This window comes from Haliotis rufescens, unplaced genomic scaffold, assembly GCF_023055435.1.
Source record: "Haliotis rufescens isolate VD_foot unplaced genomic scaffold, xgHalRufe1.0.p SCAF_9, whole genome shotgun sequence".
In the NCBI taxonomy this organism is placed as follows: domain Eukaryota; kingdom Metazoa; phylum Mollusca; class Gastropoda; order Lepetellida; family Haliotidae; genus Haliotis; species Haliotis rufescens.
Genome location: NW_025964383.1, coordinates 33,632,996 through 33,705,084, shown reverse-complemented (window position 1 = coordinate 33,705,084; position 72,089 = coordinate 33,632,996). Strand labels below are relative to the sequence as shown.

Sequence of the window (72,089 nt, the reverse complement as noted above, 5' to 3'; positions counted from 1 at the left end):
TTTTTTACTGCTGCGGAAACTGCTCGACAGACAATGGGGACACACCAGCGACACATTAGTGCGGACACCGTGCGTCGACGATTGACGAGCAGACATCTCCACTGTCACAGGCAACACCGAGGACCCATTCTGACATAACGTCATCGCCGGGACCGTCTGCAGTGGACAACACAGCACCATCATTGGCGCAACCAGCAGTGGGGAAGAGTCCTCTTTCCAGACAAGAGCCGTTACTGTATCTCAACAGCAGATAGCAGAGAGAGAGAGTCTGGCGACGCCGTGGGGAACGATATTTGGATTTTTGTGTTGTTGAGAGAGATTCAAAGACGGCTAAATGACGTCCGACCAAGGCCGACAACTGCAGCTTATTGCGTCAGGCGTTCCTCAGAGTGTGGGCTCAAGTGCCTATGGCCTTCATCAATCGCCTCATCCATTCCATGTATCGACGTTGCACGGCAGTCATCAATGCACATGGCGGACACACGAGATACTGACTTGTGATACCATTTTCTCAGATACTAGTGTTGTGTTTCACTATAAGAACATTTGACACTTTAATTTCAACCTTGATAATCAGTTTTGCCAAGTTTCATCCTTTTTATATCTCTCAAAGTATGTTGACAGTGTTTGGACAAATCAGACTTCTCATATATCTATCCACGGTGACGTTTCTTTTGCGGTTCAGTATATTTATAGTAAGTAGTGGTACAGAATTGAAATTGTCATCGTTTGGCAATATTTGGCAATACGTTTGACCTGATTTTGAGCATGCTCTTAGATGTCTCGCAAATTGGGTTACGTTATTTCGTGATGTCATTTGTAGAAGGGGCGGTTGGGTAGCCTAGTGGCTAAAGCGTTCGCTCGTCACGCAAAAGGCACGGGTTCGTTTCCGGACAGGGGTACAATGTGTGAAGCCTATTTCTGGTGTCCCCCGCCGTGATATTGCTGGAATATTGCTAAAAGCTTTGTAAAACCATACTCACTCACTCACTCACTCATTGGTAGAAAGCATAAACTGAAAAAGAGGAAACGGAATTGGAATCAACCCATTCTTTCACAGCCAGCTGCCATACGCCTTTCTCACGCGACCCGCTACAAAAATCAAAACGATGCTCGGTTTACACTTGCAAAAATATGGCGCAACATTGCTGCTGGAATGATGGCCGTAAAGACAAAATGCTGTCCTTCCACAATATTATTATAAGCTCGGTAATATTGGATTGTCAACAGCCGTAGCGATGAGAGACCGTTTTTCAAGGTGTGTTAAACTTTTTCTTAGTCATGAAATCACATGTAAACAGGTGAAAAACGACATCTGTGTTCAACTGACCCATCACCTACTAAAGGCGTCTCTTCGCTGGTCATTGATGACCTGGGCTTAGATACAAAGTCAGGAATTAGAAGTGGTTTCTCTACCTCGTCCCGGTAGTGACGCTTTCTCCGGTTGTCCCATCTCTAACGATGTGGTTTGATCCAGGAAGTCTTTGAGGTGTACATCTGAGAAGCTGTTTAAAAGGTCATTCAACTGTTTTTATTGTGACAGGCGATGGCAGCGACTGTACTGGTTGCGGCGTTTTCAACGGTTTTATTGGGATGTTCTGCTGACCTACGGGCAATCTTAGTTCAGTAATGTAATCTTGTGACATTTTTCACAACGCAACTGGACTATCAATATCTTTGTTATTTAAAATCTGTACGGTCTTACTGTCACTGCACCACTGTCGTAAGTCGAACTGAACCTTTTATCATTTACGGACATTCTTCTTTGAGTGTTTTTAAACAAGTAAATACCCAAATTCTGAATAATGTGTAGTTTGCATGTTACGTTTGTTGCCTGTAATGTGTCTCTTGCAACACTATAAACAAATACCGCTTACAGATTCATCAGCAATTTGACAGTCTGGGCTGTCTCCCTTTGACTGTTAAATATGTCGACACCTAATACAGAATAAATAAATGAAAATAAGCTAGGTTTTATTTCTTAAATCATTTTCTTGATTTTGTATGGAATCAGAACGATGTCAACAGCCAACCACTGGAGCAATGAGGAATAAATGTTAACCATGTATTCCTCATTGCTCAAGTCATTGGCTATGTAGGTTTGCATGACACAAAGAGTACTAGGGCCCAAGTTGTCAACAACATTATTCGGTTCTTATGAACAGCAATGCCACAATAAGTTGCAGTCACACAATTCCTATTTGCTGTTCTATCGGTTGCTATAAATTTTATTTTATTTTATTTCAGAATGTTAAAGAGTCATACCTTCGGCGCTCTTCCCTAGACTTACAATTACTGAAATGTGTCACTTCTTGTGCTGCCATGTTCACTCGCGTACTTGTCTTTCTTTGCTCATGTTGCATTTACCCTTCTGCGACTGGACCGCCTCTGTAGTATTGTGGTAGAGCGTTCGCCTGGGGAGCGGAAGGTCCGGGGTTCGATCCCCGCCCGCGTTACACCAAAATACGTTGAAAGGTGGTACTTGTTGTAACCCTGTCTGGCGCTCGGCATTCACGGGCTAAAGTAAGGACTGGTTGGCTAAGCGTGAGTATACTGTGTGTGAGGGGGTATTCATGTTAAACTGCGGCATGGTATCGCAGTGTTCTAGCACTATAAATCGGTATTAGACCGGTCTAGTAAACGCAGCCACACCCATCCACGTTCATGAACGTCGCTATATAAGTGCAAAAATCTTGGACTCGACATTTAAACCCATTTCACCTCACCTACTGCGTCTGATCACTTGGGCAGATATTTCTGAAGCAGTGTTTGCGCTGTTCACGGCCTTCATTCGACAAGATTTTTCTGGAGTCCGATCGGCAGGATCTTGGGGCAGTGACGTAGTTCCACATGTCTAGGTGTGAAACATTGTCATAATTATATCCCCAAAGTCAATCCCAAACGAGTTAATCTCCTTAAGAAATTACCTTTGAACTGGCGACCTGCTCTACAAGCACGGTAACATTGTTTTGCTTTGGTGAGCATTATAATGGGAGAAGACGACAGCTCTGTTTAACAACAACCAATGTATTTAACATCTTGAATTGATAACAAGGTCGTTTCCCGTAAAATGCAGGGCTACTCGCATTAATTTTATAACACATTTTAGACAAAGTTGTTTGTTGCAGAATGGTGGGGTTTGTACGAGATGGGTTTACTCTTAACATCGTAGGATCGGGTTTTGAAGCCCATTTCTGGAGTTCCCCGCCGTGACATTGAGGGAATATTACTAAACTATGCTCACAAACTCTCTGATATGTTTCAATGCATTCCGTTGAATGAGTCATGGCATACATGTATGTCGTTTTATCTTCTCTTGCGCTGGGTATTTATACGTGTTTGAATCATTCGGTTCAGATATTGCTTTTAACTATTGTCCAAACGCATTTTTATCGTGAACTGTCCTTTGGACATCTGTGCGAGTTTTAACAATGTGTACAGCATTATATTGTCACATCAAATTCTTAATGTTTGTGATTTAATTACAGTCACACAAGCTCAGGATTCCTCTGCAACGTCATATCCAATACACCGTGTTCGTTAACGTGTGTCACCGTACACCTATTACGTAGGTGTACACTGGCGGTCATTCTACCAGCCATACTGTGACAGAAAATATCATGTGAATAAGTTGTGTTTAGAAGTGAAAATATATGTACAGTTATTGTGTTAAATCTATTATCCATTACCCCAATTCATGTATGTAAAATAAAACAAAGACCCTTATGTCAGTCAGGATTTGTTGCTCACTTTTATTTCTACGCATTATAATTACTGGTAATGAGTTTTTGACGGGTGCCACCTGTGGAGTAAAATACACTCACACTTTCGAGAACACCTGGTGTCATCATTATTTGAAGGTGATTCATAAACACATGCTTATGATGTAGTTTGAATCGTATAATGGACTCTCCTGTTAGCAGATGTTTCTTCAATGAGGGAAAGGATTTTGTCGCTCTCGGTTTCAAATGTGTCTCAATTTATTTTACATTCAGAATGACCGCCTCCATGGTCTAGTGCATAGAGTATTAGTTTGGAGAGTGGAAGCTTGGTGGCTCTATCCCTGGCTGCGTCGGACCCGTGAAGATTCCGGGATGGATTAGGGCTTCAGCAACCCATGCTTGCCGTAAAAGGTGACTATGCTTGTCGTGAAAGGCGACTAACGGGATCGGGTGGTCAGGTTCGCTGACTTGGTTGATGCATGTCATCGATCCCAATTGCGTGGATCGATGCTCATGATATTAATCACTGGATTTTCTGGTCCAGACTCGATTATTTACAGACCGTCGTCATATAGCTGTAATATTGCTGAATGCGGCGTTAAACAACAACCAACCAACCAACCTGGCTGCGTCATACCAGAAGAGGTTAAATAATGAACAACAAGCTCAACAAGTACTTGTGTCCTGGCTGGGTATCCATGTTAAACTGCGGCATGGAAACTCAGTGGGCCAGCACTATGAGACTAGCATTTGTCCGGACTGATACAAGCACACACGCACCCACACACACATATACACATGCATGCGTATCGCAGTAGAAGTGCAAACATTATGAACGCTACAGCAAGCCCTATTTCACAACTTCAAATTTCTTTCTAGTTTACACTACAGTATGTGTTTACAACATTCTCTCAATGTCGGCTCTATTAGTAACAAACAGGGACATATATTTATTCTTATAAAGCTTTGAATCAAAATATGTAGACATCAGAACTAGGGTATCAGAAGAGAGATTTTATTGCTCATTTTGTATTGCTGCACATTAGAATGAAGGTTCTGTCATTGAGCGCATTATCATCTCCGCGTCATATCATTGCTTGTAATGGTATTGTACTTCTCGCCTTTTCATCGACAACTCTGGTGGACCCAAGCTCAAACCCGACAGCGGCTGATAATGTAATCCTGACCTTGTCAGCCTTGTCAACTTTTTACTTCTTACTGTGTGTTATGTAAAAATGAAAGCATAGTTATATGTCATGTATCATCGGAAGTATTTACCCAACACAATCATGTTACTTGAAGTACAAAATATGAAAAAATATGCAGAAGGCAGGCTAGTTTGGTGTATGTCAATGACGGGAAATTGTTGCTTTGTATATGTAGGCATAATGGCAAGACAATACATGACATTAACAAAGATAATAAATGGTATATTTAGGGTGAGGCACAATTTCTAACGAGGTGCTTATGACTTAATGGACAGATTAATTAGTTTGTCATCAGGGGTACTGAATTAGCATAACCGATGTGAACACGTTTGGACGGGTCACAGTGTGACACTTACACTATTTTCTTAAATTATTTCCTACTTTTGATTTATTTGCATTGAATGCTATACTATGATTAGGTTTGTGTCAACTTTAATCATTCTGTTATATTATATTGCTGTGAGTTCTTGTCAATCAACGAATTGTTACCTACACCTGACTGTATAATAATGTAAATCAAAAGGAAGGCACTTCAATGTTTTGTGCCCCACCCAACATCATTATTCATGCGTGACCACGTTTTGGTAACTGTATACAAATGTACGTCCTGTAGATATTCAGGTGGCCTGGTGATCCGAAGGGATTTGAGCTGTGCATGTATGTCAGATCATCGTTGTTTTGATGACGAGCAGATATCCTGCTCATTGTGTTAATGTTGCTCTGTTGTTTATATAATGTGTATTTAATGTTCACGGACAGTGATGCCGATGTTGTCCTTCATTTGCGGCTGGAGTTAATTCCCCTGAGACAGCCTAGCGTCAGACGCAAATATCGAGACCATGAGATAGAGTTAAGGGATAAATTAAGATTTACATAAAGCATAAACGTTATTTTTATGGGCAGTTAATTATCGAACTTTGAGACCATCAGATAGCGTCAAGGGATAGATTAAGATTCACGTGAAGCTTTAACGTTAAATTCTTTGGCTTCGACTGGCTTCCAGCAGTAAACTTATCGAACTGTGACCAATAAGTTGAAGGATTAAAAATGTAGTCGGCTAGTGTTTAGAATCAGCATTACTATTGATAAAATAAGCGAAGAATGGAATTGCCGCAGCTAGGAGTAGTACCCTTTGCTGGAATAGAGAAAGTGCGAGTCATATGATTGAGCATACTAGTTAAAGAAGGACTAGATAGATGATTGGGAATACATGTAGAGGAAGAGCTAGACAGTGGATGGGAATACCGGGAGAGAAAGGGGTTGACAGATGATTGGGAATACTTGTTCAGGAAGGGTTAGACAGGTGATTGGTAGGAGTGAACGGTTAATAAGGCAACTTTTTACTTTCGCTTACCTTCACGTATCAACATGGGACTTGACCAAGATTGTGCATCGACACATTCTGCAGTCAACAGAGTGACTGAAATGGAACAGAATCAAGCATAAAAGCAATACTAAATTTGGTGTCTAATGTAAGCGCATGTGTAATAGGCATTACAGTTAGCCACAGCCTATCACATCCCAAACACACATCAGCAAGTGTCCAAGAATTTATCTTTCAACATGAAGTAAACCAGAATTCTAAATGTTGATCATTGATGGAGAGTCTGGTGCTTTTCCACTCAGCTAAGTGAAATTGAATCACATGGAATACATAAAAGTGTAAACTAATGCATTACGATTCTACGAGTTTATATCCAATCTAATTCAGATTAAAGTCGTTAATGTGTTCTGATACGGGTGTTGTTAATTTGAGTTAAATTAAGCAAGAAAATAAGATTTAAGCTCAATTAAAATTCACGTTTCACATCTCTGGCCAAGTTGTACATACCACAAGATATTAACATGTGGTTTTTGCTGTTGGCCTGCCTGGTGCGTGGCATTTAGATGGTATAGCAAAGACTCTATATATTGTATGTGTCTGGGTGGGGTATCAATAACTCAGTAGGCTAGCACTGAAATGGTCCGGACTATTATAAGTAGCCACACGCACGTGTTTGCACGTTGCTATTTAAAGTGAAAAAATCATAAACGCAACGTCAAACCCCAGTTCTTCTCACACCACAAACGATGTGTGACAATGGCCAACATGCATGAAAATACCAACAAGAAGGGCATGCGCAGTATATGTGTTTATTTTCTACAAAAACATGCTGTAGTTTTCGTACTCTCATATAGAGAATACCTATCTGTATCTACCAAAGGTGGTATATATCCTTTTCAGCCTTTGTGGTAATGATCAAAAGTGTGCAAACAGTACCAACGTGGACAATACCGAGCCAATGCTTTACCTAATCCTCTAAACTAACATACTTCAATGCTCTGCAACCTGTAGATTTGAAAATGCGAAATTTAATTGTGTACCGAATGCAAAATTATTGTTACTTCGATTATCACTCGTTTAAGTGTGTTTCAAAACCACACAGACCAAAGCACATGCATGTACATTGTACACTGATACCCATATACTAGGCACTACACTGTGGAGTATAAACTCAAGTATAAGTACTTACCCAGAACCATAATAAGCAGCAGTTTCATGATCGTTAGCGAGATGTCCCAAACCAAATCTACAAGTGATTTTCTTGGTTCTAACCATGCACTTAAATACTTTTTTCACTAACAGAGAACACTTTATTTATTGTTTGCAGCTGGAGTTCAGATAGATTATAATTATTTTCATATAATTAGTATATTGTTTATCATAATCACATACCGATTCAGATTACGTGATAAAAAACAGCCCTATTTCATATTATCATATCGGATGAGAAAGTCATATGATCATGAAGTATGGTGGGGTAGCGGAGTAAAGCCCTGACTTGCCATTGGCCACGTGGGTACAATTGAAGCGCATTTCCAGTTCACCATGAGTCGGAGATATTGCAGAATATGCTACCCATGCACTCAGTAAGGATCATTGCGTATCTCTCCAGCTGTTTTAAAAGCAAATGGGGGCAGTCGGGTAGCCTAGTGGTTAAAGCGTTTGCTCGTCACGCCGAAGACCCGGGTTCGATTCCCGACATGGGTACAATGTGTGAAGCCCATTTCTGGTGTCCCCCGCCGTGATATTGCTGGAATATTCCTAAAAGCGGCGTAAAACCATGCTCAGGCAGTCAGTAAAAGCAAATGTCGGAACCATCTGTCATTGCAAAGTGGACAAAATGATAAATTCGAAATTGAGCAGTTCTACTTAAATACATCCATAATCTGATGTGTAGAAAGAGAGGGCTAATAAAAGACAACAGGGTGCAAAGATGATTGAACGGATGGAATAGCATGTTGGTATGTCAGAAGTGATTCTTCTCACAAGTATAAGTTGGAATGGAACACAATCAGTGAAGTCTCCACACATGTCAAACTGAGACCTTTTTTTTACATTAAACCTACAATATTGTTCTGCTTGAAATTCGTGCATAAAAAGGGTCTTCATTCTTACAGTTTTATACAATGCAAGTGTGAAACACATATGTTGCAAAATGACAGGGAAAATGATAGGTTATTTTAAAAAATCAATAAACCAATGATTGGCCAATTAGTTTGTGCACGGCCTGACAAATAAACTTCATTTGAGATAGTTGGGAGACATAATATGCAATATTAAAATGGAATATAATTAAGCAGATTCTTTTATACTGACATTTGAGAAATACTGATGGGGGAGTTTATTCGTTTGTCCATTATTTCGAAGCTTAGATTACCAACAGGAATTGAAATTCAGTGAAGCCATCCCATAAAATGCGTCAGTTATTGTCTTTAACACCATTACATTTACCATGAAAAACGGCTGTTTGGACAGATTGGGGATGTCGAATAACAGTATATACTTATATTACTCGAACGCATAGAAATAAATTGTCCACATAAAGAATGACTCTCCACATAATACATGTCGAAAATATTGACTAAGGGCTGAATGTTAGCTCATATCATGCGCTCATATCATGAAGATCCTGGCATTAACTCACTCTACTCACCAACCTGCATTATCCTGTAAGATGATGCCACCTGCTACACAATTTGTTCACATAGAATATAAACTGTGAACCCTCACCTGAAATGAATGTACTTGAAAGTGCATGAAAACTAAACTGACTGTACAAACTATCCTTCTAATAAACTGAAGATCGTCTCTCAACCTTTTTTTCACGACTACATTGTATGTTTATAAGTGAACTTCCAAACTATTGTTATTTCACTCTTCCCCCTTCGTACATGTATATGTAATCATCGCACGCGTATACATAAGCTATTACCAAAATTACGTTTTTGTGATCTTTTTGTGATTTTGCGATTTCTTGTGATCTGGAATCAATGCAAATAAAACCGAGGTATTGAAAAATAAACCCAATATTCTCAGTAAATGATATGATGTTAAATAAACTGTTACAGCTTCTGATTTCAAAGATCTTTAATGAGAATTGTTAATAATGGGATGGGTGATGAGAGTCGGAAAGCCCTAATTTACAATAATGCTCTGAGTGAATACATTTTGCCAAATGTATGACATGTACCACCTGCTGGAACTGGAATACATTATGTCCATGTTTTTGATGCACAAACTGGCAGTGGTTGGGCAGTGGTGAGCACAGGCATCACTATATTTGTACGATAATGTTTCCATGGTTGGTTTAGGAGAACGATTGACTTGTCTTTGCACGTGTTTGTGATCGGTGTGGCAGGATACGCCCACTTCTTTGCACCGCTTCGGCTTTCATCCCACATCAATCAGATACTCAGTGACATAACTGAAATACTGTTCAAAGTTATGTTTATTTATTATGTATATTGCGTGTGACTGCAACCCTCAAAATTATGTTGTTGTTGTTTCAAGCCACACTAAGCAATAAATAATTTTCGAGTCTGGACCAGACAACTTCCCAATTTGGAGACGATGACATGCATCAACCAAGTCAGCACGCCTGAGCACCAGAGTCAGTTTCCTAATGGCACGATCAAAGGTTTCCCCAAGAAAAACAGGTGTCTATGGATAATGTGCAGACCTGACTTGTGCACAGTTAGCCGATGTGTTGTGCAAGGAATTAACTTTACCAATCCAGAGAGTGATATTGTGGAGCGACACTACAACTGTACTTGCTTGCCTGGATCCAGAATCGTGTAGATACAGAGTATTCGTTGGAACTCGAGTATCAGAAATCCAGAATCTTACAGACGTACACAACTGGCGATATGTTGACACAGGCATCCTGCCGATGACATTACTTGAGGAAAACTGCTCTGAGAACTCATGAAGGAATCGCAGTGGAGAGATGGGCCATATTCCTAAGATCAGACACATGATCATTGGCCAGTTACCCCAGCGACAATAGACTATGACAATACAGAGATAAAGAAAGCTGTTATGTGTGGCACAGTTGTTGTGAATACACCTCAGCTGCCAGATGCAGAACGGTACAGTACACTTCCTGGGAAGTGAATGTGGCTGATGTTAAATAGTCCCTTGACGAGGCGGCCTTGTCGGAATACGCTCAGCCTTTGACTGCTGAACGGTTTGAACAAATGGAGAACCATCTCTATAAGCTAGTGCAAACACAGTCATTCCCCCAGAAATTCACAGCTTTATATTCGATTGCGTCAAGAAAGACTCCTCGAGCTTGACCCTATTTATGATGCAGAACCAGACCTGATCAGATTAGGAGGACGCTTACAGAGAGCAGAGATCACATTACAGGCACCCCAAATCCAATTCTTCTTGACCCACGACACGTCATAAAGCTGATCATCAAGGATCAAGATGAGAACTCTTTCACTATGGAAAGGAGTGTATGTGTCACATGTCAGAAATGGCGCTCAAGACCTAGGACACAGAAAATGTCTGAATTGCCACCACCACGTCTGCGACTTTTCAAACCACCATTCTTTTCAACAGGAATTGACTGCTTTGGACCAATGTATGTAAAGGTCAGTGGTTGCTCGGTAAAAAACGCTGGGGTTTGATGTATGAGTGTGTCAGTTGGGTTTAACGCCGCTTTTAACAGTATTCCAGTTATAATCACGGCGTGTCAGCTTAATGCGTGAGGAAAGCCTGAAGTGATGCAGGTCTCAGACGTTTACAACGTAGGTAACACCCACGAGCACGGGTATGGTGCTGACAAACATGGAAACATAATCGGAGTGAACCGGGATTCGAACCCACGATGATAGGTTTCTAGCGTACCCAAGGGATTGATGTATGACTACCCGTGGACTGCATTTAGACCTAATTACAGGCATGGACTCGGATACATTCCTCATGGCATTTGCCGCTTTGCTTCACTGAGAGGCATACTTTACGAACTTATCTCAGACCATGGTTCCAATTTCCGAAGTTGCAGGAGGCACTTGCAAGTATGGAACCAGACCTTGGTGGACAACTGGCTGGACATAAGGTCCGATTTGTGTTCAATCCTCCTAATGCACCACACTTTGGAGGTGTTTGGGAAAGAGAGATTAAATATGTGAAATAGGGCTTCCGAGTAGCACTAGGAGAGCAGACAGTGACAGAACCTGTGTTACGGACCATATTAGCAGAGGTGGCAGGGATTCTGAATTCTAAACTGTTAGGCTACGTTTCATCTGATGTCAGAGTTGTAGACCCAGTTGCATCAAGCATCCTGCTGACTGGCAGCCATGATGCTTCTCTTCCACAAGTTGTCTATCCAGCCGATGAACTATTAAGCAGACGCAGATTGCATCATAGTCAAGCTCTTGCCGACCACTCCTGGGTACACTTTATCAAATATTACCTTCCTGATCTGCAGTGGCAGAAAGAAAGACAAAACTAGAAGTTGGATGACGTTGTCATATGTTCGCACTGCCACTGTTAGTGTGAAAGACAAGCAGTACACCAGACCAATCATAAGACTCATCCCACTAACTGAATGTGCTGATGAAGATAATTGACTCCAGTTCCAGTGTGGGAAGACTTTCTTCAGACATTAACAAATTTAGTGCCAAAATTTGGGGGCGACCATGTCAGAAAGCCTTTTTAGCCCAAATGTCTGTTATTTCGTTAAACATTTTTTTTTATACTCAATTGTTTTTCCTTCACCATTCTGAAATTTCCATATGTACCAAAATGGCAGCCTCTAGCCAGGACTGTTGACCATGTGCACGACCAACAGACATGTCTTTTATGTTTAAAACAACCTATTTCCATTACGAACCACCAACCCTTACCCGTGCATCAAAGCACCGTGTTTTCAATTACATTTAATATCAAGGCTAGTGCTCCATTAATAATGGTGCAACATTAGTCAAATTGCACGTACACCATCAGGTGAATGTTGGGATCTAAGGACTACTTTATATGTTAGATAGAACCATCCATTTCCCCATTACTTCCATTTTAATGAAGTACGATTTCCAAATTTCTTATGTTTTGTTTTAAACCTAATAATATAGTTTCAATTTCGATATTGGTGTAGAGATAGTTTGGTTCTTCGTGAACAAAATATCACGAAAATATATTGTCCCTATCCACATCAAATCTAACCACAGTTCGCCCCGATTATGTTTCTAGGTTTGTCAGCACCATATATACCCGTGCTCGTGGTAAACTGAGACCTGCATCACTACATGCTTTCCTCCTACATTAAGCTGACACGCCGTGATATAACTGGAATATTGTTAAAAGCGGCGTTAAACATAACTCACTCACTCACTCAAATCTCACCAAGTTAAAATGAACTAATACTAAGCAAAGCGGGTTCATGCCCCCTATTCTCTGTACTGATGTAACCACTCTGTCGTCTATCTGTCAGATTTTGTCATTTACTGCAGGCTATTTGAATAAGGTTATACATGAGCCCCACAAATCTATTTTATATAAATATACATTTATGTCATTCAGGTATAAGGCAGTTTTTTGGTCTTTCACAGTTTCCGTAAAGCTGCTAAAAAGAACTTTTAGCGGTGTTGGATACAAAGCGGAGAAAGTTTCAACGCAGAACAATATCTTGGACAACACCTAGAGGTGTCTTTTTTCAAAACGGTTTAATATTCGCAGCTAAATTTACACCACTAGATTGGGACTTTAATAAGGTACATCTGAAGCGTAATTTTATAGTCGGAGGTAGATTCAGTGCGCCATTGTCGCACAACGTTCGCTTGTCATATCTTACGAAAACGTAATTCAGAAAACTAACTCAGTTCCACACTGCCTTTCTAAATAGCGTTTGAACAACCTATTTGAGAACATGTCGTTGCCACGTAGAATATCCGGTTATAATTAGATCTTCACGTGCGAAAATCATACTTTTGCTTGCCCAATCCCGATACCACTGGAATACATATTTTGCAGGAATCACCAAAACTGGTTGATGAAAGTGGTGACAGTTGTATGTGTGCAGTTGCAGAAAATACTCATTATTTGTCGTTATCGTTACTCATCTATAACATTACACTACGGGGCCCTACTTTTACATTACATTGTCTTTACGCCTGACGGTTATTCTACAATATTGTTACAAAGAGCACCAGTTGCACAGTCGTCTGCGGAGCCACATTTTGAGTAACCTCCAATAGGCTCAAGAGTAATCAATGATCGTAGTTCGAATCCTAGATTTGTCTTTATTTATTTCTAGATTTATCAACATTACACCAGTGCTCGTGGGTTTCACTAGAGTGGTAATAGTAGTACTTGCGTTATATGCTGACACACCGTGATAGTTGAAATAGTGTTCAAATAGGCCTTAAACCAACGTCACCCACTTTGCTTGAAGTTAGGTTAGTTGTTATTGTTGCTAATGATGTTGTATTGTTGTTGTTGACAACATCATATTGATTTCGTTTGTCTGAGACTTCGTCAACATGTGCAATTTTTATTTTGTTCATGTTCTAAGGTATGAAGCCTGAATGCACAGGTAAGCAAAGTGCTTGTTTTGCAATTTTAATGTCGCTCACAGAAAGGTTCCGCGCCTGTATATTAACAGCAAATGGCCTGAAGAGCCTTGTGAACCCTTTTGTAATACATTAGCTTTACCTTCCACGAACCAAACCACTATAAACTGTGCATGGTTGACAGGTACCGATGTATCCGTATGCCTTATGGATGAGTACCTTAATGACACGGCTAACACACACACACAATGACAGTAAAGTACCTGACATGAGAAACTGAACGTGTTGCAGGATGGTTTCTTCATTTAGCATCTGAAGAACAAAATGGCTGCTCGTGTATCGCAGCAGTATCTAGGAGAATGGGGGATGAATAATATTTAAATCGTTTCTAGCACATACGATCCATAAGTCTGGTTGTGCTCAACATTGTATACAAAGTAAATTACCAAATCGTGTTACATATACACATGGCTTTGTCCCGTTCTGATCTTATGTTGCCTTTCCAAAAGGAACAGGGACAATTGCTTTGGCGGTATTTTGTGTGCCAGGTCGTGACAGGGACAATTCTTTTAGTTTTACAATACATTTTATTCACAACCAGCATGTCCAACGAATAACTGTTTTCTGTAATATATGAGGCAACATTGGGTTTTTTTCCAGTTCGGACCTGAATAACCTGGAAAATGACATTAATCCGTACCCGCAAACAGCTACGTCGGATCTTTGTTAGACTAAAATCTAGTCTCTGAAATGAACATATCGTACATAAAAAAACCAGTTGTTCAGTTATCTTAATAAAAATATAATAAAAAGGAGCCCAGTGACTCTCTTCATTTTCAGATACTGCAGTGATCTAGACTTGCCAAACATTATAGACTTGCATGGGCTGTATTTGATGTATATTTGTATCAGGGTCTGTAAGACAGACTAGATCTTTGTGTCTATGAACGATATCTTTTCGATTACTGATTTCTTTAGCTGTTCAATTCCTATCACCGTTGAATGCACTACAAGCGTCAACTTCTTCGAAGTCATAGGCATATTGAATTTGAATTAACATAAGGACGGAAAACCAATGTGGATAAGAAATCTAAATAATACACTTCAACATAAGTAATTTGAAAAACTTAAAGAAACAATGGAAATTCAAAGAAATCAGTCAACAGATCAACCGGATCTAAGACTTCTACCTACCTGTACCAATACAGTCAACTGTGCTGTATACCATCATCACTATACCTTTTAAACACCTTGATCGTGACATGGCTAAATAGTACCCAACCTTACCACTCTGTTTTCACTATGGCTTAATCAGCTTCTGTCTTGTTAACCCCCACAACCTTACATTACCGTGTTATATGAAAGTTGGCACTTTTCTCTATTCAAATGGGACGTCATGTCTGTTGGGTCACAATCAGCATGGTGACATCATAATCATCATTAAGTAAGCCTGGCATTGGTTTCTTTAAGGATGCAATATTCACGTTGGCTTACGAATTTGGTGTGATGCACCCCTTCATTGACAGTTATATGTACGAAAAAAATTATTTCGAATTAAGCAATATGCTTGGGCTACGTGTTCTACTGATGAATGGACAAGACGTAGATCTGAAACGTCGTTACTGACAATAAAGCAGTTGTTTTCCCTCAACAGCTTCACGTCGACAACTTCTGTGCGAATGTATCCCTCTTTTTGCATTAAATGACTTTCGCCATATACCAAGCTAGATAATGGCATCACTTTACAAGTAGTTGATTGGACTAACTGAAAACGTCAGAATACTTAAGACTGTTGAGTATAAGTGAAATCTCTTAGTAGCAGCTGTCAGTTCTCCGTGTGCATTGTTTGTGCATTCAGTCATGAAGGTTCTCATATGCCTGTCATGTTGTGTGACGTCCGTCTTGACCCAATGTAAGTTTCATTGCTACATATTATTGTTTTCCGTGAGTGAACATGCATATGCTCATAACATGTTCCGTAAATACCGTTGTTATTGATTTATGTACATGCCTATCATAGTCATTTATTCATTGACACCGTATCTTTATAACATATCAATATTGTGTTTCGCCTGAAATGATTAAGTCGGGTAGCTCAGTGAAAAGAGCGTGGGGTCTTAACGCCCAAGATTTGGGTTCGACTCCTGACATTGGTGTAAAGTATGACGCATTTTCTTGGTGCATCACGCCGTGATATGGTTGGAATATTTCCTCACTAATGAGTTTGACAGTGGATACTTTTACATGTACAGTTTGTTAAAGTATTCATGAAAATTGTTTTATTGGTCGATTGATATTAATTAAAGTCAAAAAGAATCCATTATGGACAAGGAAAACGTATGGTTGATAGCATGGGCGACGATCCAGACATTGTAACAACCATCCACATTTTCATACTACCCAATTCCAATTGGAGTCAGCCTCTATGAAACATATATGAAATATTATTTGCAGGATCACGAGGGGTACAGGGGATTTCATGCGTCGTTTCATGCGTCCCACGTTAGGTTTTATACAATGCGCCGGAGGCGTCCCAAGGCAGCTTTAATATCTCGACCCGAAGGCGCCTCACGCCAGGTTTTATACAACGAACCCAACGCGTCCCACGTCAGGTTTTATACCACGAACGGGAGGCGTCGCACGTTAGGTTTTGTACCACGAGCCGGAGGCGTCCCTCGTTAGGTTTTATACCACGAACCGGAGGCGTCCCACGTTAGATTATAGACCACGAACCGGAGGCGTTCCACGTAAGGTTTTGTACAACGAGCAGGAGGCGTCCCACGTTAGGTTTTATGCCACGAACCGGAGGCGTCCAATGTTAGGTTTTGTACCACGAACCGGAGGCGTCCCACGTAAGGTTTTGTACCACGAACCGGAGGCGTCCAACTTAAGGTTTTATACCACGAACCGGAGGCTTCCCTCGTTTGGTTTTGTACCACGAACCGGAGGCGTCCCAGATTTGGTTTTGTATCACGAACCGGAGGCGTCCCGCGTTAGGTTCTGTACCATGGCCAGGAGCCCTTGGCGCCACACGTAAGGTTTTTTTCCACGAACCGGAGGCATCCCGCTTTAGGTTTTGTACCACGAACCGGAGGCGTCCAACGTAAGGTTTTAGACCACGAACCGGAGGCTTCCTTCGTTTGGTTTTGTACCACGAACCGGAGGCGTCCCAGGTTAGGTTTTATATCACGAACCGGAGGCGTCCCGCGTTAGGTTCTGTACCAGGAGCCCTTCGCGCCACACGTAAGGTTTTTTTCCACGAACCGGAGGCATCCCGCTTTAGGTTTTGTACCACGAACCGGAGGCGTCCCACGTTAGGTTTTTGTACCAAAAATCAGAGGCGTCACACGTAAGGTTTTGTACCACGAGCCGGAGACGTCGCACGTTAGGTTTAGTGCTCCGAATATTAGGTTTTATACTACGAGCCGGAGGCGTCCCACGTTAAGTTTTATACCACGAGCCGGAGGCGAGTGGTATCAAACCTAACGAGGAAAGGATAAAACCTCATGTACCCCAAGTGATACTGCTACAACGAGTTAATCTCGCCGGCATTATTTAATTTTTAATTATGAAAGAATTAAATTAATTTCAAACTTCATAAAAAAAACACTTGTCAGTTGATCTTGTGCTTTGTCGCGTAAATTGTATTAACTCTGAAAAAGCTTCGAAAAGCTCTGAAAAGGCTTTTAACTTTGAAGCATGGTTTAATGGATTCATTCTGCTGCTGAGAAATCCACGTGAGCCTGTTGTCTTCGTCGGGGGTATGAGGCATTAATTGTCCTTCTCAGAAATTTATTTCCCTCGCAGGCGGGATGCATAGTATTTCATAAAGATCACGTGGACCAATCAGATCTCATTCCGACATGGAGGTACGATAAATGAATTGATACTGACAGACAATTATCCATTTGTGACGATTAACACTAACGTAAGATTCAAATGTTAAGACAATAAAATGTATCTTAAGCTAAGTCTAACACCAGGCTAAAACATGCGGTCGCAGTGAAATCAAGTTAGCTTAAATTGGTAACAATATGTAAACTTCCTCGTCTGAATATGAACCACGCTTGTTGTAGGGAAAATGTGCTCAGCATAGTTACTTTCCTCCGTACCGGGACTTAGATTGTCAGGCTCCTTGCCTTATTTCTGACAGACGTTTACATGGCACTTTGGGATATAAGTGAAATAATCATAGCTGCGTCAAACTCAAAACAACTAATCTTCAATAGATCCTAAAGTTAAGACAAACGTTTCAAGCACTACATTCATATTACAAACATATAATTAAAAGTACAAAAAGGAATTCAAGTGGAGAAAACCATTTACTAGTAGATAAAAGCGACAAACCTTTTCCTAAGGGAAGGTGAGACAGAACGTAATACAGAAGAAAGATCGTGAAAGGAAATTGAGAAGAAGAACCTGCCGAGGAAGTTGCCGATAAGAGGAGGGAAGAGAACAGTCGAAATGGGGGTGGATTATTATTATCCTGCCTTTTTGTCATGCTCATAACACTGTAACCAGATAGAACACAAAGAGTGTCTGCTGAACAACGAATGTTTAGGACAACCAACGCATACTATATACAGTTATCGATTCAATAAATAAAACATAATCCATCTTATTTGCAGTCGCTTCGTATAAGAGACATGATACGAACCTCTTGACAGAGATTCACATTTCTGTTGGGATTTGTAAATGTCTAATATTTGCAAAGGCTTGTGTAACTGTATAATTAACTGCTCTTAAATTGGTCATTGTTTGCTTGTTTGTTGTTTAACGACGCACTCAGCAACATTCCAGCTATATGACGGTGGTCTGTGAGTAATCGAGTCTGGACCAGATATCCAGTGATTCACATCATGAGCATTGATCCACGCAATTTGAATACGATGACATGCATCCACCAAGCCAGCGAGCCTGACCACCTGATCCGGTTAGTCGCCTCTTACGACAAGCGTGAGTTGCAGAAGGCTGGTTCTAACCTGGATCATCACGATCTCAATTGGTAATTGGGTTGCTATAACTGCCTCAATTTAGTCACACAGCATGATCGGGACGTTTCAACAGGCCTTTCACACTCTCTTTTTTCTGCACTTTAAAACTCATTCATTCACTGTGGGCAGATAATAACCAGAAAGATATAAAGCAATCGTCGAAACTAATATATTGCTAAAGACTAATCATATAAATATATTAAAAGGAACAAAAATAGGTTTACTGGCTCTTCACGTCACAACAAGTGTGTTCTAACCAGGTGGACCATATCAAAAGTAAAACAAAGTCCACAAACACGAACCTGTATGATTTAATCAGATACAAATGCTTGTGAACATGTGTTGAAAACTCAGATAAAGGTAAACAACAAACAAACAAAACATCATCAGCTCAGGGCCCTTGCTCCCTCTACACGCAGCCCAGACAGAGACATGGGACTTCTCTCAGGAAGCGCTGCCAAGTCAAACCAATCCAAAACTTTTCGGAGAATTTGGAGACTTCCCAATACTACAGCCTTCTGCATTATCCAGAGTGTCAGAAGGGCTGTACTCCTGGTAGCAAACCCGGGTACTCTACCAGTGTCAGTCAACAGTTTGGGAGGTACCAAACCTAAGGCACCAAGAACAATGGGGAGATGGACAGTGTAGTACTTTTCGTGACATTTCGTAAGCGAGGACTGCATATTTGCCATGTTTTTCCTCTCAACACACTGTACATAAACTCGATGCAGAGGTCGTTCAGATAGCCTCTCCTTGAAAAACTGAGTCTGGGCCGACTTGATATGGCACTTCGCTTGGTTGACACTCATTTCTGTACCGTCCAGCAGTAAAGAACCATCAACAAAATCAACACCGACATTGGGATTATGTCCCACATCCTTGGCTCGTTTTAGAAAACTGTGGAATGCCTTGTTTTCATCATGAGTCTTGACATGCTTCACAAGAAGATCATCAGATAAATAAATGTGTGCAAAAGTGCACAAAACAATTCTAACATGAAGAGCTCCAAAGTTTTTTTAATTATTATTATTATTATTATAATTATTATTAGTATTAATATTATTTTTTTATTATGTACTCATATTTCTAGCCTCCTTTCACTCGGTGGATACTGAAAGCGCTACTTATAACACTAAATTTATATATCTGGGCTACTGACAACCGTTTACAAGAAAAGCATTTACAGAATCAGGAAAGTGGCCCACAGACGAGCTAGGGACAGTTTTGCTGCAAGATCTGTTTCCATAGGCTTTGATGATCAACTTTAGCATAATTTGTGGTCATAGCAGCAGACACAACAACGTCAATATACTGTGTTTATTTTTAACATGATTAGTTATGCATGTAAATGAAAGAGAAGGAAAAAACAAACAAGTGCAATGCAAGGTCGCGCGGATCCGATAGTCAGAATTTGACGTGATGTGAAACACGATGTGGGTGCACCTTTTATGTTAGCTTGACAGTGTGTCATGTATTCGAGCAACAATAGCTGTAACGTCAGTTCATAGACTAAACTTGGATCTCTGAAATTAAATACGGCAATCGGTTCAGCTGACATTTTGTTAAGAAATATCTTCTTACAATTCAGATGAAGAGCCCAGGGAGTCTCTTTATTTTGAGTACATATTATGATATTATTTACTTATTTTGAAAACAATTTAAATATGCAGTGAAAATATATCTTTGCTGTTGTGTATATACCTATTTGTTGACCTGTTTCCTGTACCCCTTGGTCGCTGTGTATATCTATTTATGTTGCAGTGTTTATGCGTTTACCACATAACTAACGCTCACGTAGCACGAACACATTGTCAATTGCTGTTTGCAAGATATGATAGTGTTTGCGTTTGAAAATGACTGTCAGTTACTGTCAATGCTGTCATTATCAACATTAATTTTAGTATATTACAGTTTTGGAAATGCTCAGCCATCGTTGAGACAAATATATAAACCGAGTTCCATTGAGTTTTCATTGAACACGTCGTTACACTAACGTTTTGAGAAGACCCGACATCGGATGACTAGAAACCTAATTGAATCGTGATAAATCAAAATTGCATGAGATTGTTAAACAAAGAGACGGTCAACGAGTTCATACCTTGTTCTTAAGGAGTCCCAACTATTAGTATGTTTGCATACTAAAACACTGCCCTTCAGCGAGTCATGTCCTTTAACTGAGTTTCGTTATTTTTGCACTTGCGATCTTACATTAAACTAATAGAGTAAAACATACTTATTTCGACCGCAATAACAAAATTATGTTTTTTCCCTATTGTCCTACTTAATACTAGTAAGTGAGTGAATGAGTTGGGTTTAACGCCTCTTTTAACATTATTCCAGTTATATCACGGCGTGTCAGCTTAATGTGCGAGGAAAGCCAGAAGTGATGCAGGTCTTGGACGTTTACAACTTCGGTGAAACCCACGAGCACGGGTATGGTGCTGACAAACCTAGACACATAATCGGGGCGAACCGGGATTCGTCTCAGGCGCAGATATTCGCTGTCCAGAGTTGCGTCACTTGGCCACGCCAGAAACCTATGATTGTGGGTTCGAAGTTTTGTTTCCAGTTTTAGTCAGCACCATACCCGTGCTCGTGGGTTTCACCGAAGTGGTAAACGTCTGAGACCTGCATCACTTCGGGCTTTCCTAACATATTAATCTGACACGCCGTGTTATAACTGGAATAGTGTTAAAAGCGGCGTTAAACGTAACTGACTCACTCACTGAAGCTACTAATTTTCTAGCCCTACGTTTTGATTGTTAGGCATATCAATTGTCAGTCTTTTCATACTAGTTCATCCGAAAATTGTACTTTGGATGAAACTTGGTTTCATGACACGAAAGGTTCAGAAAAAAGTGCAAAATTAGTGTTCATGTTCCAATTCTATCACGGAAGCCGAGCTGTGAAGGACACCTTTTAGATGTGACTTCTATTTTGGCTTTTCTTGTTTTGTTACAGTAATCCTACAGAGAAGGCCACTGATGACGAGTTCAGTAGCATCCGGTTCATATGCAGAACGTGCGGTTGATCGAAACTTGGCTACATCCTTTGAGAGCGACGCTGCCGTAGCCGGGGAAGCCTACTGGCAAATTGATTTGGAAAATAACTACGACGTCAAACAAATAACTATTCACTTCCCAGATGGTAATCATATTTGTATATCCACTTATCTGATGGATGTGTGGGCACGGGTGGCCCAGTCGTCTAAGGCGCCGCGATTCGCTGTGCAGAGTTGCGTCCTTTGGCCACCCAGAAATCTATAACAGTGGGTTCGAATCCCGGTTTGCCCCGATTATGTTTCTGGGTTTGTCGGCCCCATACCCGTGCTCGTGGGTTTCGTCGAAATGGTAAACGTCTGAGACCTGCATCACTTCGGGCGTTCCTCACCCATAAAGCTGACACGCCGTGATATAACTGTAATATTGTTAAAAGCGGCGTTAAACCCAACTCACTCACTCACTCATTCAAACAAGGACATCCCCATACAAACTGTGAGCCCTCTACGCTCCCTACATACACAATGTTTAAATGGACGAGTAAATGTTTGAAACTGCATTCATACATATTTTTTTAATGTTATTGATATGTCAGGTTGATGTGGGAACAAGGCCTACAGTGACACAGTTGTGGACGTTTACCATATTGGTTTAACCCGGAAGCACGGATAAAGTGAATATATACCAAGGATCATAATTGGTTTCATCGAAGTGGTAAACGTCTGAGACCGGCATCACTTCGGGCTTTCCTCCCACATTAAGCTGACACGCCGTGATATACCTGGAATCGACAAAAGCGTATCACCCTCCCACAGATACCTTGAGCAAATAATTGCGACAATCTTTTCGGTCGGGCATAAGATCTGGTTTTGATGCCAATCAATGTTAGAGACCAATCACGTCAACCTCGGTGAGGCGTCACAGTACTATTGTAACGTCATCAATGTAATGTCGCAAAATCTCCAGACACGTAAATCTGCGATTGTGATCAGTTGCACACTGCAAGACATGCACATGTATATGATAAAGTACTGATGAGATGAACGTCTTTCCTATATATGGATCACCTACAAAAAGGCAAAGACTATGAATGTGTAACCTTTTATTTCCTATTTTTTCGTTTAATTCTCCATAGTAAAGTGTTTGCTGTGCAGAGCAGCGTATCTTGCCAGAAAGAAATATATATCGCATCCCAGGTTCTCCCTGATTATATGACCAGGTTTGTCAGTACCATACCCATGCTTCAGGGTGTCCCTAAGTGGTACATCCCTAAGACCTGCTACCGCATCCGTGGTCTAGTGAATAGAGCATCTGCCCGGTGAGTGGAAGGTTCGGGGTACGATCCCCGACTTCGTCAGACGTTAAAATATATTTCTTGTTGTTACCCTGCATGGAGCTCGGCATTAAGGGGCTGAAACAAGAACTGATAAGAGACGTTATACTTTGTCTGAGTGGGGTATCCGTGCAAGGATGGTATCTCAGTGGGCTAACACAATTAAATCTTGTACAAGCAGTCATACACACACGCGTGCATTCTCGTCGCTATATAAGTGCAGTAATCTTAAACGCGACGTTATACCCTATTTCACCGCACCTAACACCTTCATCACTTCTTGTTTTCCTCCAAGATCAGTGATATGACTGAAAGCAGCAGTAACACTCACTCACTCACTCACCTTTCACGATATGTCGCCATACGACTGCATTATTATTGATGCGAAATCATACGTCATTCAAAACCATAGTTAAGTGTGTGTATAGATTCACTTGGGCACCACAACCCTTAAGTTCTCACTCGTATAACTAGATAAACTCAAATTTATTTGAAAAAATATTTTGGAAGATGAGACTGAATAGACTGGCAGCCATTTATAAAATATTTGTCGTAAATAACATTGTTTAGTCAAACTCGCATCCCTCGTCATCCGATGAACTATGATTTTGAATCCCAGTTACAAATCACACCCGTGGTGTTCATCAAAATGGTTGTAACTTTGAGCCTTCCTCCCACATTAAGCGGCATATCTAAATTTAATTTTGTTCAAAGCAGCGTAAACACATTCATTTACCCACTACTATTTTTTTTGTTTTTCAGAATCAACTGGGAACGAGAACAGAACAATTTCTCTCTCCAGGGATTCGGAGTTTCATTCTGCCAGAACTTTCCTGTGCGGCCAGAATATCGGCAATGGTACCACGAGGATCACCTGTCAGAGGTTGTTTCCCGCACGTCACATCCGTGTCACTACCAACGTGCCACCTCTGGCTATTGCTGAAATAGGAGTTCTTGAAGTGGCGGAAGTACAGTTGTCCATGGGTAAGTCTCAAATATTGTTGACTGTACGTGGACTGGTAAAAAAAAAGTCTAACTCTAAGTCTAAGCCTAACGAACAAAACCATTTTTTTTAAAAAGTGTCTTTTTGTTTCATTTTACAATATAATCTCCCCGCTTTCCATTACACTTCTCATATCGATAGGGAAGCTTTTCAATTCCAGTCAGGAAGAGGTTTTTGAGGCCGCCCTGAAAAACCCATTAACGACAGCTTTGAGTTCATCGTTGTCGCCATAGCGCTTTCCACGAAGGTGTTCTTATACTAATACTTGGTTCTTAGTTCTTTGGGGCGGTCGGGTAGCCTAGTGGTTAAAGCGTTCGCTCGTCACGTCGAAGACCCGGGTTCGATTCCCGACATGGGTACAATGTGTGAAGCCCATTTCTGGTGTCCCCCGCCGTGATATTGCTGGAATATTGCTAAAAGCGGCGTAAAACCGTACTCACTCACTCACTCTTAGTTCTTGGTCCCGGGTCTGGCGAGTATGGAGTGTCGGGAAGCTCTTAGAACCTGCATTGTTGCACAGCAGCATTTGCAAGGCATTGTCATGAAGTTGTAGAACTCAAGCAGTCAGCATGTCTTTGTCGGTTCACTGTCCAGTCACTGTCTGATCTCTGTCGGATCGCATTCGGGGGAATCGGGACGCTGTCGGGACAGATCCGGTCGTTTTTCACCACGCGGAAGATACAAATCGGATCAGATTTGGATTGAGAATGGGAGAATCGGGGCGAGTTCGGCTGGAAACGGCTTAATCGGTACGCTTCCTGAAAAACTATCTGATTATTTGTGAATTTCCCCCCACGAATCACAGGATCTTGATCAGACTTTGGACAAATTTTAATCGGGAATGGTCTTATCAAAATCCTGAATGTGCGACCGAGTCCTCACTGTGCAAAATGCACGACATTTATAAAAGTAACGAAACAGATCAGCAAAACATTAAAACCGTATTGAGGAGGGGGATGTGGTTCCGGAGCGGGATGCCGGTCTGCAGTTTTCCGTCTTATGAAATCAAATATTAAAAATAGCAGCTCTAATCGTCATGCTTTATCTCTTCAAAGTTCAGCATCACTATCGTTGGTAAGATGTTTAACTTAACAAATTCTAATCGGGAATGGTCGTATCAAGGACGGCAGTAAAAATCCTGAATGTGTGACTTGGCCCTTAAACATAGCTACCCAACGGCTTACAGTGGAATATTTAGGGCACTTATGAATTTCTTGGGGAGCACTTTTCTCTAGAGTCAAACACTTGATGACTGCTCGATACTCGGTCTTTTTCCATTTCTGTGTCCATTTGGACCCCAATCACGTTCAACTGTCACTAACATACATAACATCCATACTAACGGCCTCAACAGACCAAATACTCTTATAATGAACTACTTATACAACGACTAGTTCACTTTGTTATGGCCCATAGTTGAAAGATAGTCAGGATTACAACTTTTTGACCAGCCCTCGTGTAATGTTTTTTATCCCCATGCAGTGAGCTGAGCGAATCAGCTCAAGCTTGTTAGATAACAGGCAGTGGTTTGAAGTGGTGGTTGTGGCTGTTGAGTTAACAACAGACGTGCAGCTATGCTTTCCTGCTGTGCTATCAAGCTAAGTTGGGATAATGAAATAAGCTGCTATCGCTCATGTATATATATTTTTTAAACGTTGGGTTAATCACAAACTTGCTGATAAATATAATTATTAAAACAAAATTGGGTTAATCACAACATTGCTGATCATTGATTTGATCACAACACGATGTTGATAACTTCCCTATAAAAGACCCTGCTAATTTCATGAAACTATTTAGATAACCATCTCATATAGAAATTGACATTTACAAATTTAAGCACATGCTAATACACAAAGAATCATAATTTTGCTCGGAACACCATTATCACAATCATTCTATGAGATATTGATCATCATTTCATGTCGGTATACATTGTTTTAAGCTGAATTCTTCTTCTGTACTCCACAGAGATTTCTAATGTGAATATGGAAATGGTTTTGTCGCTTGTATATTATTTACACATAAAATGTGCATAATTTCGAATATGCATGAACGCAAAAATGTTCCTTGTGGTGTATTCGTTATTTTTCACACGAATGCATGCGCTCGTCCACATACATGTACATAATATGCCCTGAAACGTAGAAAGAAAAAAAGTTACATACAGCATACAGGCCTCACTTCAAAACACGCTGGGTTGTCAACGGAGTGGCTCGGCGTTGACGAATACCAGAACAACAATAATCAAAAGTATACAGGACTAAAGAGAAAATCGGTTTATCTGGTTATCTGATGGGGGACACTGAATTGTTACATATGTCTAATTGTGATATTATGGCTTGTGTTAAAAGGCAATAAATCTGATTATCGTTACTGCTAGTAATTGACAACAAAACTATGCACGTTTAAATCATGTAGTTCACGTTCGGTCAATTATGACACATTCAGTAACACTTTTTAGTGTCCTCCTTTGGTGACGAGTTCCACTATGTATTTAGATGCGAAGCTCTTCACCAACAAAGGTTTTTAAATATACCAAGAAATATCGAATGTACCAAAACTAAATAATCTGAAAAACAAAACCACTCACAGTTTGCTTAATAATTACTGGACCAAACATAAAATTAGATAATTAAACACATCTGTAGCTGTTATCTCGACTGTGTATGTACTAGTTATTTTAAGATTGTATACAAGTGTCCATGTACCACAGTTGGTGAGTTTGTTGTATTAGCAATAATGCATCTTGAATCTTGAATCTTAAAACTTGTACGTTATCCGAATATAAGTTGGCTCTTTCCAGGAGCTGAGGGCTGTTGTGATCCAATATAATGATACTGGGATGCTCAATTTTTTTATTAATTTAATATTTTATTGATTTTCCGTCCCATGCCGATTCCTGTTTGCAGTGTTAAGTTATATACTTGATAAAATGACATTAAAGCTTGTTTAGTGTTTCATGCAAGTCTATCACAGAAAAAATAGTTTTTGGTACTTTGAAATTACGTCTTCGAAATCGAATAAGGTGATACTTCGGATAAACCGATGTGTTGTTCGCATCCAAATAACAACTATATAGCAATTTTGCCTTATACGTTATGTTGTAGATTTAATAATTGAAACATACCTCATTATTTTGTGTATGTTTACGTTGTTTATTGCATATTTCAGTTGACATTACTGGTAAACCTGCATCTCAAAGTTCTACAAGTCCGGGCGACACCGCAGTACAAGCAATTGATGGAGACAGTTTTACCATGAGTATGACGGACCCATCTGACTATTCGGGTTACTGGATGCTGAATTTAGAGCAACCTTACATCATCAGAAGCATACTGATTCAAGTTCCAATAGTCTGTAATTACCTTCATGTGTTTTTGTATTCACTACTTTGTGATAACGTTAGCACAATATGTTATCGGCCTAGGCGGGTAGCCTAGTGATTAAAGCGTTCGCTCGTCACGCTGAAGACCCGACACGGGTTCAATCTGTGAAGCCCGTTTCTGGTGTCCCCCGCCGTGATATTGCTGGAATATTGCTAAAAGCGGGGTAAAACCATGCTCACTCACTCAAAGCCGGGACCAGTAGGACATGGTCATCGTGGCAATGTTTTATCTCACTACACAATGTCGCCCTCATAGTCCTAGTCATATTCCCAGGGAGAGATCTTTATGCCAGGATATGATTCAGGGAACAATGGTCCGTATTACAATGCTTCCAAGCAGATTATCACTGGTTGTACAGCACGTCATATTTGCCATGCCACAAGCCGATCGGTGGTGTCCCGTCTCTGGCGTGCCTGAAATGCTGCTCTGAAGGGAGATAAACAATACACACGCTCACTGAGGCTCTTTGTAATACCTTGTGGAGAATTACGTCCAATGATTATGGGTTCGAATCCCAAATTCCAGGGGCACGGGTGGCCCAGACGTCTAAGGCGCTGCGATTCGCTATGCAGAGTTGCGTCCCTTGAGCACGCCAGAAACCTATGATTAGGGGTTCCAATCCCGGGTCGCCCGATTATGTTTCTAGGTTTGTCAGCACCATACCCGTGCTCGTGGGTTTCACCGAAACGGTAAACGTCTGAGACCTGCATCACTTCGGGCTTTCCTCTCACATTAAGCTGACACGCCGTGATAAAATGGAACACATTTAAAAGCGGCGTTAGACCCAACTCACTCACTCACCCCAATTCCGCCCTTTTATAATCCTTGTCAGCACCATGTGCGTGCTGCTATGTTTCACCAGAGTGGCAAACATATAGACTAAGTGTCTGTTTACCTTACATGTAGGTCTTTCATTCCACCAGATGCGGCGTAAAGCAATATTTATTTATTCATTACTCTTTAATTCCAAACCGTGAATTGAGACCAGTCGAGAATTTTCTTTTGTTTGTCGTGACTTATCCAAACAGACTGGGTAGGGAGGAAGGATGTTTTCAAAATTCCTTACTACCAAGGAGGTTCCATGAAAGACAACTCGATCCTTATGTACCACGTGGCCTCTTTCAGCAACGTCCCCTGATGGTAAAAGAATTATGTCCAAGAACACAGTCACCATGGCTATGTTCCCATGGCAATCTATACGATGAATGGCATGGGTGCTAAACCATTAAACGTATATTAGGGTTGGGTGGGGTATTGACATTAACCCCCTTAACAGAACTGCTGAACACTAGTCTAGTAACCCCATCTGTCCCTCCTAATGCATGGTTGTCTCTGCAGCGAACATGGCGGGTGCGTCCATCCGCTTCTACGACGTTAACCCGAATACTGGAGGCGCATTATTCTACCTTTGCGGTACAATCGTCGACATCGGGCAATCAAAGTTTGACTGTAAAGCCCCCTTTTCACCGCAGTATATAACAGTGACAGATGTAACACCGATCGCGATTGAAGTCCTACAGGTGTTTGAAGAGGAACCAGCAACGGGTAAATTACAGATAAAACTAACCAACTTGGTGTGTTTACAAACACACCTTTTTCATGTTTATATTTATCCTCACATCGGTGTATGGAACTCGACCTATACTTTCTTTTGCCGCCCAGTTTATTTACTTCACGTTGAGCGATATATTCTATGAAAAACTATGCATATATTTCTAATCTTCTGTTCCCCTGCGATCCCCCTGTGGCGTCATCATCAATTGAAACATCCCCTGCGAATGTCACGACCACAACACCAGAACCGACTACAACGCCATCAGGTGGGTTTGACACTTTTACAAAAATGTCGGCGTCTATTTGTCAAGGCACCCCGCTAACATGTAACTAACATTTCTTATGTTTCCCGCTCGTATTGTCCAACTGTTTGCATAACAATTGCCACATACCATTCGCAATTATGTATCTCAAATTAATTATGGACGCATTTCTCCGAATATTTGCAATAGTTCTGGGAGAATAACTGTACGTTTGACTTCTTTCGTTTCATATTTATATTTATCCTCACATCTGTTTATGGCATTGGGATAAATAGGGAACAATCCAAACGCTAGTTTGTTATGGGTTTAGGGATAAATCTATGTGATGTGTAAACAAACACCTTTTACATAGTTATATTTATCCTCACATGTGTATGGTATTGGGACAAACGGAACCAACCAAGCTCATAGTTGTTATGGGTTTAGGACAAAACGAATTTTGTGTCCGCACGTCAGGTTCCTGTTTGCAGATCTCATAGAATAAGTTCGAATCTCAGATTGTTTTTGAGTATTCTTCTGTTAGCATCACACACGTGTTGATATAAAAGATAAATTTAGATTGTTGTGTGCTTTTCGTCATTTAAAGAACATACGGTGACTGGCATACTGCACAAAGAGGCGTGAAATATGGGTAAAATGTCTGAAGGGAGTTAGGTTGTAGAATATGGTACAGCCTTTAACATAGATAACATTAAATCACTCTGAACACCGTTAAGATTTCAGAAACTCCGTTCAGAGACGCTAAACACGAAGGGTGACTTTGTCTTTTCAACAGTCTATATACGCATCATGTATTACTGAGTAGTGGTGCTCAGATATCACAGTCGTCTTCGGTGCCGTTGTGCAGAGTTGCGTCCCTTGGGCACGCCAGAAGCCTATAGTCGTGGGTTTTAATCCCGTTTCGCCCCGTTTATGTATCAAGGTTTGTCAGCACCATACCCGTGCTCGTGGGTTTCACAGGAAGTGGTAAACGTCCAAAGCCTGCATCACGTTAGCTTTCCTCCCACATTAAGCTGACACGCCGTCATATAAACCATTAAACCAAACTCACTCACTCACTCACTCACTCACTCACTCACTCACTCACTCACTCATACAAATATATTCTAAAATACTAATTTGACTTTCAATCTTCAAAGAATTTTTGGGTTTGTTCATTCATCTTCAGGTCATGTATGTAGTAATAAAAAAATACTCAAATTAATACGTGCAGAAAACGCACTTGAATTGATCAGATAGTTTGAACGTGGTTGCATTTTGGCGAATTTGCACATTTTCCCGGTGACGGCGCTTATGTCACTGTAACGATGGGGATAGGCTGGGATCTCCATTTGACGTCAGAGTTACAAATGCTATATACCACTTCTAGTGAATGTATATCTTTGGGTATCACGTTTTATAAAAATATGTATTTATGACTTGCCCGTGAAGAGATCACCCGTTTAATAAACAAACAGCTGTATTACACATTGTGTAATACCGAAACGCGTGCTTATGTACTCTCGGAACACGTTTCACGAACAAATATTGAAAGCTCTCATCATCCCTTGGCTTATTCAACGGCATTGCGGGTGGAGTTCATAGATCACTGAGAGGAGCTAATGCACACTCGATGACCCCAGCAAACTTGTTGCTAGGCTGACGTCACATGGCATTGTTTCGCCGATGGATCTTGCAACAAAATTCCACAAAATACGTCATCGGGTAAATGTTTGTATACCTGTACATTGCTTTCGACAAAAACCCTCTAAAAACATACTGCAAAGGAACCAGTATATATCTCTCTATATCCAAGTAGAGCAACATATAAATAATTGCTAATATATTCAGATTGTTTATAGCATTTATTGTATGCATAAATCCATGCATGTACATTGTGGGCCTTAAAACTGAATAAAACTGTCTGCCTGTAGCATATAGGTATGAATAAAATAATATAAGCACAAACACACACATACATGTACACACAGTTACAGACATACGCACATACGCAGGCACGCACGCACGCAGGCACACACACAGGCACTCACTCACTCTCTAATCATATTACAGCAAACTACGGTTATAACCAACTCAAACGGACCACTAATTTAATTTCGTTATAACCGTAGTTCGTTATAAACATACATGCAACATCTATACAGCAAATGGCTGGGACCAAAAATTAAGTTCGTAATATCCGCCATTTCACAAAAAGCGTGTTCGTTATCAACGTATTTTACTGTAATTACAACATGTATACGTCTTGATGACAATAATTTTCTGTTTGCTCTCGGAAAACTTCCGCATGTGAAATATAAACGTGATATTAAATATCATAAACAATATACATGTAACTATTGGCAAATAGTATTACATAACAATGGTGAAAAATTTATAGTATACATGTAGGTCGAGTTCCATGATCGATAAAAAAATAGCAAGAAGAGGTTTTGTTGTGAATTATAATGTAATCTAGGGAGGGGTAACAAATGATTGATCAACCAGATCAGTCTTCTGATCTCCACAAATACTGCCCCACACCATGACACCTCCCTAGCCGAATGGATGGACCTCTCGAGAACACGCCGGAGCCAAACCGGCCCATCTGCGTCGATAAAGTCGTTCTCTGCCGTCATTTCAAAAAACAAGTTAAACCGACGTTCATCAGTAAACAGCACTCGACGCCAATTTGTCACTTGCCAGCGTCGAACCTGCCTCACCCATCGAGACGATGTTGAGCAGTCAGTACCATTCCACGGAAAGGACGATACGCTCGGATTCCAGCAGCACAAGTGTGCGCATGGTGTGGGGCGGTATTTGTGGAGATCAGAAGACTGATTTTGTGATTATACAGGGAAACCTGAACGCTGTGCAGTACAGAGACCAAGTGTTGCAGCCAGTTGTGCTTCCGTTTTTACAAAACCAACAGGCACATTGTTTCAACACGACAATGCGTGGCCTCACATGGCAAGAACTTTCTAAACCAGCAGAACGTTGACGTTTTGCCCTGGCCTGCCCACTCACCCGATATGAATCCTATTGAACAGGGCGGTCGGGTAGCCTAGTGGTTAAAGCGTTCGCTCGTCACGCCGAAGACCCGGGTTCGATTCCCGACATGGGTACAATGTGTGAAGCCCATTTCTGGTGTCCCCCGCCGTGATATTGCTGGAATATCACTCACTCACCTATTGAACATCTGTGGGACCATCTTGACAGACAGATTAGAGCACGCCATCAGCCTCCCGTCAACAGACAAGAATTGCAGCAGGCCCTGAGAGACGAGTGGCAACGGATTCCAGTCCACGTCATCAGAAGACTGACGTCATGCGTATCACAGTATGCATTGAGGCAGCTGGAGGTCATACACGTTATTGAAGGCTGTGTAGACAATGAACTTGCATTGTAGTGTGTATGACAATATTTTGGTGACATTTCAGACAACTTTTGAAAATGAAATTTCTTACCCCACCATTGTCTACCTTGAGCTAACATGACCTGTGATTGCACGATTTCATTCAAACTGTGGTTGATCAATCATTCGGCACCCCTCCAAAGGTTATATTATAATTCACAACATAACCTCTTCTTGTTATTTTTTTAACGATCATGGAACTCGACCTATATTTTCTTTTGACGCCCTGTTTATTTACTTCATGTTGAGCGATATATTCTATGAATAACTATGCATACATTTCTAATCTTCTGTTCCACTGCGATCCCCCTGTGGCGTCATCATCAATTGGAACATCCCCTGCGAATGTCACTACAACAACACCAGAACCGACAACAACGCCATTAGGTGGGTTTGACACTTTCACCTAAATGTCGGCGTCTATTTGTCAAAGCACCCCGCTAACATGTTTCTAACATTTCTTATGTTTCCCGCTCGTATTGTCCAACTGTTTGCATGAAAATTGCCACATACTAATTGCAATTTTGTATCTCAAATTAATTATGGACGCCTATCTCCGAATATTTGCAATGGTTCCTGGGGAATAACCGTACGTTTGACTTCTTTCGTTTGCTATGTTTCGATGTCTGACTGTATTCTTACCGATTCGGATCAAAGAGTGTATGCTTAAGAAACACCTGCAATATTATAGTTGTGGCAGTACATGTTGATATATGCGTCTCGCGTTAGGTTTTATACCACGAGCCAGAAGCGACTGGTATGAAACCTCACGAGGGATGCATAAAACCACATGTAACCCGAATGACACTGACATGGAGGTATGATACAATTATATATACAGTAACATGATTTCTTTGCCAACCAGTCCCTCTGATGACATGGGTTGAGTGAGTTCCTGCGTGCGTGCGTGCGTGCGTGCGTGCGTGCGTGCGTGCGTGCGTGCGTGCCTGCGTATGTGCGTATGTCTGTAACTCTGTGTACATGTATGTGTGTGTATGTGCTTATATGAATTCATTTACACCTATATGCTACAGGCAGACAGTTTTATTCTGTTTTAAGGCCCACAATGTACATGCATGGATTTATGCATACAATAAAAGCAATAAACAATCTGAATATATTAGCAATCATTTATATGTTGCTCTACTTAGATATAGAGAGATATGTACTGGTTCCTTTGCAGTATGTTTTTAGAGTTTTTTCTTTTCGAAAGCAATGTACAGGTGTTCAAACATTTAGGTGAGGCAAAATAGGGTAGAAACAATTAGACTATTTTCAAAATGTAAAAGGGATTTGCATTGTCTATCAGAATACGAGTTTAATGGTTTGTTGACTTTGCTACACCAGGCTTGTTGTAGGTAATACCAAAAGGTATGTGTTCTGTTTCTGAGTATACACACACAGCGCTGTATTGCAGATATACATATATTCATAAAACGTGATACCCAAAAGATATACATTCACTAGAAGTGGTATAGCATTTGTAAATCTGACGGCATGTGGGGAACCCAGCCTATCCCCATCGTTACAGTGAGATAAATGCCGTCACCGGAAAAACATGTGCAGATTCGCCAAAATGCAACCACGTTCGAACTATCTGATCAATTCATGTGCGTCTTCTGCACGTACAATTTGAACACCAACAGTATAGGAAATGCAGGGATTCAAATTATACCCGTATGCTACCGACTGTAGAACTGCCAGAACATATCACGACGCACTGAAGCGCAGTGGAACAACGTCATCTGCCGCTTGGAAGCAGGACAATGCAGTCGTTCCCATGATGTTAAACGTATCCCAAACACCATTACAAGATTGTGGGACTAAATATCAACAACATGGGTCAACATGTGACCAACCTAGATCCGGAAGACAATATTCCAGCTATATGACGGCGGTATGTAAACAATATAGTCGGAACCAGACAATCCAGTGATTCACATCATGACATGCGATGGGATACGATGACATGCATCAACCAAGCATGGGTTGATGAACACCTATTCTACCCCGTATCTTCACGGGTCGCTGTGTTAATAGACCTCGTAATGGACGCTTTGCGGCAAACAGCGCACAGAAGGCTGACATATTTGGCGTAGGTAGCGTTATAATACGCCGCATTTGAACCCAATGCAATATTTGATAACACAGAGTTGGACAGACGCCTGCGAGAGCACCAGGGACAACCACAGCCACAACTCGCTCGAGCATGGCAGAACGAGTAGGCCACCATTCACCGGCTTGTGAACCGTGCACGGTTAAAGTTTGAAAAAGCGGAAGATTTTCCATCGATAATTATGAAACAGGATTCTGAAATATTTTCAAGATGATTATAGAACACGTTACGATTCATTCATAGATCGATGTTGTATTTTCTTTTATATATCATTTTGTCGACACTTTTTGTTGTGGATTTATCTATAGCTTTTTTAACATTTTTATTGCAGTGTTTGTGCATTAACCACATAACCTGTTCCTCGTGTAACATTGATAAACTATGTTTGGGTGTAACGATTCGAAAATATGTGATAAATGGCATTGTCACGGACACTTTTAGAACAGCCCAGGTTCATGGAGTTATCGGACGAGAAGAAATTTGAGAGAACCATTCATGGTCAACCATGCATGAGATTGTTATAACCGAGCCAATATGTTATTTGTAAATTGTGATGCTGTCCAAATTAACTGTTTATCACTCAATGTGTCTTTAAGCGGATGTTGTCCCGATGTCAGATGTGTAACCGATCGCAATTATGGTACCAGCAACGGGAAAGTTGCACATATACTCTTAAAAAAACCGAACAAGTAGTACTTAGTTCATTACAAAAAAGATCCAGTATATTAATTGGATGTATGTTATGGGAAAATGTTGGTGGCCTGATATGCGACAAACTGTGCGTCAAAACGCAGTCATTGTCGATTTGCAATGTCTTAAACGGCATTGTTTTCACACTTGTTCACAAATATCCTGGAGGAAAACAGTAAAGCAAAATACACGTATGGCATTCGTAACTCGTGGTAGTCGCTATAAAAAGGCAAGCATAAGCCGATCGGAACATCGCCATAGGACGTATCCAAAGAGGGGAATCGCAGTCTTCTCTTCAACGCCACTTCTACGTCCACCACAACACCATTTGCCGCCTTTGTAACCGATACACCCAGTTCAATGCCACTGCAGACTGTCCGAGAATCGGCCGACCAAGAGTTACCACCCCTGTACAGGATGGCTTCATTCGACTGTTCAACCTCCGTCATCGCAATGTCAGAGAGTGCAGGACGCATCCCTGATTTTAGGAGGATAACTGACCATCAGGAACCATCTTCGCGAGGCTGAGATCCGACCCAGAAGACCAGGTGTCGTCTGTTTTGCAACAGATCCATCGACAGCGACGCTTCCTTCGGTGCCATAACTTAAAGCCTTGGAATTTGAGAAACTGGAGACGAGTGTGGTTTAGCGATGAATCACGATTTCCTCTTCACCGGCAAGATGGACGACAACGTGTTTATCGTCGTCGAAATGAGGGTTTTGCCCCACATTATGTCCATGAATTCGACAATTTCGGTGGCGGTAGCTTCAAGGTGTCGGGGGCCATATCCTACACCACCAGATCTGACTTGGTTGTGGTTCAGGGAATTTTGACACAAATCGCTACAGGAATAAAAAAAATTCAACCGCACCTTCTTCCTACCATTGACAGAGTGAGCTGCTTCAACAGGACAACGCTCAACCGCACACAGACCGTGTCAGGGTAGACTACCTCCATAATGCCAACATCAACGTCGTGCTCCAGCCGTCGAGATCTCCAGATCTCAACCAAGTCGAACACCTCTTGGATGAACTCGATCGACGTGTACGTCAACGTCAGAACACGCTGCAGACACCCCCACAACTGGCCAACGCGTTACAAGCAGAATGGCGCAGAATTCCGCAGAACACGAGATCCTGAGTTCAGCGCCACCTTGTGGCCTAATGTGACATGGCAATGAATAGTTTTCAATGCCTTTGTACAGCATGTGACTATCGGGCTCCAAAACTTCATATCAGTATCTATGAAATTAAACGAAATATATCAACTCTATTAGGTACAATAAATTTACTAAAAATCTGATTGTGCGTTTGTTTGTTTTTTGGAGAGTGTAAAACTCATCTATGTGGTGTGTAAACAAACACCTTTTACATGTTTATATTTATCCTCACATGTGTATGGTATTGGGACAAACGGAACCAACCAAACGCATAGTTGCTATGGGTTTAGGTCTCAAAGAATTTTGTGTCCGCACGTCAAGCTCATATTTGCCAAGCTCATAGAATCAGTACGAATCTCAGATTGTTTTTGAGTATTCGCCTGTTAGCATCTGAAGAAAAACGTTTGAAGGGAGAATATGTTACAGCATTTAACATAGATAACAGTAAATCTCTCTGAACACCGTTAAGATTTCAGAAACTCCGTTCAGAGACGCCGAACACGAAAGATGACATTGACTTTTCAACAGTCTATATTCCCATCATGCATTACTGAGCAGTAGAAGTTTAGACGTTGTTCACACCATTAACGTATTTTGGCAATATGACGATATCCAAGTGGTAGAACAACACGTGGCAAACGAGCATTGCGATTAGTTGCATGTAGACAATTTCCAATCGTACTCCAGTAGCTTGATGAAAGTTTGCAGCAATTTGATTCGCCGTTTGATCTCAATTTCGTAAAACGTATTTCGTATTTGTTTCCGACCAGTGGATCCTGTTCTCGATCGTCGATCGTCAATATTCTATGTTTGTTGACACCTGTTCCATAGTCTGCTTATCACAGACTGTGAAACAGTGGACGTATTGACCACGACACAAACATAGACAAATAATGAATGAAATCGAATAAATAGAAAAGCGGGATAAGCAGAATCAATAAGATTGACAGAAATAATGGTCCACAGAGATTTATCGGCTTTGCTTCAGTGTGTGAAAATCAGGAATGACACCCTACCTACGTACAAACTATACGCACGTCAAGTTTCAGTGTACGTTCGAATCTCAGATTGCTTTTGAGTATTCGCCTGTTAGCATCACACACGTGTTGGTGGGAATTAACTGTTTGTCAGTCATTGTGTCTTTTAGTAAATATTGTCTTGATACTGAGTTTTCTCATTTTAGTACCTAACAGCAGTAAAAACCTAATTATCTAACTCGACGAAAGGATGTAGTCTGTTCTAGCATCCTCCCGACAGAATTCTTACCGGTAGTGTTATCTGATAATGACACTCGATTTTTCTCGAACTTCGGATAACTCGATATATTTCGAATGTCTCCAAAACTTCGATTAAAGGAGATTTAACATGTTTTCTGTGCCCTTGGTCGATTGCTTCAAACATAAATTGTTATACTTTTTATTCCAGTTTAACCTAAATTGTGCATTGGATCACACTTTTTGTGATGCGAAAGGTTTAGAGCAAGTACTTTATTTGTGTTCATGTTTGAAGTCAGTCCGTGACTCCGAGCTGCGTGGGACACCTTTCAGATATTTTATGCAGGGTATTGACTTTGGAAATAACATGTTTGGTTATGTTGCAGTCAACCTAACAGGAAAGCCACTGGAATACAGTTCAGTAGAATCAGGATACGAAGAAGACCTTGCGATTGATGAAGACCTGCTTACATATTTTTCATCCGACGCTAACAAACCCGGAGAAGCCTTCTGGCAAATTGATTTAGAAGGTTTCTATGAGATCAGGCGAATAACTGTCCACTTTCCATTAGGTAATTATTTTTTTATCTGATCTAATATAATCTAATTGATGTTTAAATGGATGAATTATTATTCCGAGCTATAACTTGAAAACCGTTCAATGATTTTTAATGAAACGTGCTCATCAGCTTAACTTGAGCCTCTTGATATTTTGCATTTTTGCTATCTTATTTTTCTATAGTTTCATCGAAATAATTTGACTTAGTCACAAACGAGGGCAGACTACGCTTCCGGCCTTACCCTGAAAACCTTTCAACATATCCCAACGAAACTTGACATATGTATTACTCATCAGCTTAACTGGAGACTTTTGCTTCTTTAACATTGTTCAAAATTGTACTATGAAACAATTTCGACTTTGTCTCAAACGAGGGTAGGATTCGGTTTCGGGCCATAACTTTATAACCATTCAACATATTTGTTTCTGAAACTAGGCTTAACTGGTGCCTTTTGCAGTTTGGAAATCTGTCAAAACAATTCATGGCTACGTTTCCATGGAAACAATTTAGACTTCGTTTCTGATCCATAACTCTCAAACTTATATTTAAGACTATTTTTACATGATAGTATGCATATGCATTGACCACATGCTCAACTATTGCCTTTCCATGTTTTTTTCCGTTATTTCTTTTTTTTTATTTCTTGTGTTTCTGTGGAAACTGTATTGACATTCTTAACAGTCTTTCTACTTATCATAAAGCTACTGACTGATCATTGTGGGTACATCTACTTGCCAAATACAATCTATAATCCAAACTACTGTTACAAATTCAATAATTGTATCTGCCACAAAGAGTCAACGTGGCATCAACTGTAATTGTGCATAATTAATCAAAATCTGTGGTGGTATTTATTTTAGCTATTATTTGTTTCTGATTTGCAAACACATCTATGGAAACAACTTGAAATAATGTATCAAAGAAGGGTATTAGACATATGTTTTTGTGAGTAAAAACATTGTAGCTGCTGTTTGATGCTGTTTTGACGAATATTACCGTAACAGTTATACCACGCATGTCAGGTTGACGTGGAAGGCAGGAAAACAGCGACGCGGCTGTCGACTTCTATCTTATTGGTGAAAACCGGAAGCACTAAGTGGATAAATCTAGGGTCATTATTGGGTCGACTCGGGATCTGAACAAATAAGCAACTCTGCACAACCAATAGCGATTCTTCACAGCAGTGTCTGCGTTTGTCTACTTGCCTCAGAGGAATGGGTTGTCTTTCCTACATTTTACTTTTCATGAGAATTATGGTACATCTTTAATTTGTATATGAATGTGTAGCAAACACGATATTATTTACTGAAATATTTGACTTGGTTAGCTTGCAATTGCAGCTGGTGGGATGTTAACGTAGTGGCCTTGATTTCGTTGATAAGTGTTAGAACCCGACAATTTCGGGGAGGAATCATTGCAATATATTGTTGGAAAAACGTACAATTCTGTTATCAGTTTGCACACTGCTATTTACATCATACACGACGTTCCTAATAAGTTAAACGTTTATCTATATGCAGACAACATAAATCGTCACATGTTACTTTTATTGATTACTTCCCCAAAAAGACCAGTTTCCGCTGGCTGTGCAGAGTTGTTCCCTTTACTGATGCTGGTGGATGCGAATCCCAGATTCGCTCTGATTGTGTTTACAGGTTTGTCAGCATTAAATCCGTGCTCGTTGGTTTCACAAAGTAGCGATCGTCAAAGACCAGCATGGCTTCGGTCTTTCCTCTTTCATCAAGCAAGCATACTGTGATAGAACTAAGATGATCATAAATGTTCAAAGCGAGTTAAACATAAATTGTCAACACCAGGGCGCAATCAGCCTCTATTAATATTATCTGCCGATTGCACTGGGGGCAAGCCCAACTCTCTCACTACAGTAAAAATCGTCACACGCTTGCCGTAAATATTCTGATTTGACGTTAACCCTGAACTCTCTCACTATGGTAAAATGTGTGTTCACATGTATATATATTTGGACATTTTAGAAGGCTATTAGTGCCACAGTCTAAACAAAGTATCATCTATGTAGATTAAAGTGTCATCTGCATAGATCATACTTACATCTTCGGAGCTGATACTTACATCTACTTAGACGATACTTTCAGCTACGTTCCTAATAAGATAATCTACGTTGACGAAAGTGTAATCTACTATCAAATTATCGACTTAGGCAACAATGTTTTCTCGAGTAATCGACACTAGTTCCGGGTCAGTTATGTATAACCTCTGGCTTTTAATTAATACTGACCGATTTGTTTCACTTTCTACCTTTCTAAACATTGCATAAAGATAAAGTAAATCTTCATTTCAATGTTCCGAAGTTACTGGAGAATGACAGACACATTTACATTTACAGACGTAATAAAGAAGGAGAACCACAAACAAACAAATAACTATTGGTCATTATTCCAAAGTGTAGCGCAATTATATATCAACCATGGCATGTTTAAATCCCTAGAAATCACTCAAATATGTTGATTCTCTTGATTTCTCCAACACGAAAATTAGGTTTTAGAGGTAAAACGTGAATATAAATGGGTGGGAATCACCTCAAACTATAATAACTATATGAAACCAGTACTCGTCATCATCCATTTAAGCACTAAAGATACAATTCTGCAGTTTATGCTGATCGTTTGAAAATTTGAAATGATCTCAGTATGCTGTAAAACTACGGAAAAGGCCAAATAAAAATACACAACCAACATGCCCAAAACATTTAATTTAATTAACACGAATTAAGTAATCATCTTTATTTAAAATATTTATGTTTGTTTTAACTTGTATCCAATTGGGGTCGCAAATTCACAAGACAAAATCACTGTCTGAGACGAATGCGGAGATGAAAATATGTTCTACGAAGAATACAGTATCATCTACGTGGATGATTAAGACCTTTTAGACTGTGGCACTAATACGCTTCCATATAAATACTTATTGTGGAAAATGACACAAAATACTGACTTGTGGTGATCCGTCAGATACTTGCGGTAAATAACACTGTTGATTCCAACTTTTTAACAGATATCAACTCCGTGGTATTGTCTACGAAGAGGGGAAGGTTTGGGGTTCATTCCCCGGCCGCCTCATACCAAAAGACGTTATAAGATGGTACTTGTTGTTACCCTGGGTCTAAAACAAGGACTGGTCGGCTCGAAGTATACTGTGTGTGATTGGGGTATTCAATTTAAACTGCGCATGCTATCTCAATGGTTTAGCACTATTCAATCGGCATTAATCCGGACTAATCCGCCACACACACACACACACACACACACTCACACTCACACTCACACTCACACACACACACACACACACACACACATTTGTCCACCTTTCGGCCAACATCCACGATTCACTCACATCACCATTCCCGTGCATTTCATCAGAATAGTTGTCACTTTTGGATTTCTATCAACATTAAGCTGTAAATCTAAGTGCCCTTATGCTCAAATCGGCGTTTAGCCCACCAACGCACCCAGTACTCACATATGTGTTACAGGGTCTGTGGTGACTACTAAAAGGACGATACATCTCTCCTTGGATTCGAAAATTGATCCTCTACAGACTTTCACCTGCGGTGAGAACATCGGTGACGGTACCTCAACATTCACCTGTCAGATTTGGTTTACTGTACGATACATCCGTGTCACCAGTGATGTTCCGCCACTTGTTATTGAAGAAATAGAAGTGTATGGCGAGAAGGACGTGGAGTCGACGTCTGAAGGTGAGTCTCTAATAATATTAACCATGACCTGTTCTTCTCGCCATTGGGGGCACGGGTGGCCCAGTCGTCTAAGGCGCCGCGATTCGCTGTGCAGAGTTGCGTCCCTTGGGCACGCCAGAAATCTATGATTGTGGGTTCGAATCCCGGTTCGCCCAAATTATATTTCTAGGTTTTTCAGCACCATACCCGTGCTCGTGGGTTTCACCGAAGTGGTAAACGTCTGAGACCTGCATCACTTCGGGCTTTCCTCCCATATTAAGCTGACACGCCGTGATATGACTGGAATACTTTTAAAGCGGCGTTAAGCCCAACTCACTCACTCACTCTTCTCGCCATGCATATTTGGAGAAGTTAAAGAGGATGTATAATTGTGACTTAAAACATGTTTGACTGTCGTCTTAGGTTTTAACAGTTTTACATTTGACGTCTAACTTTAATGCATGTGATGGTAACATATAATACTTTAATCGTCAATTTTATACGCACCATTGTTAGTACATTTTATAACTTCAAAGTTCCTGAAAAACTTTATCGTTTTTTACATCGGTCAACTAAAACAATTTCCTGAGGGTATAAGGTCAATGTTGAAATGAAGCTTGTTTCTATCCTATACAATGCAAACAATAAGCATTGGTGGCTTTCATAATCGAAAATAGGTCGTAGAAGACTTTGTTTACACTCCCGAGATAATGAAACCATATAATGTGTCAAATCAGTGGTTATATTCGATTTTCTCTTTCCACATATACCATATCTCTACATCTATTTTGACCGTTGCAAGAAGAAGGTACGATTATATTGACTTCATGTTGAGCGATGTATTCTATGAATAACTATGCATATATTTCTAATCTTCTGTTCCAAAGGCACTCCCCCTGTGGCGTCATCATCAATTGGAACATCCCCTGCGAATGTCCCTACCACGACACCAGTACCGACTACAACGCCATCAGGTGGGTTTGACTCTTTCACCTAAATGTCGGCGTCTATTTGTCAAAGCACCCCGGGGGCGGTCGGGTAGCCTAGTGGTTAAAGCGTTCGCTCGTCACGCCGAAGACCTGGGTTCGATTCCCGACATGGGTACAATGTGTGAAGCCCATTTCTGGTGACCCCCGCCGTGATATTGCTGCAATATTGCTAAAAGCGGCGTAAAACCATACTCACTCACTCACTCACTCAAAGCACCCCGCTAACATGTAACTAACATTTCTTATGTTTCCCGCTCGTATTGTCAAACTGTTTACATGACAATTGCCACATACCAATCGCAATTTTGTATCTCCAATTAATTGTGTACGCCTTTCTCCGAATATTTGCAATGGTTCTGGGGGAATAACTCTACGTTTGACTTCTTTCGTTCGCTATGTTTCGATGTCTGACTGTATTCTTACCGATTTCGATCAAAGAACGTATGCTCAAGAAACACCTGCAATATTATAGTTTCGGCAGTACATGTTGATATATGCGTCCCGCGTTAGGTTTTATACCACGTGTCAGAAGCGACTGGTATGAAACCTTACGAGGGATGCATAAAACCACATGTAGCCCGAATGACACTGACATGGAGGTATGATACAATTATATATACAGTAACATGATTTCTTTGCCTCTGGTGACATGGGTTGAGTGAGTGAATGAGTGAGTGAGTTCCTGCGTGCGTGCGTGCGTGCGTGCGTATATGCCTGCGTATGTGCGTGCGTGCGTGCGTGCGTATGTCTGTCTGTAACTGTGTGTGTACATGAATGTGTGTATATGTGCTTATATTAATTTATTTACACCTATATGCTACAGGCAGACAGTTTTATTCTGTTTTAAGGCCCACAATGTACATGCATGGATTTATGCATACAATAAAAGCTATAAACAATCTGAATATATTAGCAATTATTTATATGTTGCTCTACTTAGATATAGAGAGATATGTACTGGTTCCTTTGCAGTATGTTTTTAGAGGGTTTTTTTCGAAAGCAATGTACAGGTATACAAACATTTAGGTGAGGCAAAATAGGGTAGAAACAATTAGACTAATTTCAATATGTAAAAGGGATTTGCATTGTCTATCAGAATACGAGTTTAATGGTTTGTTGACTTTGCTGCACCAGGCTTGTTGTAGGTAATACCAAAAGGTATGTGTTCTGTTTCTGAGTATACACACCCAGATGTACATATATTCATAAAACGTGATACCTAAAAGATACACATTCACTAGAAGTGGTATATAGCATTTGTAAATTTGAATGTGGGGACCTCAGCCTGTCCCCATCGTTACAGTGACATAAACACCGTCACCGGAAAAATGTGCAGATTCGCCAAAATGCAACGACGTTCAAACTATCTGATCAATTCATGTGCGTCTTCTGCACGTACAATTTGAACACCAACAGTATAGAAAATGCAGGGATTCAAATTATACCCGTATTGACGTTAGACGTTTTATACAGTTTTTATTGGACGTCTGACTAAACAACGTTTTAGGGTCACAATAACAGCTTTAATCGTCCCTTTTTTGCAGAGTCACTAGAGTGACATGTATAACTTCAAAGTTCCGGTGAAACTTCTTTTTTTCGTTTTTTAGCCTCGGGCCAAATAAAATAAAGTCTTCAGGGCATAAGCTTGATATTGAATTGAAGCTTGTATAATATCCTATACAATGTAAACTCTCGGGAATTGTGGCTTCAATAATAGAAAATAATAATCGAATCTGTCAAGACAGTGGTCATATTCGATATTGGCTTTCCACATTTCTATTACGTTTGACAAACTCCTTTTGACAGCTATTTTATCGGTTTTTAGACTCGGGCAAATACTTGATGTTAAATTGAGGCTTGTTTAATATCCTACACAATGTGATTTATCGATGAAAGTGGCTTCCACAACGAAACTAGCTTGTGGGAATACCATGCAAACGCACCGGATACAATGAAACCATGCATCTGTCAAATCAGTGGTCATATTCAATATTCGCTTTCTCCATATACCATAACGTTGACTATTTTATCAAGGGGTTATATTTAAAATTTAGTTTGACTGTTTTAACAATAAGGAAAAATCATAATTATGTTTTTCATCAATAACAATGTGTATATTTCCCATCTTTTGTTTCAAAAGGAACGACCCCTGTGGCGTCATCATCGGTTGGAACATCCCCTGCGACTGTCACTACAACGACACCAGTACCGACAACAGTGTCTTCAGGTGAGTTTGAATTTTTGTTAAACTAGCTGTGAGATCATAAGTGGTTTCATCTATCCCAGCTGAGACTGTTACCTTTCATAGCCTTATTTTTCTATCTTGTTGTGTATAAGTGTCTTCAGGTTGGTTGTAACTGACGGTCTTACTGTGAGATATTACATAGAGGTTATCACGCGAGTGTGTTTGGGGATGGTAAATATCCTGCATTAGGAATAAACATTGTATTTAGCGAGCCTTGGAGAGAAGAGAGGCTTGGGCCACCGAGCCGTGGATGCCCGTGCCTATAATAAAAACAGAAGATGAGATTGGGTTAAATGGCCGAGGGTGTGCAGGTACTAGTGGGCTAATAAGCTGCTAATTGTGTATACCAAAATGCTACCGTTGCCATGGCCACTAGCGTTGCCAACGGCGATTCGCAGCTAGCGCTGCTGGCCTGAGACTGCTACCGCTGTCCGGCCCCCACGGTAGCATATTTAAACGCTACCCAGCTTGGCAACTACCACGCTTCCAAAAGCAGCTACCGCTGCTGGCCTAAGTCAGACTACCGCTGCCCGGCCCCAGGTAGCCGGCCAAAGCAGATCCCACTGCCTGGCCCCATTAGCAAAACCATTGTGCATTGTCAGCTACCGCCGCGGACCCAACTGTCAGCTACCACTTGACAAGACGACTTCCGCCACCGGGCCCATATGTGTGGCAATTGTTTGCCCCAACGTATGTTATTTTACGATTCCCCGGCTGAAAAGTCGGGAAAGACAAGGTTCCCACTGAGAAGCAGGTAACCCCGGAAAGGTTCCCACTGAAAAGCAGGTAGCCTTAAGCACGAGTATTAATTTGGAAGCAAGTTAATTTGTTACTAGCAGTGTAGCCCACAAGAACCCCGCCACAAAGCACCAGATTGCTACCCTGGTGATTATCCTGCATTAGGAATAAACATTGTATTTAGCGAGCCTTGGTGGGCTAAATACATAGTGTTTATTCCTAATACAGGATATTTACCATCTCCAAACACATAAGCGTGATAACCTCTTGATCATATAATGTCATTCTTTAAATTTGTGCTTTAAAATCGCTTTCCCTCTCTCACAAACATTACCGAAACATTGTGAGTTTTCCTTGAATGCACCCATTAATATTTATTACGTCACAGGGTAAGTGATGTGTCAGTCGGACAGTGACAGTAGCCAATATAGTTCCAACTGAAAACTGTCTCTTATACAGTGGTGAAGCAACACATACGCAAAGCAACAATTGTTTTTTATTGCCTTTCGCCAATGCATCGGTCTGTCCGCGAGAGTAACTGCCCTTTGTCAAAGGGAAGCTACTCTAACCCTAGTTTATGGGACGTCACGGCCACGTTCAGACGTTGTTGACAGTCGGTCTGTCCTGTCATAAAGTTAAGAAGTGTAGTCAGATGTACACACAGCAACAAAACGAAACAATTCAAACATATTTCGGCAAAATCCAACTATTTTAATTTGTGGAAAAGGTTTCAAGCCGCAGAGGTCTACAAGCACAGATATGGCTACTTATCCCGCCTGGCCTCGTGCCCACGCAAAATTGTTTCGAAACTTATATCTCCAAAGTTGCCAAAACTTATAAAATGCCTTAGCTACGTCACAGTTAGACACTGATTTTCAGTATATTGGACTGTTTTTTTGATAATGATAGCAATTATCCCTGTAGTTTATCCAGATTCCCGATGGTTAATTCTGACTCGATCGCCGAATGACGAGGGCGACGCGATGTTTGTTTAGAAACAGTGAAATGAGTCCCACTTGACCTTTGATATTTGCATCTCTATTCGCATATGACCCCCATTGATATCGTTTTTATCCGTTGGCTTTATCCTGCCGAGAAACCTACCCATTATATGATAAATTGTGTCAATTGAGAGACATGTATCTTTATATGGGTTATGATAACATGCAACAACCGCACTGATCTGTCGCAGATATAGAAGTCATACATTGTATGTAACAACATCTTGCATTGAATATATCCGTATCTCTATCGTTCAGTGTATATACCGACATGTTGGAGCATATAATACATGCATTTGTTGGCCTCGGTCTGAGGCTGCACACGGGCCTATTCCAAATAATTTTATATTTTTCATTTTCCATGACGCCCTCTATATATTCCGGGCCGTACCTTGGATGGACCTCTGTGTCAAAACTACAAGCATTGCGAAGACGGTAATAAAACGATCGAGAAACTCAATCATGTCGATTAAGATACTGTGTTTGTGCCAAAGTGGGGCATCCATTGACAATGTGTTGGACAGTCTCATTAAATTTATTGCATAATCTACATTTCAAATTTACATTTTGATGCAAAATACGACATTGACGGTTTCGAGTGAAAAGTGACTGGCCCTGAGCAGCAAACAGAAAGCCTTCTGTTCCACTTTTAGGCCAGCCGACTCATCTTCTCAACTTTATTACCATTATTATTATATGGATGTTGTCACGCAATGCAGGAAGAAAACTTTTATTTAGGGAGCCTGTGGCTTCTTAATACAGGATATTTGCCACATACACTCGTACAATGTCATTCGTTTCATCTCTCACAAACTTTCTAAACATTGCAAGTTTCACTGAGTTGTACACACTTATATATCATGTCACAATGCTTGGCGAGGACAATAGACAATACAGTTCCAACTACGATACTGACAAAAGGACACAGATAAATCCTCAACTCAGTCATTGCCTTTCATGTAATCCATAAAATATTCGCGATTTATCAGCGGAAAACTATTTTGGTGCAGTTAAAAATGCCCCTTCTGGAAACTGATTCCCACGTCTCATAGTGTCAATTTTATCCCACAATTGCCTCAAAAGTGCAGCATATTATGTTTGGTTATTGTCTGGCATTTCGGAAGATAGTCACCATGATGCTACCCTCGGCATCCCAGAACCAAGCCATAACCTTTCCAGCTGATGGGACAACTTGGTCGTGGTGATACACTGTTTGAGTGTTGTTTGGACTCTGACTTCAGGTTCCGAACTGAGGTTTTATCCATAGTCACAAGTAGTTAAATGAACCTTTCTGGATAAACTTCAAACAGGACCAGATTATCAGGAGACATTGTGTGCTGGTGTCTTTTTATCAGAAGGTAGGAGCTTTGGGACCCAGCAAGCTGATGCCGTCTTCATTGCCAAAGAGCAATAAACTAGCAATATGATGCTCATTCGCCGGTCGGTCCTCACCGTATCATAGATTCTCGGAATCATATCTGATGATGCCAACGTGATAGGCCTTCTATGAAGAAGGTCGTCTTCAAGGCTATCTCTGACATACCTATACTCTTTACGGTGGCATCGGAAGGAGCATTCTTCCTCAGTATTGTTCTCATATCTTTGTATCTTAGGGCTTGTGGTGTTAAGCCTTTTAAAGATTTCATTATTACCCACGTATTGCCCATGTGACCACGTGGACACATTTCCCTTGGTGGTGGCAGCTGAAGGTCTTCCTAATCTTAGAGCATGAATGGCCCAGTCGTCTAAGGCGTCCATATTCGCTGTGCAGAGTTGCGGCCCATGGGCACGCTGGAAACATATGATTGTGGATTCGAACACTGCTTTGCCTTGACGATGTTCCTGTGCTTGCGAGCACCATAACTGTGCTCGTAGGTTTCACCTAGGCACTTTAATGCCCGCATACATCTGCTGCCTGCTTCTGTATTTGGTTCCAGTGCAGACTGTATGCATGAACAGTATTGTACTTAATACACGAAAACTGGTATGGGTGTTCTATTCACCCTTCAAGGGGAGGCTCAGAGTTTTCCAGCCACCTGGTGTTTTGAAGTTGTGTTTCTTTTGACGCATACGACAAACCTGTGGTCTCCAGTGACTCAATGAGTGATGCATATAGTGTTGAGAACCAGGTTGTGAATGACATCAATGTTTTCTTAAGTTTTATTGGTGGTGAGTTGACCGGAGTTGGGCTCATCTTCAAAATTCGCTCTCCAACGATGAAATTCACTCAGAGTTGGGTGTAAGCCTCCTCATATACAGCATGCAACCATTCATCGATATCCTTGGTAATCGACCGTCTTGGGTAAAATAAATTGATTACCCCTGTGTAAAAATTGGTCAGTACTAATGCTTGTATGTACTGTCCAATAAAAGTAGGGGATATTCGAAGATAAAATACAAATACAGAAATCCCAAGAGGTATCGAGTGATGGTAATGGATAAATAAGAAAACAGAAGGTCTAGGTGTTACATGACTATCATCAGAATAAGTTGGCAGTGTATTGTAATAAGGCATGAAAGACGACAGAACTTTTATCAAAAATAGGTCATCCCCCACGGTTGCTCAGTTTGTGTTTCGTTAATACGTTGAGCATTGGTGCAAATCAATGTCAATTTGTGGGAGTCTTGGCCACACCCAGACCCAGTACGGCTATGGTAGCGGGTGGCCTTTGCCATCGACGTACACGTCACCCGGTTTTGACATGCTCCAGGGGGACATTCTCTATGAGAGAAAGGGCAGGTCTCATGGCTGGCCATTGTTTTCATGCGAAGTTTTTTCCGCTGAGGGTAGTCAGTTACAACACGTGCGCGTTGGGCACGAGGTTTACCGTCTTGAAAGACAAAACGTGGACAGCGTGGCACGCAAACGGCACAACTACTGACGCCAGTCTGGTGTCTCTATTACACTGTCCACTGTCCCTTCTGTTGCAAATATGCAGTGGCGGTGTGGCAGTCATAATGAAACCGCCATATACCATAACACACACACCTTCAAATGTGTCAAGTTGCCCCAACTTGACGTTCGTATGCCGTTTGTATGGACGCCACCAGACACCAAAAATCACGATTAACGTTAAAGCATTCTCTCTCTGGCAGTCACTTTTGAAAGCTGATCTTTCTCCTGCATACGGATCATGACATTTCATTATCTCCTACATATATTGGAGAGTACTTGTCACACATGAGCGTTATAACGTATGCTCAAAACGTTCCATAACTCCTCCACTGCCCAAAGAAACGCACACCCTTGTGTGAAATGTCCGTAACCGAAAAGGCATACCCATTATATTTCGTTTTCGGACATTTTGTACTGTAGGGTGTGCGTTTCTCCAATCTCATTAAAATAAGATCTTAGTGCTCGCAAGAACTTTGATATGATTTTAATGAGATTCGCGTTTAATTGGAAAGTGAGTATATATGAACAAATGTTTATAGACAGACGTCATTGCAGGATCTGCCTACAAGGTCGTGCATGGCCACACCCTGGCGACTCCAACTGATACGGTGACGGTTCCCTCGGCAACCACGTGCAGCATCTGGTGTCTGCAGAGCCCCGGATGTACAGCCTTCAGCTTCAACAAGGCACTGCTCGTCAACAACTGTAAGATTGGAGCAAGTCAAAGCACCGTGTCAAGTTCAGGTTGGACTGCCAACATCAAACGCTCAAACATGGAGATTCGTAGAGTGGGATATTCATGCTCGTAAACGATAATTAAAGAAATAAAGCGCAATTTCAACACCAAAACGGTTCGAAATTGCAATAAGGACTATTTACGCCCATTAAAATACCTTGATAAATGAACCTATTTTGTATAAATGCTTAGATCGATTTTCATGCATAAAATAGTTTGTGGTTCGAGGGAACATCAATGTCAGTGCAAGTATCCTTTTCGTTTTTTTGGCCACGAGGTTCTGCCTCTTTGAAATTTTTCGTTTTTGGGAATCTGTCTCCAAATTGCTTGCCTCAAACATTAGTAGAACACGGTGACGCACGAGTCACATTAAGATATTGTTCAGGTAAGCTTTCTGTGGAGATGAAAGGTACTAATTTGAAGTATTGGCATATATTGAAAAAAATCGAACTGAATACAAACTCGAACGATTACAAAGAGGTAGTAAGAGTTTGACAATGTTTCTTTAATTTGCAATGATTTTGCTAATATCTGGATAGACATGTATGGGTCAAGATACACCAGATACAAACAAGATCTAAATAATGATGTTACACATGCCAATGAAAATTACAGCATTATTATATTTCCAGATTTTGTTCAAACTAAACACAATAAACACATGAAATAGAAACGTGCGAAGAGTGAATGAGCGATGTCAAAAATTCCATATAGTTCTGACTTTAGACAGCGAGCCATGTAAAACAACGATATCATGTTGAGAAGGGTCGCAGTATTAAACCATGATGTCTTCACAACAGACGTTCGCGAATGTATCTTTTGTGAAGTTTTCGGTATCGAATACACGTTTGTTTGTTTGTTTGTTGTTTAACGCCGCACTCGGCATTAATCCAGCGATATGACGGAGGTCTGTAAATAATCGTGTTTGGACCAGAAAATCCAGTGATTGACATCATGAGCATCGATCCACAAAATTGGGATATGATGACATGCATCAACCAAGTCAGCGAGCCTGACCACCCGATTCCGTTAGACGCCTCTTACGACAAGCATAGTCGCCTTTTCGTACATCAATGTTCTTGTTTGTACCTAACAAAACTTACTCACTCAACTCTTAGTCTGTAAAACAGTACTGTAAAACACGCCTTGATAACAACAGAATATTTTTAAAAATTTCAACATGTAAAACAGTCAAACCAGTTCAGTTTGCACGTTGATGAGTTTTAGTCATTCGTGTCCTTGCTAATTAACAAAAAAGGACTATTCCTCACATTGCCATGTACCATGAAAGGAATCTCAGTCAGCTGCACATCTACATGTACTTTGTAATTCATTGGGTCATAGAGAATATGTACTTTGTACCCTTGGAACTTTATGATGGGCTTTTGTTGTTTTCCGACGGGTATAAGCACTCTTTTAACGATGTGATGCACCATTGACTTTCTTCAGTCGAGAAGCGATTTACAATGGCATGGATTGTACTTGATTAAGCAACATTGTTCATTGGCACAGTCGATATTGGAAAGCACTCATTTATTGATGTCATGTCAAGAAAGATGGAATGCTTCACTTTGGCGAAGAAACAATTTACCACAACATGAAAAGGAATGTCATAATTGTTTGTAGCTGTGTTGTATTGACAAGTGCTTGCCCTTTAGCTTGTAAAAGGGGGAGTAGTCTTCTTTGAGGTGACATTTGTCGGAGCGTGAAGTTGACTTGAATAACCTCCTGTTTTATACAAAATTAATGTTTCTCCTGCTTACGTGAGTCTGAAACATGGGAGACTTTGCATCGTGGTATATGTCAGCCATTTTGTAGTCAGGGACATGTTTTTGAGTTATGATATTGATATGTCAAGTAATTACATAAATGCAACTGGTGTCAAAATGACCTGACCATTTAATCGAAAATGGACCAATAATATATAACCAATGTCATATGTTTACTGTAGTTCGATTTTTGAATGCTGCGGACATCATTTAACAAGATAAACGTTTGTGAGTAAAGACTGTCAATAACTCCACTGACCCAAATCCACTGACAGAAGGACCAATAAGTTAAATGAAACAGAAAACCTTCATTTTCCTCTTGTCATTGGCAATGGGCCTGCAGATAATTCTACCATTGCTTGAGAAAATGCTATAAATGGTCGAATTAAGAGGATACGCGTGCACAAAGCATGCGTTTGGCAATATCGAAGTAGGGTGTCCTTCAAAATATACGAAAAATATTTCTTTTTTTACCATTATGTTATTCAATGCACAGAAAACGTTTCTGTTATTGCGTTTGACATCCTCAATATTTGTACATGTAGGACCAGGATACCCTTGGTTGTGATATGAATATGTTAAGTTTTTGTTAACAATCTTTATCAGTTTCAACATAACCTTGTTACTTCATCGTATTATAATCAATCCTATATTGTCCGAGGATTTATTGACAGAAACATGCACATAACTAGGCCTGTGTAAATAGCTAAATCTGTGTGTCTGGCCCAGTATAGCGCATCTGATAATATCAAGGACGACTGGTAGGATTTACAGCCTGATATCGTGGGCGAACACTGGTCCGGCAGGTCCCAGCCTATAGTCGACTGCAAAGTCTGGGTTCAGTTTCAGCCCTCCATTGACTGTATCCACGTCGAACATCAGAAACATTGATCCCGATCTGAAAAAGAAAAAAAGTAGCTTTGATATATATTGAACAACAAAAATTCCTGTGACATTGAATAAGATTTAAGGCAAAGTTATGTTTTTTACCAAATCTGAAACAATTTCGGTTTGCAACAGATACAAGAATCCTGTAAGTGCTTGAAATGGTTTAATTTGCCATACTGACTTCAGAAAATGCGTGATTTCGCGGTAGCGCCGCCCTTTGAGATTTCCCTCTACCACTATCAAACGGGTCCTCTGTCTTGCTGTAATCCCACCCCATACCATAACGCTGCTGCCCCCGAACCGATCTTCTTCCATGACACAATGATTGACGTAACGTTCACTTCGACGTCGGTACACTCGAATCCGTCAATCGCTGTGGCTGAGGTGAAAACGAGACTCGTCAGTGAATAAACTTGTCCCCACTGCATGGCCGTCCAGCGCAGACGCCGTCTGCACCACTGTAGACGTGCTTGACGGTGGTTTTCTGTCAAAATGGGACGTCTAGCGGGTCTTCTGGCGACAATCCTTACACATCTGAGGCGATGACGTACGGTTTGTGAAGATATTCGTCGAAGGCCAGGGATGCTTCTTGCAGTCACTGTTGCTGGCTGGAATCGATTTCGTCGGTGTGTTGTTCGAATCCAGTTGTCTTGTCAATTACTGGTTACGCGTGGCCTGCCACTCCGAGGATGGTCTCTGACTGCATTCGTCTGTGGCCAACGTTGCCATAAACAACAAATGGTGTTTCTGTGGACGTTAAATTGTCTTGCAACATCACGTTGACTCGATCCTGCTTCAAGCATACCAGTGGCTCGCAGACGCTCATTTTCGGACAGGCGTGGCATTTTGTAATATTGAATAATTGCGTAATTTTGTTGTTTTTCTGAGTGGTTGTTGTCAGCACGATGCTAAACAATGCATATGGAATCCCGTTAACGGACATGTTTTTATACCATTTCTTGGGTAGTGAAATGCATGTACTACAATATTGAAAAACAAACTTTACTCGTTTGAAAAATACACTAAGATATTGGTGTCACAGGAACTTTTGTTGTTGAGTATATTTCATATATGATTCCAATCAGTGTGTCGGTATTCCACACAGACGTTTCCATATGGATGCCTTGGTCACCATAATTAAAATTGGATCTGTTTTTTGTTTTAGAAACCCCATCGTCAGGAAAATTCTCTTCAAATTATAGCTTCATAGTATTTGTGGTTTCCGACGAGGTGTCAACAAGTAAGTCATTACAACGTTAAATCATAACGAGACATTTAATCATAACGGGCAACGTTATTGCCTGCTTGTTTAATGCACCCAACAGGTCACAGGCACCAAGTGTTTGTGACGGTTGCCACCGGTGGGCCAGGATACGCTCACCTTTTCGTGAACACCTGGTATCATTACTAATTAATTGTGATTCATAAACATATGCTTGTGATATATTCGCAATTGTACAATAAATGCTTGATTTTGTGTGATTATTTAAAGAGTTTGCCGATTAGAGTTATGTAAAACCCAACTAAAATAAAGATTACGTGGTGACAACCTGCGATATTGCTTTTTCAGTAACAATAAGCCACTTGGTTTCCTCCCCGATTATTTACAGGTTGCCTAGATACAGCTGGGATATGGATGTTGCTGACTGTGGCTTTAGGCGACCGTCACTCACACCTCTGTATCTTAATTTGATTTTTGTTTATTTTGATGTCACATTTGCAACATTTTTATTGTCGAACGATTGTTTTCTGAATATTATACTGTTGTGAAATAGTTTTATAATCATTTTGATGTTTCACGATTCCATTGACATAATTGCTTCTAGAAATAAATGTGTAGTGCTCTCCATTTATGTTTGTGTTAAATTTGGTACAGTGGATTCTGCTTAGCGTCACAGCTCTCACACGTTTACCCACGATAGCCCACGACAATGGTTTTGGTGATGACGAAACAAAAAAGCATAAACAGACTGACAGGGGATTCGAACCCTCGATCATAGGATGATGGCAAATTTCAATAGGATGATGGCGAATTTCAATAGGATGATGGCGAATTTCAATGCCTTAGACGACAGTTCTACTGGTGTCCCTGGCAGATATATGATTTTAAATATATTATTATGCAACACATGGGATGTTTTTTCCTGTTTGTTTTATGTTTATTGCTGCACTCTGCTGGGAATTTATCTAAACAACACAAATGCTTGAAAAATATAATTATTTCAAAGGGTGCAGATAAATCGGAAATTGTATATTGTATATATACACAAATATATATGGTTGTTAGACGGGTTTTTTTCAAAAACAATATTTAGGCTCCGAGGTTCACTAAAACATGTCCGGTTTGCAGCAGCTGTAGGCGAAACAATATCTGGTCTCCATGCAAATAAAACTTCTCTAAACGTTGAACAACAAACATTCAACAATACTATACATCATTGTAAACATTTGGAAAGAACGGTTTGTAATACTTGATCATATTTTGGTACACATTTTGGTCACTATACATATTTGATCCTATTTGGGTAGAACTGTTCGTCACTACACATACTTGATCATATGTGGGTGGAACAGTTTATCCCAGGCGCGGACGTAACGTACAGGCGTGTCCCATCCAGACTGAGCTGCAACATCTGGGTTCATCCTTCCAGCCTAATGGTGCAGAAAACAACTGGGTCGGGCTGACCCTGTACAGAGTAAAGCGTGTATGTTAGCCTTTACACAATCAGCCTCAACGCTCAGGAACACTTTGAACGCTTTGAACAACACACTCCTAGTAAGCTATAAATAATTTATAAACTATCGACCTTTTGTTATAGTGGAAGGGAATGAGGTGGATTTTGGTTTAGGATCTACATGTTTTTTAATGTTTAGGATCTTTGGTTTTCGACATAAGCTGGTGCCCAAGTATTTCCATTGTTTTGTAAATAAACAAGAGTGACGAACTGTGATATTTGAACACTTCTCCCTTTGATTATGAACATCGCTCCAAAATACGGAGAGGAGACACTGACTAACAAGGATAAACTGAGAAAGTCATGATGCCAACCTGGCCCTCTGGGTCGTGTGTGACTGTGACTGTGACTTCTCTTCCCTTGCATATCATCCCGAAAAAATATACTTAGATTGAGATTAATTAGTTTATGAGTTGATGAGTTGACTGGCAATCTTTTCTTACTCACAAACTTCAGGAATCGTTTAAGATGTCCGAAATATATTGAAATATTGCATATTTTGTATCTCTAGCATTTGTGTATCTTGCATTAATATCAGTATCAGTTGGAGCTGCTGAGAATTGTCAAAAATTGCGATATCGTTGATACTTTGGGAATCAGCATATTTTAAAGTAAAATATATCTGATTTTCACTTAAGGCATTACATGGGAAGATGGTGTTTCAAACATGTTGAAATAATATATATCCAGTTATATGATAATCCGATAATATGAAAATCTAAGATACCGCACACAATGTTCTATAAAATGACTTTTTAATTTTTGTCAGCACCTATGGAAAACATCATACCATGGTATCACATGTTTAATAACATATAACATATTCAATGTACAGTGTTCAGAGATTCATTCTAAAGCAATATTTCGTTGTAAATAAAATCTATCGCGATCGCTATCTGTTATTTCTGCAGGTGAGAAAACGTGTTTCCTACTTGATCGGACACACCTCAGTGCCAGGTATGGGCTTATCAGCTTAATGTGGGAGGAAGGTGATGCAGCTGTCAGACGTTTGCAACTTGAGTGAAACCAGAGAGCACGAGTATGGTGCTGACAAAACTAGAAACACAACCATAGTTTTCTGGGTGCCCGCTAAAAAGAGTATTATCGGCTATCAGACCTTGAAACATGAGAACATTAATGTAACGTGTAAGAGTAAATGGAAAACGTCAACAGCTGGGAATACCAAAAGAGACAATCAAGTGATGTCGGTAAATATATTGAAGATGGATACCATGTGATATTTATTTGTGAACAGTGTATTATCAAAGAAAGTATTTTTTGCCTTATTACACCTTTTTTTTGTAAATAAACTCGTTATGTACTTAACTCCACAATTTTGATAATATCGACGGATATGGGATTCGGCGCCAAGAGCAGATGTTTCTATCAAGACATATGAAGTGACTCCACCCAGAAAATAACGGCGCATCAGAGGGAGTGAGTACGGTTTTACGCCGCTTTTAGCAACATTCCAGCAATATCACGGCGGGGGACACAAGAAATGGGCATCACACATTGTACCCATGTCGGGAATCGTCATCGGCGTGAAGAGCGAACGCATTAACCACTAGGCTACCCGACCGCCCCGGCACATCAGAACACACTTTGCTTTTGTTGACAAGCATTCAGTCATGAGAATGTTCAGCTCAACGCCACTGTGAATAAAATGTCAGTTATACAACAACATATTAGTTTATTGAGGGAGGGGAGCCTAACGAGATGCAGGTCTTACACGTGTATGACTTTGGCGAACCCCACATACATTTGAACGGGGCTTCAACAGAATCTTAAAACGCTGTGATCGTGGCGCACCTTACTTAATGACTGTAAATGACTACATCTAAATAAAATAGTGCTACATTTGTTCTACGTCATAGTCATCTACAAGTGTACCTATCTCCTTGCGCTTATTTATATACATTGTCCTGTTTAAGTACTCAAATCGGTGTGCGTAGAGATCAAGACCATCAAACAATTAGGAGTCAGACCGACCGGATCAGGACCTAAATGATCACTTATCATTATTGCATATCACAAAGCAGTAAAGTTAAAATGCAGGTGTTTATCTGGACGTTGACCTTCCCGTGAATGATCCTTTTTCATACATAAGTAGATCCTGTTATTTCCACGTACAACGCAATAGGTGTAATATGGCAAGATTTACTTTCAGAATAGTGACGTGTGGTGCAGTACGCAACTTCGCAAGGCTTGCTTGGTTTTCATTAAGGATGACAAAACATGACATGTAAAAACTACCTTGAGTAATTATGTAAACGTGGTGATAGGTTCACAAGTTTTATTACTATCAGCTAATTGTATCAATGGACGGCCATATAAAGGATCAAAAGCCCCAATTTACACTGTCAATGATCACTGATTAATTAAACTAGAACAAATATACAAGCTGATTAGCTAAGCAACTGCATAACAGTAAGAAAGGGAGAGGTTAAAAAGGAAAGATATTGACAAGAGGCATAGACAGCCTATTAAGTCGACTGCGACCAATTGACACCTGAAAGTTATTAAACTCAACACTCTATTTAGAGGGAATAAACACGGTGGGGTTAAATAGCGGAAATTACACACAGAAAGCCTTTCCCTAAAATTTAAGCCGCTTGGACAAAACAAATAGACAATAAACGCCTGAATAGCAATCTAGTCTCATAGACTACGGATTCAGTGATACTGACCGGGCAAGGAAATTTTATACTTCACAAAAATACAAGATACTTGACCCAAGGAGTATCTAGAGTCCCATTAATGAATAGGTTCTTGACCTAAACTAGACAATCACGGGAAATTGTTTATCCACGGATTACTTGGAAAACGGGTTACGAAATATAAGAGCCCAGCCAATACGTTTTAGCTCAATACCACCAAAGTAAGGCAGTACAAGAGAGAAAACTGTCCCATGACCATGTACTAATGAAACCTTAGTTGCGATCAGACCAAGCCAGTAGCGCTTGCAAGACCAAACGTAAACGATCTAGCAATACTTGGAGGTAAAGACACATGATTTTGGCAAGGGTTTTATACACAACAGTTTCACCAAGGTTGTTCAATTATATAAACGTGTTGCAGAACGTAGACTTGGCAGCTCATGGTGTAAATTTCACTTTTTGTGGTTGTCAAGACTCATCATACTGCTATCAACCTACAGGGCATATAATAACAGGTGACTTCTCTATTGTTCACAATAACAACCTTCGTCAGTTATTCAAATATGGACCAAAATACCGTGAGCAACCTCCTACCAATTGGGATCACAACTTTAAAATCATTATTGGTGCTGTCGAAGAATATACCAAAATGGACTAAAAGAGAAAAGGAACCTGTTGAATGTCTCTAGAGTGGGTTACGTCAGTGCGTGATGTTGTCATTGGTAGAATGCACACACTTAAAAAGATGAAACGGAATTGGGATAAACTCATTCTGCCCCAGCCAGCTGTTATCCAAAGTCTGGCTGATCTACATGAAAAGTTTGTAGTTGTTCCCAAATAACATAACTATTATATGTAAGCATCACTACATTAATTGTTTGATCAAAGAACTTGGTATAAATAACATATCAAATAAAGCCACATATAAGGCCAGTAAGTTAACTGAAGAAGAAATCTGTCAAAACCGTAAATCAGTACTGTCAACTTTCGACTTAACATTACTCTAAAACTTCCATTCCTCTTTTGTACTGGATGCCAAAGCAAAGCTCCATAAAAATCCGTACAAAGAGAGAGATATTGCTGGGTCCACCAAATGTACCACCAAATCCCTTTCTCAAACACTAACCATAATCCTCAGTACAATCAAGGAAGGACATCATTTGCTGATGTAAATGTTTTACTGAGGTAGTACTTTACAGACCTTTCCCATCTAATGGTGATATTATTTAAACACATGTGTTGCACAAGATCTCTCTGAAGAGCAAGTTGTGCATCCATACGCTCATGTTACCTCTCTTTCTGAGGAACTATTTTATTCCGCGGTATAGCTGTTTCGTATGGATGTCAGTGTAAACATGAAGTCACAGTACTAAAAAAAAGTGTGTTTAGGCCTACATGGCGATGGAGCATGCACTGTCTATCAAAATTTCAAAGAGCGTTATACGACTCTTACTCAGAAATTGTTTGATCAAGGTTACAACATGCAAGGCCTCATTAAAGCTTTCAAAAAGTGTTAGGGTAGACATGTTGAAGACATTTCCAAATTTGACGCATCAGTGGTAAAAATGATGTCATATTTTGACATGTACCATATGTTCCCTTGGTTTTTATTCAGATGAACAATTGACTTGCCATTGCATGTGTTCATTACGGGTGTCACCGGTGGGGCAGGATACGCACACCTTTTCGCGAACACCTGATGATTCTTAAACACATGCTCATGCTTAATGCAGAGTTTTCTATTGCACATGGAAGGGTTTTGTCGCATCATATACATGTCAGCACTAGAACTTCAATAGCCTGATGAGGTAACCAAAGTATGTTACCTAACACAGGGCAAACCTGAATAGCCAAACAACCACTAAAGCAATACTGAAGATTTTTCCACCCAAACAGAGTGCTGAACATACGTTATCCACGCGTATCGCTAAAGATTTACAACCAGATGTGTACATATATTTGCTGGTGAAGAGAACCATTAAAAACATGAGAACAATACGTACCAGAAAATCGCGCTACTGCGTGAAAATTAAAGTTCAACAAACATTTTCTACACATGAATAAGGAAGCAAACATATATGAGATAACATATATCAAATCAATACATGATAAAAGTATGCAATTATACAGCTAGAAAATAAAATTTACGTGTCACTATTCTCCAGCAACGAACGAAAACGCACTGGACAACGACGATTGCAGTATTTTGCCGAATGGTGCCGGTCACTAGACTGTGACTAGACTGGTTTGCGACCCGGTAAGAAAACAGGTTTAAGCATATACACCTAAGTATTCAGCCGATGAAGGGAAAGAAGTGACACTGAAACGTCGTAACAATCAAATAGAAGTTGTTTCTATTAACAGGCACACGTCATCAACCTGTTTGTGAAAGCATTTTTTAAACTTTTTAAGTATTTCAAAGGACTTTTCCCCATAAACAAAGCCATCCAATGACAGGTATGCGTTTACTGAAAACGTCAGAATACTTAAGAATGTTAAGTATAAGTGGAACTACTTACAAGATAGATGTTACTGCACCACATGTAATTCTCGTGCATTCAGTCATGAAGGTTCTCATATGCCTGTCATGTTGGGTGGCGTCCGTCTTGACCCAATGTAAGTTTCATTACTACTTATCATTGTTTTTGTTAAGCCTGACCGTGCACATTTTAAGTAATTTGTACTTGTCAGTGAATCGCTATATATGCATATAATAAATATTCACTGTCACCGTATGTTGACGACAAATTAATAATATGTGCTTGATCGGGTGGTCAGACTCGCTGACTTGGTTGATGCATGTCATCGGTCCCAAATGCGTCGATCGATGCGCATGATGTCAATCACTGGATTGCCTGGTCCAGACTCTGTAGTCCAGAGTTGTAGTCAAAACCATGTCTCTGAGAGGTGATGACTTGAAATAAGATAGCTTATGTTTTTTTGCTTAAATATATATCTGTACATTGTACACGTTGATTGTCCTAAACATTCGTTGTTCAGCAGACACTCTTTGTGTGCTGTCTGGTTACAGTGTCTAACTTGACAGAAAGGCGGGAAATAGTCCATTTCTCACTTTCCTCTGGGGCACGGGTGGCCCAGTCGTCTAAGGCGCCGCGATTCGCTGTGCAGAGTTGCGTCCCTTGGGCACGCCTAAAACCTATGATTGTCGGTTCGAATCCCGGTTCGCCCCGATTAGGATTCTAGGTCTGTCCATACCATACCCGTGCTTGTGAGTTTCACCGAAGTGGTAAACGCCCGAGACCTGCATCACGTCGGGCTTTCCTCCCACATTAAGCTGACACGCCGTGATATAACTGTAATACTGTTAAAAGCTCACTCACTCACTTTCCTCTTTTGACGTTAATTTATACAACTATTGCCAAAATTTCGCTACAGATTCGAATTCTTCTGCTTTTTCTTTCGTGACCCTTCATCTCCTCCCCCTTTCTCTCGTCCCCTCTCTCGTCTTCCGTTCTGTGTCGGATCTTCTTTCATTCTCTCTCGTTCTCTATTCTTCGGGTTATATCTCCAAACGCCCTTGTGTACACCCGTGAAGATTCCGGGGTAGAATAGGTCTTCAGCAACCCATGCTTGCCGAAAAAGGCGACCATGCTTGTCATAAAAGGCGACTAACGGGATCGGGTGGTCAGGCTCGCTGACTTGGTTTATGCATGTCATCAAACCAAATTGCGTGGATTGATGGTCATGGTATTAATCAATGGATTGTCTGGTCCAGACTCGATTATTTACAGACCGCCGTCATATAGCTGGAATATTGCTGAGTGCGGCGTTAAACCACAAACCAACCAGCCAACCAAATCATACGTGTACAACTATTGCCTAAACGTTGTTTGACCAGGGTTACAACATTCAAGGCATTTTAGTTGTATCCTAAGTGTGGAGGACATCTCCAAATTGATGGATACGTAACAAAAATGATGTCGGATGAAATTAATATTTTGACTTGTGTCACAGGTTCCCGAATTGTTTTTCCATGTGTACAATTGTCTTCTGCTTGCTTGATTATCATTATGGTCTCTGCTTTTAAAGATATATATCTTATCACTGTGTAAGGGGTTTATTTTAATTGCTTTGGAATGAAGCTTCCGATGGGTTTAGGTTTTGAGATATATATATATATGTCTTATGGCATGCTCGTGGCAGTTCACGGCTATACCCACGTTCGGTGCTTCAATATGTACACAAAAAACACTCTAAGCTTCCTTGAGAGTAAACGGCCCAAGCTGCATGGAAGGCGCTAGAAAGTTTACATTGTCATAACCAGCACATCCTACTGGGTACCCATCCGTTGGATAGAAGGCAGATGCCATTTGAGAAAGTAGTTTGCATTGACACGTGTTTCAATGCAGCCAAGCTTGAAAAAGGCGATTACCAATTCATCTCATCTCAACCACCCGCGCTGCATAACCTCCACTTTGTAATTTGACGCCGTGCAGGCCTAAAATTGATGTGATTGTCACACCGTTTGAAGTGATGCCATGACACGTTTGATCAATGTAAGCATCATTTGTTGTCATAGTAGATAACACACCAACTTTAAGGGCCGATGCTGTGTACTGAGTATACTGTAAACAGGATTACATACATGCACGAAATGAAACAGACCATAACGTGAAACAAGTGCAATCCTTTGATGAATTCTTTCATTATTTAGCGCTGATCCTTCAGTCAGCAATTGACATGATGTGAGCCAGTGCAGCATTTTATGTTAGCTTACGAATGTGTCATGTATTCGAGCCGCGTTAGCTGCAACGTCAGTTCGTATTCTAAACTCTGAAATTAAATACAGTAATGGCTATAAATTAATATATTCTTTGAATGGTTTCATAAAATTTAATAGAAGTTGCCCAGATAGTATCAGTCTCAGAGTATCAATGTAACATTTGTTATGTCAATATTCATTTTTTAGATGACAAATTAACAGAATAGTTTCTGTTAAAATATGACATAAAGGAGCCCAGACCAACTCGGTTTCTGAACGGAAGAAATCTGTTATTGACAAACTAAACAGCCGGGGAAAAGAAGGTTTTCACTTTAAAAATAGTTGTATGAAAAGCAAAAAAGCTGGTACAGGTTTGAACCCCCGCAGAAAACATTCGCCCAAATGCAACATGACCACAACCACAACGCGGATTTTCGCACGCAGCTTTCCAAATCATTCATTGTTGAAAACGTGCAAAACGTGATTTTGAGACATTGGTCCAAATGCATGTGCGTGATTGTGGCATAAATATGGACAGAGCAGGCATTCAGTAAGCAAAAAACCACCAAGAATATGCCCAGACTTGCACAAGCTCAAAGAGACAGAGCGATCGGTATGGCCAATATGGGGGCTACTCAACGTCAGATAGCCAGAACCTTCAACTGATCCCAGACCACCATCAGTCCGCTTCGAACAGACAGGACAGACTCAAGACCGGCCAAGATCGAGAAGACAGAGAGTGACAACACCGACCGAAGACCGCTACATCCGGCAGCTTCACCTCCGAAACAGATGTGTGACGGCGACGTCAACGGCGTGCCATTAGCAGACGAACAGTTTATGATAGACTGGCATTGGTTTATATGGATAATTTTGTTTAAGTGCTGAGTTCAGACCAGTCAGGTCTTGTCACCGGGTGAAACCTTACGTTGAAAATATATTAAATAGACGAACATACGTCAGTGTTACTGGGGTATGTTGCTGTTAATGATGTAGCAATGATACTGATAAATATAAGTGGATTAATGGAACTTTAAGCAATTGACTTTATATACTCCTTTTAAGCTGACTTTCAAAGATAAAGCTATCACTCATATCAAACATGTTTATCTTACATTCACTTTTTAACTGCTCCTTATAATTGCATGTTCCTTGCAGGTGTTGATAATTACATAAATGTAATTTGATTGAAGCTAAATGTTGTCTGTATCTTCGCTACTACTATCACCACCAATGCAATATTCTTCATCTGAAACGTGGCAAGGTGGAAGAGGGAGGATTTGTCAGTTTACTTGTGGGGGGAGTTAAAAAAATACAAATACTTATGCTGTGCCCGTCCTTTCGTATTCTTTTGGTGTTGTTGATTGGAAGAAACAAGAAATAAAGGGTATTGTCACCCTCACACGAAGAATCATGTCAGAAACTAGATCACCACCATCGCTCTTCCCTCAATCGCATATATTTCCCAATTTTAATGGGAGGGCACGGTTTGATAAACGTTGAGGCTTCTCGGGATAGAATTGTATTGTGCACTTTTGTACACATTTTTTTGTCTGATAATCCTCTTGCGAAGCATGTCAAGACAATGATGACAACTAGACATTCAACAAGTTTTCTTAAACAAGGATGTGGGACATAAGCTCAATGTCAATGTTGATTGTGTTGATGGTTCTGTACTGCTGGACGGTACAGAAATGATTGTTAACCAAGCAAAGTGCCATATCAAATAAGCTAAGACTCAGTTTTACAGGAAGAGGTTATCTGAACGACCATTGCATCGAATTTATGTGCACTGTGTTGAGAAGATAAGTAACTCTGCATAGTCCTTCGCTTGGATGAAGTCTTTCTGTTTGCTGCTCAGGATCTGTCACTTTCCCCTCGAAACCGTCAATGTATGATCAAAATGTAAATATGAAATGTAGATAATGTAAGGGATTTAATGAGACTGTCCAACAGTGTCAGTGGATGCCCAGCTTTGGCACAAACGCAGTATCTTAAACGAAATGATGGTGTAGCCCCAACACAAGCTCGCCTATAGTGTCACCATAATCTCTTTCAAAGCATCCAGTAAATATGTCAACAAGATTAGTGCCAGTCCAACAGGATTAAGTATTCCCCTCTGTCTAGCCATTCATTTAGCATAGGGCACAATCAATCGTGTATCATGGAAAAAATATCCTATTTTTGGATACTATCATTAGATGCATTATACATATATGTGCATGTGCATATAACAAGTGCAGTGACTAATTACACTAATAAGGTATACAATTAGTAAAGTGTTAGAACTTATGTATATCCTTTTAAGAATTATTTGTTAGTTTTCGTAACTTTTTGGTTTGCCTTTTCTTTGTTTTTGTTCATCTCAGTTGTTAGGTTTGCTTTATTTCAATTTGGTTTGTTTCGCTTCGCTTCGATTCGATTTTCGTTCGTTTCAATTCGGTTCAATGCGATACGGTTCGGTTTCATTCGGTTCGCTATATAGTTTGATTTGCTTCGGCACGGTTTTGGTTCAATTCGCAGTATGGTTTGCTTTGGTTGGGTTCATTTCGGGTCATTTCGATTCACGATACGGTTTGATTCATTTTGATATGGTTTGCTTTGGTTTGGTTCGTTTCACTTCGCTTTTGAGATTGGCTGATCAGGTCAACGCTCAAAATTTGTTGTGATACAAATAACTCAGATGATCAGGCTGATGCCATTTGTTCCCGACCGCCGTCATATAGCTGGAATATTGCTGAGTACGGCGTTAAACAACAAACAAACATTTGTTCCCAACTGGAGAAACAGGTGACCCAAAGTGAAACGACTTGACAACAAATAAACCTTACAAGATACAGCTAATAGCTGTTTTGTGTTTTTCACCGTTTATTCAGGAGATTTTGTATTTTGGTCAAGAATATTTTCATTTGGCATCTACAGGTATATATGGGGAGTTAATCCTGGTATGGTAGATGGGGCCTATGGTATGTGGTTGTAGCACGGTAGTAAAAGGTGTTGATGTTTCCCAAGTCTTTATGTAGAAAAATAACCCTTTTAGATTTATAAATTGGTAGTTCATCTGGATCATACGGAGGATTATCTTCTCCACAGGACCACCTAGAGATATCCTTCCAGCTATCATCAAGGTAGCGCTGTATGAGGTGGGGAGGAACACTTTCAAAATAGTGTGTTTGGTAATCATGATCATCTTTGTTTTTGGTATGTGAGGTCTTGACATAGCAGTCTCCTTGAATAATTTCAATGCCCATAACTCTCTGTATTAAATGACCCTCTACTTTATGTAGGTGTTTTGGAACAAACGGATATGGTTTGGTGTTCCCTTGCTCGACATTCCCTGACATTGTATTCCCTGACAGGACATTGACTGATTTATTGTCTTGAGCTGATTCCTTTTGGTCGAAAAACTTATGATTCTTCAGTGGACGTTTTCGTCGTTTTCTTGACATACTTCTTTTGAGGTGAAATTCTCTCCGAATGGAGTCTGGAATGCTGCTGCCATACTCCCATGTGTTTCCTCTTTCTGGATCCTTCCATTTCACTCTGTAGTAGATTTTGCCATTTGCTCTCTTGGAACTAACAATTGAGTGGATGTCCTCTGGATTGAAAACCTGAGGGATATCCTTGGTTTGATTACCTGATGTTGGACTCTGACTTGGAGGTTTTACATGGCTGTCGTCAAGTTGTTTTCTGGATTTTGGCTGGTGATACTTACTATTCACTCCTCTTTTCCCTTTGTTTACTTTTTCATTTAGCTTGGTTGGAGCATGATTTTCCTTCGTCATTGTTGTACTGGGACTGGCAGGTTTTTCTGTTGTACTTGGAGCAGGGTTTATCTTCTTTGTTGGGTTCTTTTGCTTCGGACTCTTGTTGCTGGAAGTACCTGCCTTTGTTTTGGAATTGACCTTCTTACCTTTCTGTTGTGGAGGTGATTGATCAGTAGCCTGGTAAGTTGAACTTGTTGATGGGGAATTGTCGCTGTCAAGCTGAGTATCATTGACAGGTTCCTTGATGTCATCCATGACTCCTGAATCTATGTTACTTGTGTCATTGAGGTATGGTTCTGGAGGATACTGTGGACGATCAGCAGGATCAAAATATGGCTTCAGACGGTTGGCATGGACCAGTGGTTTGTGTATTTTGTCGTCGGAACTTCGGCGTAGTTTGTAGGTATAATTTGGACCTGTATGTATGATATAAAAATATGCGGACCTCGCTTTCGAAATGTCACGCTTGCAACCCAAGTACCAAATTGTGCGACTCCCAATTGTTCTAGGTGCCTTAGGTTTGGTACCTGGCAATCTGTTGAGTGACTTTGGGAGAGAAGCCGGGTTTGCTACTGGGAATACAACCCTTCTGACAATCTGGGTAATGCAGAAGGCTGCAGTGTTTGGGGCTCTTTACATTCTCCAAAAAGTTCTCCGTGGGTTTTACTAGGCAGCACTTCCTGGGAGTTGTCCCATTCGCTGCATGGGCTGCGTGTAGAGGGGGAAAGGGCCCTGAGCTGATGATGAACCTGATCAGCCTTACAGTGCCAGGATCACCCAAACCCGCTTTGCTGCTTTTTAAAAAAAATTATCTGTAAATAATAATATTAATAATAATAATAATAATATAATGCGGAAGGCTGGAGTGTTGGGGGCTCTTCACATTCTCCGAAAATTTCTCCGTGGGAGTTGCAGTCAGTATGTACACATGTATCTAGATGTTCTCTACATTGGACTACTGTGTATCAACTTGTATGTCTATTTTGCTACGTATGTACCTACATGTTGCATTTTATATTTTTTGTTTATTTGTTGCATTTTGAATATACATTTCCAGTTTCTTTACAACGTAACAATACCAGTGGATTCTAGCATGTATATCAAAGCGAGTCAATTGAAAATAAATGAGTGTGTGAAAGGAAGTCTATGGTTAGTAAAAATTAACCTACATTTGCCACACATTTTGTAGGAAATAATATTGGTAAAACAGATTTTCAAAATTATCATATTTTCCGATATAATGTTTTATAGTAACATTGAGTTCCTTCGATATTTTAACAGGTTATATAAATAATATTAAGTTATAAGTTGTATTGAAATAAGGCGCTTCAGAGATTAAGAGATTATTTTTTTAAATCAACAGAATTCAGGGAACATCTCTTCATGATTGAGTTTACAACAACAATGTATTCTAGAATGTTAGTTTTCAATCCATACCCTATCCAAAAATTAACTATCATTTACATATCAAATTCCCTTTTCCTTTCATCTTGGGTAGTAGATTACTCTGTTAATTATCAATCCTTACAGTTCTTACACTAGTGCTAATAGTTTCAGAAGTGTTCAGAATGGTTGCAATGCCCCATCAAGCAAAAAATAGATTCACCTCAAAAAGGTGTTTAAAAAAAAAATCTCCATATCACTCCATATATGCAATTTTGTTAGCATTGAGACCGTCATATTTTTCAGTGCGAACTATAAAGTCTTAATTAAGTTTATCTTGGGGAGTTGGGAGAGATGAAAACAAGTGATTGAGTTTTGGATTGATGAGAGATTTAAAGGCCTACGTCCCCTATAAATAGTGGACCTCTCCCAAAGATGGCAGTGACAATCTTGACCTCAAGCGGTTGAAATGGTACATGTATGTATAGCTCAAAGGCAAATCAGCCAGTAGGATTTTCAAATACATAAGCTCGTCTTTAAAATTAAGATTTATTAGTGTGTTACACACTATATGTTACATTATTATGATCATTTTAAATACAATAGATAAAATATTATGCCCAGCCAACAAGGCTTATGACACAGAATAAAACAATACTATTACAATAACAGTCTGAATAAAGTCAAATTGACCTCATCAAAAATGAGTGCACTGAGACGCACATAAAATCTAGCGTTTGAAGCACAGTTGCAGTGATATTGTATAATGTGTAATGTCACACTGAGCAAGGAATGCTAACTTCTGTTGTTTATCATAATTTACAAAACAGGGATTTATTAAAGTGGCATAACTGAATAAATCAAATCTTATGTCATCATACTGATTACATTCAATAAGGAAATGCATTTCATCTTCTATTGCTAAAGTAGTATTATCAGCACGATATTTACATATTCTATCTTGTAGTTGAATGGGAGGCTTGGAGTACCGACCAGTCCCAAAAGATAATGGGAGTGATCCATATCTGAACTTAGCTAAGATACGTCTGTCTTTTCGCCGCTTCACACTCTTTACAATAGAGCTAAGATAACAGTTATGCTTAAAAGTTCTATGGGTTCTTTTTCTCCATTTTCTGATCTTGAATCATCCCAGACATCTTGAAACCATTTCAGTTGATCTTCATTCAGAAACCTGGTTTTCATCTGAATGCTCCAATCATCTGTCAGAATCCTCCCAGCATTATAAGTATGCAGAAGTGTTATTATTCTACTGTCCCATGATTTATTTCTTGCAACTGACCCGTTATACACTTTTTGAGGTAGTCTGTATTTCAGCAAGATGCGGTTGTTAAACGTAATGCAAAATAACTCTGTTTTTTGTTGAACTGAGCAAGATGTCCATCCCATATCTTCTCTTGTGGCAAAACTAGAAGAATGCTCACCATCACCAAGGTAGTATCTACGTGCTTTCTTTTGGATGACCTGGATCTCCTTGTGCACAATTGCACCCCATATTCCTGCAACATTAGAACAAGACTGGTTCAACAAGTGAGGTATAATTTGGTATAAACTTCATAAGACATCCCACCAGCACTAATAAATTTAGTGTATAAAGCTGACAGTGTTCCCCCAGCATACTTACATGATTCCTTAACTGTCTTTTTCATATCTAAATGTTCATTACCGATATCTTAAGTTGTCAGTGATACTCAGGTCTGTTCACAGTGGCAAACGCCTTTTGCATGCCAACAAAGCATACAAAAGTCGATTGTGTACACAATTTTCTGTTCTGTATGGTATTACACAACACATATAAATGATCCATACAACTCCGTTTGGGTCTAAATCCATTTTGTTCTTCTGCTAAAAGTGTATTCTTTTCAAGCCACGTTTGGATTCGTTGATTTAATAAAGCAGTATATACATGTACTTTTCATGGAATAGAAATCGTTGACAGCCCTCTATATCCAAGTGAATCTCTTGGTTCACGTCCTGATTGTGGTTTAGTCCTTCCCTCCAACTATGTGGTGAAACTGCATTTTCAAAAGACAACACAGTGTGGGTTCTGAAGCACTTCAATTGGTATACCATCTATGCCAGTTGCTTTTCCCTTCTTAATACTTATAACTGCCTTCTAACTGTACTTCAGACAAATCAATTGGTTTGTTTAAGGTTGTTCTGGTTGTCCATCACTAGTATCATTACCAGGTAGCTCTTGGCCTGTAGATAGGTGTTGTTGTGTGTTACTATAATGTTCATCAACAAACGTTCCTGTTAAACCATTATTTAGTAGATTACTGGAGGAATCCTTCTTGTGGGAGAGCACTCGATTATGTTCGGTTATGACGTCACCATTTTAATCAAACACCTCCATAGTTATACTCTGTTTTCTGTCGTAAGAAAGGCCGAGGGACCAATTCTTTTCCAGAATTCTTTGCAATAACCATTCTGCTCTAACTTCAGTAGCTCATCCTGTTGTCTTAATTGACAATTTCGTTCAGCTTTTCTTAATGCTTTAATATAACAAACAGGTTTCTTTTGCCCAGAAAATGACGACGACACACCTTTAATAACAGAGTTCCTACTACATGTCAGCCATTCCGTTTAGATCTACACACGTCATCCCACATATTCTGTAACACATCAGACCAGCAAGGCTTGTACTTTGATTTACATGTTGATTTACAGGTTGAATTATTTCTCTTAGTCTTCTTCAATTTAGCATCTATTTCACTTGTAACCAAATCCATAAAGGAAGAAAATGCAGCACTGACATTTCTGTGCTCAGCTAGCTCATTTTCAATTAGGTATTTGGCCTAAAATAGACAATCGCAGGAAAGTTGGTTACCCACGGATTACTAGAAAAACGAAGTATGAAGAACGCTTGATAATAACTTGAGCTTAATACAACCAGAGTAAGTCAGTATTAGATTAACAGTGACCCGTAATTACTTACGAACGAACCGTATGTTTCGAAAGACCACACAAGTAGCATTACCACCTATAAACGGTCTAGCGATACCTGGAGGTAACAACATATTGTTGTTGTTGTTTTAAATGTTTAAGAGGTCGACTTTTGCCTCAGCAATTTTGTCTGACCTGTTCCTCTTTGGTACGTATGTGTATGAGTTGGGTGCACATATATATTGCGAGTTCTTGTATTGGTACGATTTCTGTTTTGATGCTGAGTGAAAGGCCTCACAGTCATATGACCGCCGGGTTTTGCCGAATGATTTTCACGATAACATGGTACATAGCATTTCTGGTTTTGTTTCAGTAAACCTAGCAGGGAAACCATTGAGTGCGAGCTCAGTGTATGAAGGATTCCCACCAGAACACGCGATTGATGGACGCTTGGATACATCTTTTGAGTCAGATTACTCTGCAACCGGACACGCCTACTG

The 72,089-nt window shown here is 40.3% G+C and overlaps 2 protein-coding genes and 1 long non-coding RNA gene across 3 annotated transcripts in view; 2 read left to right on the top strand and 1 right to left on the bottom strand.

Moving 5' to 3' along the window:
* Window positions 1–4,721: 4,721 nt before the first annotated feature.
* Window positions 4,722–7,500, bottom strand: LOC124111167. Its single transcript, XR_006857396.2, has 3 exons — window positions 7,444–7,500; window positions 6,285–6,350; window positions 4,722–4,940 (listed from the first exon to the last, which is right to left on the bottom strand). It is a non-coding gene; the product is annotated as an uncharacterized LOC124111167 (long non-coding RNA).
* Window positions 7,501–21,735: 14,235 nt separating this feature from the next.
* LOC124111137 lies at window positions 21,736–50,833 on the top strand. The gene is made up of 13 exons (XM_048390397.1): window positions 21,736–21,912; window positions 23,860–24,081; window positions 27,275–27,460; window positions 28,828–29,034; window positions 29,289–29,309; window positions 33,067–33,087; window positions 38,267–38,452; window positions 41,952–42,176; window positions 43,043–43,129; window positions 44,290–44,302; window positions 45,285–45,371; window positions 45,992–46,079; window positions 50,564–50,833. The coding sequence occupies exons 1-13, from the start codon at window positions 21,750–21,752 to the stop codon at window positions 50,831–50,833; spliced, it is 1,776 nt and encodes a 591-aa protein (XP_048246354.1). The 5' UTR covers window positions 21,736–21,749.
* A 10,523-nt stretch (window positions 50,834–61,356) lies between these two features.
* The window catches only part of LOC124111164 (location of vulva defective 1-like), a 40,982-nt gene continuing 30,249 nt past the window's right edge, over window positions 61,357–72,089 (top strand). Inside the window, exons 1-2 of the mRNA XM_046470780.2 lie at window positions 61,357–61,428; window positions 71,963–72,089. The exon at window positions 71,963–72,089 is cut by the window's right edge and continues 62 nt beyond it. Coding sequence (XP_046326736.2) covers window positions 61,377–61,428; window positions 71,963–72,089 — 179 coding nt within the window. The 5' untranslated portion in view covers window positions 61,357–61,376. The remainder of the gene's footprint in view (window positions 61,429–71,962) is intronic.

Coding starts and splice junctions, on each gene's coding strand:
- LOC124111137 (XM_048390397.1), top strand. CDS start 21,750: ATGACGAGTTCAGTAGCATCCGGTTCATATGCAGAACGTGCGGTTGAT. Junction 24,082..27,274: donor GGAAGTACAGTTGTCCATGG/GTAAGTCTCAAA, acceptor TGCATATTTCAG/TTGACATTACTGGTAAACCT. Junction 27,461..28,827: donor GATTCAAGTTCCAATAGTCT/GTAATTACCTTC, acceptor TTGTCTCTGCAG/CGAACATGGCGGGTGCGTCC.